Below are 72089 nucleotides of genomic sequence, written 5' to 3'. Positions count from 1 at the left end.
TCTCATTAATAGAAAATAGAAAAACAACGTGTCCTCACGATTACCTGTGACGCCATAATGATACCTATAAGTTATACCTAAGCCCATTTGCACGTGCAAATACCGGAAGCGCCACCTATTGGCGTATCTCATTCAAAAGAGAATAAATTACATCCTAATTCGTTCCGTCAACTGGTTGAAATTATATTTACACTTATTGCTCTGGATGGCATGAGACGGGCCTTTGGTATGATATTCAGGGAGTAGTCACCAAGTACTACAAGAAAAAAAAAGTGATGTTAATAAACTGAAAGGTTTGAAGGTTGGTCTTTTTTATTTTTTATTTTTTTTTAGAAACGATGATAATGTATTAACAAAACAATTTTCTTTTTAGCAATTGCTGAAAACACATCGGATTGCATTACTTTCTTTAAACTTGTTCTAGAACACTAATAGAATTAATAAAAATAAAGCGACAGAAATAATATTCTTCTTACGCAACAGATACTTGGTATTGAACTGAATATTAATTCAATTGTCGATCAAATCAATTTAAAAAAAGTGACGTTTGGAAGCGGTTTCTTCATTTTATGGAAAACGCCTTTGGTGCATGCTAATTGTTTTAAGTTGTTTTCTATAAATTTCAAAACCTGTTCGCTCAGGTTCCAAAAACGGTATTAAGAACATGAAACACACAAAATATGTCGAGGCTGTGTTGTTGTCATTACTGTAAATATACTACGTGATTTTAATTGCCACACGATTTAAACATATGATATTATCAGAGGATAACAAAATTCTAACATTCTTGTCAGATTTCTAAAACTTTCAAATTATGAGAAACCAAGTAAATGTTGCAAATCAACTGATACCTCATGGGTGAGTCATAGAGCTCCGGTGTTCTGGGAACAAACCCAGCAATATTACTGTCACAGGGTTATATTTTATGTAAAATCATGGTATGTTATATTTCATGGAGTGTGCATCTTTAATGTACTGTTGGTATTTGTTTGGTGTGAGAAACCTTAATAGGAATGAAAGGAATGTGAGTATGTATGACATGTGACCTGACATGGACAATTTCATTGGACAGTTTTTACCTGTATTGCATGTTTTTAATCCTCTTAGTATTTCAAATCACTTCTCTTCTGGCGCTCTAGCTTAAAACAATCTGTAGAAGTCAGAGCCTAAATTATATTGAAGATCTGGTGAGTTTTTACTTTCATTTGATACTATTTTGTAACTAAGTATATATTAATGTTGTATTATAAAACAACATATAATATTGTGTTTTAATAAGTATTTTGAAAAGATCTGTGTAGAAAGCATATCTGGTACTTTGTCAGAAGTTATGTGCTTCATGTATGTTTAATTGGAATTGATAGATATCATAATACAATATATTTTGTATATGACGTTTTTATTTGTATATATATTAGACCAGATTATTCATTGATTACAGCTGGTGATTACTTGTGAATCTGGTTGGTGGTAATGAATAATGTTCCGGAAACCTCCGCATGATATGTGGGGTGAGTTGTAGTTCTGGTTGTTTTAATTGTATAGTACATTATGTACATGGTGATTTTGTCTGTAGGAAAATTACCAATGTTTTATATATATTAATAGTAATGTAAGTGATAAAGGTAGGGATAATTTCCTAATTTGATATTTGTGTATCTATTGTGTCTAAATAGTGAATAACTAGTTTGATATATTCTAGTTATCGATATGTGTATTCTAAAAACATAAATGTATTAGTATTTGGTTCTGTTAACGTATTTATAACAGAAATTGTGCCATCTCTTTGTTATCGGTTCAAATATGTTACATGTAAGAGTTATGTCCCTTGATTGTCATGTCTGTAGTTTAGTATGTATGTGTGTATGATTAGTATTTCTTGTAATTGTAGGGTTTTATTAATGGATAATAAAACTACCATGAACAACAAAGTGGCATTGGATTATATATACCCACACCTGTAACAAATGGCGCCCAACGTGATTAATTGGATTTTGTGATCACCGGTAGATGACGGGAGGAATATTCAATTACAAGCCCCTGTGTTCAATTAGCGGAAGTGATTTCCGGTCCCGAGAAAGTTTTCCATGATGACGACATGTACAGCCGACAGCGGTAAGCTGATTTGGTGACATTTCCCGTGACAAGTTATTTATTTGAACTTGACATTTATATTTCTGTGTTCCTGATTCGATGTGTGTTTTGGTCGCGAATAGTCAACACCCATTTATCCTGTTTTGGTGAGGCACTTTATACATTTTATGTGATGGACACATGTGCCGACTGTTGCACTTGTGTGACAGTTCGTCATTGACCTTTCGCTATACCGGAAGTGTGCAGAGACTTTGTTACAAATTATTTCTGAGACCTGTGTTGCCAAGAAGATATGATCATTGAGTGACATTATCCGCGACATTTTGATTAAACTAATTTATTGGCAAGTCCAACAGTTAATATTTACCCTATAGACTTTGGTTGTTGTCAATTAATTATTTATTTGATTTTCCATTGCTTGTATATTTTTTTTCTGTGACTATACATGTAAATCAACAATTTTCAAGTTGCTATTACTTGCCTACTGTTTACAACTTGTGTTATTTTATATCCTTATAGCAATAATTTACTTTGTCAGTTAAATTATTATTTTTCAGTGGTTATCCTTTTATAGTGTTATTGACTAGGAAATATTAGAACTTTGTTTATTTTTCTGGTTAATTTTTTTTTCTCTCAGTTTATTATAATATTTTTGCTATATTATACTTGTGTTTTCCCATATGATGTAAAGTCACTTAGATATTCTATAAATAGTTTTTTTGGCATATTTATATTGTAACACCAGATCAGATTTTGTTTTTCTATCCACATTTTCTTTGATTTCTGCTATTCTATTTTTTTCTATTTATTTCTTCTATCTTTTTCAGTACTAATCCAAGATTTACTTGACTTATTTGACATTTTGCGACAATTTGTTTTGCGTGTCAGTGTGCGTATGTGTTGATTGATTTCTCCATATTACTTGCTATTTAAATTTATTTAGTTTTGTGTGTTGATAGTTCTTTACATACACTTTTCTTTCTTTGGTTGATACCAAGGGGAGATAATTTTGTTTAGTTTGCTAAAGGGAGGTAACTGTAAGTGTTAATTTTCTATTTCAGCTGTATTGTACTTGTTTTATTTCAGAAATTTTGAGTTTTTTTCCTGTTTATTTTCAGGGTTGATTTACTATAATTTTGTGTTGATTATTATTTACTTAAAACTACATGTGGTTGTTTGTTTAGTATATTTCATTCCAATTTTCATTTTTTCCTCTTTAATTTATTTCAGATTGGACTTTGTGTTTGTTTATTTATTTTTCAGTACATTTGGACTTTATATATTTCTTTATGGTAAGTATAGTGCTTGTTTGTATTATTTTAATCATGTCAGATGCAGAAAAGTTGCAAGGATTTTTCGATGCTATGGATGTGAAACCAAATTTGGAGTTGAAGGAAGCTTTCGACCAATGGTTATTGGATTATGCAAGGAAAGGTGCACTTCCGAAGACTGCTGCTGCTGGTGCTACTTCTAAGCAAGATGAACCTCAACGATTCATTACACATCAGCGTCCCAGAATATCTTTATTCAATGGAGCGTTGGACAAGAAAGACCAGGTGACATACGAGCAGTGGAAGTATGAGGTACAATGTCTTATGGACAACCAGGCTTATGCTGTGGAAGAGATTACTTTTGCTGTTCGGCAGTCTTTGAAGGGAGATGCAGCAGGGGTAGCTCGCCGACTTGGTCCTGATGCTGGTTTATTGAGTTTACTACACAAGTTAGACAGCGTATATGGTGTGGTGGAATCTAGTGAATCCTTGTTAGAGAAGTTTTATAGTGCAACCCAACAGGAGAATGAGGATGTTTCATCCTGGGGATGTAGACTGGAGGAGTTATTGGATAAGGCTAAACAGAAAGGGGAGATAACTTCTGGAGACTTCATGGAAATGCTTCGTTCCAAGTTCTGGAGTGGACTTAGGCAACCATTGAGGGATGTTTCTGGACACAAATTTGACTCCATCCATGACTTTGATGCACTTAGAGTTGCTTTGAGAAGAATTGAGCATGACCATCAGGATTCTAAATCAGGTAAGAAACCAGTTACTTCCAAGATGGCCACCACAACCTCTGATAAGAAAGAACCAGACCAGTTCCAGGAATTAAAGGCAATAGTTAACCAGCTGGCGTCAGATTTCAACAAGTTCAAGAGCAGTGGACAACAAAAGGATTCCAAGAAGTATTATAATAGGAATAACTCTGGAGGGAACCAATATGGATCTAGCCAAGATCATCACTCTGCTGATGTTGGACCTAGGCAACAGGATAGACAACATGATGCTAAGGACAATCAGCGTCAGCCTCCTGTCTGTTGGAGATGTGGCCAGACAGGGCATGTACGCATTGGATGTCGTGTTATCCTCGACCATTCACGCAAGTCTTTAAACGGGAAACAGTCTTCGGAGAAGGGTCACCCGTAGACTGCAGGAGAAGACAAGGCCCCAAGTGTAACTCCGCTCAATTAGTAGGTGAGTGTAACGAGGTGAAAGTTAATATAGCGGGAGTGGAAGCAGTTGCTTTGTTAGACACAGGATCCACAGTATCGACAGTTAGCGAGACCTTTTATTACTCATATTTGTCTCAACTGGAGTTATTACCACTTAAGGAGATATTGGACATTGAGTGTGCTGGTGGTACATCATTGCCATATCTAGGATGTATTGAAGCTGATTTGGAGGGACTCCCAGGGCTTAGTGGTAAACCTCATCGATGTATTTTCTTAGTTATACCAGACAGTAATTACAACAAAGCTGTACCTTTGCTGTTGGGGACTAACATTCTTATAGAGGCTTTGAACGGAAGTAGACGTACTCATGGTGGACGTTTCTTACAAGACATGAAGATGGAAGCACCTTGGTATCTGACATTTCGTTGTCTGATGTTAAGGTCTAAGGAGCTTCGACGCAGAGAATTTTGCCTTGGTAAGGTGAAGCTGGCAGAGAAAGGAAACATCACGATTGCTTCAAACTCAAAGGTGACTGTAACGGGGATGATTGACAAGCCAGTTAATTATATACCAACCTGTGCCCTTGTACAAGCTACCAAGTCAGATATTACTCAGGATTTGGACATTACACCTGGATTGCTGCACTACGACTACAGAGAACTCGACTACAGAGTACCTGTCACTATCTCGAACATCAGCGTCCGGAGTATTACCATACCATCCAAGTCTGTTATAGCAGAACTACATCCTGTTTCAGTAGAGGGATCATTAGAAGATTATCATACTCCTGAGAAGGAATCAGACTTCAGGAATCTTCTTAACTTGGACCTAACATCTCTAGATAGACATCAACAGATAAAGTTGGATAATCTTTTACAGGATTTTTCCGATGTTTTTTCGTCAGGGGATCTTGATCTGGGCCATTGTTCGGGTACTCAACATCATATCGAGTTAACAGATGATACCCCGTTCAGACAGAGATTCAGGAGGATACCCCCGGCCATGTTAGAAGAGGTTAGGGATCATCTCAGGCAGCTGTCAGCATGTGGAGTGATTCGTCGGTCTCACAGTCCATGGTCCTCATGCGTGGTATTAGCTAGGAAGAAGGATGGCACCCTGAGAATGTGTATTGACTATCGTCAACTCAACAACAGGACGATAAAAGATTCCTACGCTTTACCCAGGATAGAGGAGATCTTAGACTCGCTCCATGGCTCGAAGTATTTCACAGTTCTAGATATGAAGAGTGGATACCATCAGGTGGAAGTAACGGAGGAGCACAAACAGAGGACAGCATTTACTGTTGGACCTTTGGGACTATGGGAATATAACAGAATGCCATTTGGACTTGTGAACGCTCCGGCTACTTACCAGAGATTAATGGAAGACTGTTTAGGAGACTATATTGGATCTATATGTTTTATATATCTGGATGATTTGATTATCTTTTCAAAGGATGTTGACACACATATGGATCGCCTGGCACTGGTATTTCAGCGGCTGAGGGAGAGCGGGATAAAGCTATCGCCGAAGAAGTGTTCACTGTTCCAGTCAAGGGTGAAATATTTAGGTTTTATTGTCTCTGAAGATGGTGTGGAAGCTGACCCTGACAAGATATCAAAGATTGCGGAATGGAAACCACCGGAGAGTCCAGATGAACTTCGCAAATTCCTTGGCTTTGCAGGATACTATAGGAAATTTGTTAAGAATTTTTCTACCATCGCTAAGCCATTGAATGACCTGCTCCCACCTACAGTAAAGAAGAAGATGAAACCTAGCAAGAAATCAATTCCGATTGATTGGACATGGGGTAACGAACAGCAGGAAGCTTTTGACAGGCTCAAGGAAATACTTACTACACCTCCTGTACTGGGATATCCAGATCTGACTTTACCCTTTGAGCTGCATACCGATGCTAGTGGACGAGGACTCGGGGCAATACTATACCAGACTCAGGATGGAAAGAAGAAGGTTATCAGTTATGCAAGTAGAGGTTTAAACAAGGCAGAAAGAAGATACCCTGCTCATAAACTGGAATTTCTTGCGTTGAAGTGGGCTATAACTGACAAATTCTCTGATTACCTGTACGGAACAACGTTTTCTGTCTTAACAGATAGCAATCCCTTAACGTATGTCTTGACTACAGCTAAACTGGATGCCACAGGACACCGATGGTTAGCGGCTCTATCTAACTACAACTTCACGATTAGGTACACACCAGGTCGTACCAACACAGACGCTGATGCTTTGTCTCGTCTGCCTGAGGAGTTGGATACGGAGTCGGTCAAGGCCATATGTGGAAGTTTGCAGGGAGATGGACGAGCTGATATTCTGTCAACAGCTGATACATGGGATGATGATCTTTGTGACTTGGAGCAGATGTCCAATAGGGATTGGAGACGTGTACAGTCAAGGGATCCAGTACTACAGCCATTCATCCATGCTGTTAGAGAAGGGAAGAAACCCAGTAGACAGAATTTGAGTCCGAAGCAGCAAATGCTCCTGCGTAACTTCAGTCATCTCACTCTAGACAACAGTGTTTTGTACAGAGAGACACTTAAGCAGACTCAGAAGATTCGACAACTGGTTTTACCTACATCTATGATGAAGTGTACTCTGCAATACTTGCATGATGACGTAGGACATCCAGGGAGAGACCGTACCCTTTCATTGGTCCAGGAGCGATTCTATTGGCCTGGAATGACCAGGGATGTCGAGGACTGGGTTTCTAACTGTCAGCGTTGTACTTTGAGGAAAACTCCTACAACTCAGAGAGCACCTTTAGTCAACATCAGGACCTCTCAACCTCTTGAATTGGTTTGTGTTGATTTTCTGACACTAGAGATGTCCAAGGGTGGATTTCAACATTTACTGATACTTACGGATCATTTTACGCGGTACGCCCAGGCCTACCCTACCAGGAATATGACAGCCAGGACAACAGCGGAAGTGTTATACAACAACTTCTTCCTTCATTATGGTTTTCCTGTTAGGCTTCATTCAGACCAGGGACCAAACTTTGATGGAAAATTGATCCATGAGCTGTGCCATGTTGCAGGAATCAGGAAATCAAGGACTTCACCCTACCATCCGAGCTGCAATGGGATGTGTGAACGGTTCAATAGAACTGTACTGAACATGTTGGGAACATTGGATCCGGACCTGAAGGGTGATTGGAAGAAACATGTAGGACCCTTGGTACATGCTTACAACAGTACACGGCATGAACAGACTGGCTATAGTCCATTCTACCTTATGTTTGGGAGGAGGCCACGGTTACCAGTGGACTTAGCTTTTGGGATTGAGAGAAAGGAGAAGAGTTCAAGCCCGTGTAAGTATGTGGATGAGCTGCGAACCAGACTAAAGTCTGCTTATGATGTTGCCACAAGGAGTGCAGATAAAGCTCGGGGGAGACAAAAGGAAAACTATGACAGACGGATACGCGGTTCAAGCATATTGTGTGGTGATAGGGTGTTGGTTAAGAAGCTGGTACATGAAGGAAAGCATAAGCTTGACAACAAATGGGAAGATACAGTGTATGTAGTGGAAAAACAGGAGAACAACGAAATCCCGGTATTCACTGTCAGGCCGGAAACAGGAACAGGTCGTACCAGGAAGCTCCACAGGAACCTGCTACTACCAGTAGGGGAGTTATTCTCTCAGGAGAGCGGAGATGTGGACCCTGATCCTATAATTCCGAAGCCAAGACTCAGACGGAACAGATCTAGGGATACCGTGGAGAAGGTAGTCATCAATGGAGATGATCATGGTCCAGCAGCTGATCTAGTTAGCACTTCATCCAGTGCTGAGGGGGCTAGAGACGTTGGCATGGACACTGGAGTTTCTTCTGACGTGGATGACGACCCATTGCCAGATGAAACTGAGGGTGGCAGTGGTGCTGATGACGATCAGAACTCTACTGCAGAGGATCACCAGATGTCGCCCAGGAGGGTCCTCAACTCTTCGGAGGGGGAGGAAGTGGCACCTGTCAGTGCCAAGCACCGAGGACCTGATCATGAGAGACCAGTACCTGTTCCCAGGAAAACTATCAGAAGACATCAACCCCCGACTTGGCAAACCTCGGGTGAATTTGCTATGCGCCAGATCCCAGTGACACCAGATTGGATGTCAAGGGCAAGCTACCTGCAGGAATTGGCCAAGGAAGGGAATCTGGACAGAATGCCAGAGAGAATATTGGATTCTCTTTTGACCATTGTAAGTGGGTCAACATGATGTTTTATTTGTTATTTTAATAGTACATGTATGTTGTTTTTATCCATTTTCTTGTAGGTGTGTAACATTGATATCTCCGTCACAACAATGACACGGAGGTCATTCATCTGTGAGGGGGAGTGTGTCACAGGGTTATATTTTATGTAAAATCATGGTATGTTATATTTCATGGAGTGTGCATCTTTAATGTACTGTTGGTATTTGTTTGGTGTGAGAAACCTTAATAGGAATGAAAGGAATGTGAGTATGTATGACATGTGACCTGACATGGACAATTTCATTGGACAGTTTTTACCTGTATTGCATGTTTTTAATCCTCTTAGTATTTCAAATCACTTCTCTTCTGGCGCTCTAGCTTAAAACAATCTGTAGAAGTCAGAGCCTAAATTATATTGAAGATCTGGTGAGTTTTTACTTTCATTTGATACTATTTTGTAACTAAGTATATATTAATGTTGTATTATAAAACAACATATAATATTGTGTTTTAATAAGTATTTTGAAAAGATCTGTGTAGAAAGCATATCTGGTACTTTGTCAGAAGTTATGTGCTTCATGTATGTTTAATTGGAATTGATAGATATCATAATACAATATATTTTGTATATGACGTTTTTATTTGTATATATATTAGACCAGATTATTCATTGATTACAGCTGGTGATTACTTGTGAATCTGGTTGGTGGTAATGAATAATGTTCCGGAAACCTCCGCATGATATGTGGGGTGAGTTGTAGTTCTGGTTGTTTTAATTGTATAGTACATTATGTACATGGTGATTTTGTCTGTAGGAAAATTACCAATGTTTTATATATATTAATAGTAATGTAAGTGATAAAGGTAGGGATAATTTCCTAATTTGATATTTGTGTATCTATTGTGTCTAAATAGTGAATAACTAGTTTGATATATTCTAGTTATCGATATGTGTATTCTAAAAACATAAATGTATTAGTATTTGGTTCTGTTAACGTATTTATAACAGAAATTGTGCCATCTCTTTGTTATCGGTTCAAATATGTTACATGTAAGAGTTATGTCCCTTGATTGTCATGTCTGTAGTTTAGTATGTATGTGTGTATGATTAGTATTTCTTGTAATTGTAGGGTTTTATTAATGGATAATAAAACTACCATGAACAACAAAGTGGCATTGGATTATATATACCCACACCTGTAACATTACGGTCAATATTTTTTTCGGTGAAATGAAAGGTTTTGTTCCAGGACATAAGGTGAAATAAAAGTTTTATATCTTGTATATATCTTGAATATATATGTTTTCCCCCACGGATAAAACAAATCACGATTTTTACTTAAAGCTTAAGAATTAATAACGAATTAAAATTTCGCGATCTTGCTTTAAGAGGATATATTTTTTTTGTGAATATTGCTCCCAATATCGAAGTACCAACTGTTAACATGTTAATGTTGATATAATATATTACAACCGATAAGAAAAGTTTACAAACACCAATATGTTGCAACGAGGTTAAGTATGCTCATTAATGCAAGCAATCTGTATATACCAAATCATCTGTCATATGTAGCAAAATCTGTTTGAACAATTATAATTCTCAAAATAACTGGAGGTGAACTAGTCTACTAATGACGGTACAATATGAGGACGGTATTAATTACAGTTTATTTTGTGGGCAACATTTACCCGTGGCTTATTATTTAAAGGATCCTTTTTTGGCGGCCGATTTTTCTCAATTCTCATATGATAATACACGGTCAGGCTAAAATAAATATTTTGTGACTTTCACCTGATGTTTCTATTTTCAGAAACACAAAGTCAACATTGCGCTTTATGACGTCAGAATCATTTTGACGTCACAATGAATGCCCAAGTGAAAATTATCTGTTATGAAGATGAAAAATAATGCAATTCCAACCCTTTTCAAACAAGTGTCTCAAAAATAGAGACCTTTGATTTAGTCAACTGCTTCAGATACGCCAGTCTTTACAACATTAATCAATTTTAGATATAGAGATGAGTTAGATAAATAGACAGCTTGGTTACCGTGCTAGTATAAATCATAATTCGCTAAAAAGAAACATTTAAGCATAGCATGAGTGTTCTTCGGGCTATTTTCATGAATTTCCATAACACATATTCCGCCATAAAATAAAGTATGAAATTCTTAACTCAATATTGAGTTATTCCATATAATAAATACCTATACAGTGTCCCAACTGTTAATTTCACTAAATACGTGTATACTTGTTTAAACAGTTGGCCGGGTCGTACCACTGGTACAACCGTGTCGACACGGAGCAGAGTGCAATGTCCAGAGTAAAATTTCCAATAGCTATTGGACAAACAGGAACGACCGTTGATCCTTCAAATGAAATATAACTACTGGACAGCCAACCATCTATCATATTCAGCGATGACAGGTTTGGTCACTTCCTTTAACTAACAGGACATCGTCATAAGCTTCGCGTAGAGGCTTGAAGTTTTTCCCAATAAGTCAGGCAGAGTCCAAGGACAGACAGCTAGAACTCTGCATTATGTACATCGAGGGTCATGACATGCCTCTTCCTTCAAAGCTCTAACGATCAATGTATGTTCATTTACAAGCTACAACGAAATGGTATGTTGTATTCGACATATTCCTTACAAAAGCATATGTGTTTACTTCGTGTAATTTACGATTAATACCACTTTTTCATTAATTTAAAACTGGGTGTAGATTGTATAACAAACATAACTGCATGTTCCCTTTTCATATCCTTACATGAATATCTTATTACTCAAAGACATTATACGATTCTTCTGTAGGTCTCATTGAAAAATGGTAAAATCTCCGTCTTCCAATTACATATTTGATGAAGTTAATCCAAAAAAAAAATCAAACAAACAAAACAAACTAACAAATAAAATTAAAATAAAAAGATCCGCTGAAAATTATTTTCTTTTTGCAGCTTGTGAAACTATTCTTGAAAAAAAATCCTATTTCAGGAATAAAGTTATACATTTAAGAAGATCTTACTTCCAAATGGACATGCATTGTACAAGGAAAATTTGAACTACTTACAGGGAGAACATTCTTCAAATAATATACCTATATGAAATCTTAATCACAGCAAAGTAAAAGCAATAGGCATTATGTAATCCAAGATAGAGCAAAGAGATGAGTGAGTGTCCGAAGAGGTGTCAAGAAAAAAAACTATGTCAAGGGCACATCGGACAAAAAGTCAGGGCGTTAGGCGAAAGAGATCGGGCATGAGAGGAGAATGAAAGTGGAGTGTTAGGAGAATGTGCAAAATTGGGAGGTAATGCTTAAGTAGTTTGTTCAAGGACAGATGTAAAAAAAAAAAAATACTGGAAATAACACGTGGATGCAGAGAAAAAATAGTAAGAGTGTGCGGCGTATAAGGGAAAAACCCCACAAAACACACACAAAAAAAGAAAGAAAAAAAAAGAAAAAGGCGATATAGAAAGTTAACTCTGGTACATTCTCTTAGTTATTTTGTGAACATGTAGTTAAGACTGCTTACTGCTGTTTTATCTTAACTGTTATTCCATTATTTACGTAAGCGACAGAAAGTTTGGGAGGGCACATACTCTATGTTTGAGTATGACGTAATCACTTACCTCATAAATGTGTATGACCAACACTACTAATGATTATATCACAAAATGAAATGAATCACTTAAGAAGATCATGGTGACGATCTTAGCACGAGCCCATACTATTTACCAACCTATACCCAAAAAGTTCCAAAGTATAAAATTGTGACATCAAAATTAATTTCTCTTCCCCAAAACTATTATAGAATTCACGTATGAACTCAAAATAGGACTTTACATCGCGAGATATGTGGTGAGATTTTTTTTTACATTGATCGGACCGGATCAATTCGTAAAGTTTCAATTAGTCCCTTTGCTGCTTAGGTCAGAGGTTTACATCCAAGGAACAGTCATGGTCGTATGCATACGGTGTTGTCTGTCAATATGGACGTTCGGGAACGTTTTTACAGTGACGTCCCACTGAAATATCACGCAAGTACACTTTAGCACGGTTCCAAAATCAGTCACAACGTTGCCGTCAACTTACTTGAAACTGAACCACAAGAAGAGAGCACAGAACCAATTGTTAAGCATTCATAAAATAAATTTACATATTTTTTTATTTGCATTATACCGTTTAATCACTTCAGTTATTTTCCTGGTTTTTTTTTAATACACGCATATCTCACACATTTGCTACGAGTTGTATCCAGTAATCTTAACGGAGTAATGGTTCAACACTATTTCCTCAGTATATTGACTTAATTGACGATTAACTATCAATGTGTACCATTTAACCCTTACAGTTGGCGTATATCAGATCAATATAAGGAGTGGGTTAATTTAAGGTTTATCTTTATGTGTCTGATTTTAAAGATTTACATGTAACTGTTCTTCTGTATTCTCCAAAGTCCCATTGAATGCAAATTGAATTTATACTCTATCCAGTTTCCACTAGAAAGTAGATATTTAGTCTTAACGATAGGTTGACGTAAAGTGAAATCGTCTACATTCAACACTAATTTGAGCTGACAGTCCCCCTTTTGATGGCATATACAACCGGGCATTTGCCTTTTAAGATATATTTACTCTCTATCAGCATATGCCAACGGACGTGAATCACCTTACCAATTCAATTGCTGGATCCCAAACGTTTTAACCAGAATGACAATATGTACACAATCGAGAGTTGATTAGTTTACAGTAGTGTCATTATCACTATAGATGTCAATATTCGCTTGATGCCATGTCAGGGGTATAAGGGTATTGTACTAAGGAGCCTTAATTTCACACTTTCATCCTTCACATAACCTTCGAACATTCAAAACGATATGAAACACTCGCTAATAATGATACGATTCTGAAACGCGGATATTGCCACGGGAACCTCTAAGTGATCTATTCATCAAAACCGCCCACCTGCTCTTGTTTTTAGTTGTTAGATATATTTGCTTTTACTTATCTTCTTTGCTCATAAAATCCGTGTAATTGTAGAGAAAGTGTATGCTAACTGTTTTTCACAGCATTGTGTAAGACACCATTGATTTAAGACCATGTGTTGGATCGTGACGGTTTCTCTGATGCCTTTCGTACCCCACTGGAGTAAACAAGTAATCTTTTTCTTTTTCTCCCTTTTTTATGCGGTAGCAGAAGATGAAACCATAACCCTGCAGCATTACAATCTTTTTCCGTCTTCGGAACAGAAGACATGGCCATTTTTTTTCGATTTGCAAAACACTGGTTGCTCTCTTTTACTCTACTTTGTTTTCTTGTAACGGGTGCACCCTAAAATACGCCCACAAAAGACGTTGGTGGTAGCTGGAATGTTGACCCCGAGGCATACAAACTTGACCTTTACTGAGCAATGCCTTGCCAACACTTACAACAACTATTCAGCAGTACACGTTTTGAAAGCCTTATTAGTCTTTTGTTAATTTCAAAATTAGTCACTTCTCAGATTGCATTTTCCAGAGACTTGGACAAAGTCATGATAACCATATGATCTGTCTCTGGACGTCCGTCGTGTTTCATGTTGTTTTCAATCTTATCAAACATGGCGTCAACAATATTTATAATGCACTATCAATGTTATACTAATGCTTTCCTTGTCAGAAAACACTGCCATTGTTCTGCACTAAATATATACACGAAACCATATTTCAAATATATCTATCTCGGTAAATGCAAACGATCCTGTGATCTTTGTTGAAAAAAAAGTGCATCTACATGAACATATCTTCGAGTCACTGAATAAATACATTTATAATAAATATAAACAGTACATACAATGTGAAGATACTAATTGGTGGGAGACAATGAGGTTCCACGCATAGTTTTCGCATCAGATTCACATTACTGACGGGTCTCACATATCTACAATGTTTGGCCAATGGGGACTTTTGAGTAACGAACTACACGGTATTTTTTATTGATCAGCGACAAAATAAATTATTCATCCGCGTTAGTGATGTCGATGGACATATACGAGGCAATCCAGGACATGTGCTTCATTGTTTGCTATTGGCACAGACTGACCTAAATAAGCTGTAGGGTTGCATCGCTGTGTCCTTCATTTCGACCTACAGGAGAATTGTACCAGATTTCTCATATTGAGATTTCTTGTTTACTTTTCTAAAATTGGGGGTTCTTTTTTTTTTTTTTTTTTTTTGATTTTACTTATTTTTACACCTTGAAGTATACGTGAATTCCAGCTTTCCCTCTTATACTTTTCAGTCAAACTCTAGTGGGATAATGTAAGCAGTAGAACTGACAGAAACTTCCTGAATATCAGAAGCTTCCTGAATATAATATTTTAGAAAAAATGAAATCAGCATCAGGGTTTGCCATAACCATAATAAAATCTGTTTCATCAATTTAAATAGATAACGTAAACATTGGTTAATTAAGGTTAACGTTATATTCTACATGTTCCTCCTGGGTGTAAGAGTTCAGTGCTTAAACGTTAACATTTTACTGCAATAAAGTTTAAACCAGTTTGCAATTTAGTTTTTCACAATTTCTGTACTTATACTCTTTACTGTGTAACTACTTATCTGCATTGATCAATCAGTTACAAGTCGTAGACAATAGCATTACTTAATATATTGCCCATTATGAATCTAAATACTACGAAAGCCTATTCGGTTCTTTTTGAAAGGCAAATGTGTATCTCGTGAAAACGCGTTAGTTATCCCGTTAAAACGCGATAATTATCTCGTTAATACGCGATAATTATCTCGTTAAAACGCGATAGTTATCAAGACGAGATTAAATCATACTTTAATGATATAGTTATCGCGTTTTAACCGGAATATATTTTTTTAGTTTACATTTCAAAATGACCCTAATAGGTTTCCGTAAAATACCCTCCTAATTCTGAAAAGAAGGCCTCTATATAATTTTCTACATTGCGCCATATCTACATTACGCTAATGCTTGATAATGACTTCAGCAAAAAATGACAGGTTCTAGTGACTGTTCCCATGACATATGTCTACTGATGATAAAACTAAATACAGTATAGGGTTTTGGGAATCCGGATCGGTGAAGACTGTCGAGAGGTGTTACGGATATCATCAATATCCTATTTTCTAGATTTACATGGTGAGTGTTTCTTTGTCCATTTGTTACCATATTTGCTATTCATTATGTACCCTTAACTCACACAAAGGACATTGTATTTGTCGAAAGAGTCGTAAGGATCGTCCATAACATTAAACCACTCTTTGACTGAAGTGTATTAACGGCGAAAAGTCATCTTTCTTCTTCTTTGAACGAGTTTCTGTCAACAATTCATAATCAGAGTACAACTCAAAATATATCGTGAAACAACCTGCGCGCGCCGAGTGTTACATCCCTTGGTCATAGATAGAAAATAGAAAAAAATTGGGTTTGTTTATCGAATGTCACGAGGAATAACTACTAATGCATGGTGGCTCTTCAGGTTTAACCACATTTGATTTTTATCTAACAGACCCACATTGACTCGGTTAGTCACCGTAGATGATGTTGTGATTTTCTCAATCTTTTTCGTTGTCTTCGCGGCAGCAACAGAACGTCGGATCGACTTTAGGCCTCTGATGCCTACCTTTGATCACCAATCTGCCATTCTTCAAAACAAAGCAGAGTGAGCATGCATGTATGCCATACTTTTTGTAGCAAATTTACATATAAAAAGTGGAGCACCGCATTAGAGGTTCCCCGTAATCAGTCGGTTTTAATTGCAATTATGAAGAACTATTGGTTATATTTTCACATTACATCATCGGTAGGGTATATATATAATCATCTAACACAATCTTGTATTTTGCTGTCTAGCAAACAACCAACCTTACTTTCAGCACGTTACTGTCTCTCTGTTGAAGTGGTTTTGTATTCAATTACCTTTACATACATTGACTGCCATGCTTGATCTGTTATAAAACACGAGGTTTTTGCAATTCACTTCATTCCCTTCCAACGGTGGTTTCTATTTCTTAAATTTATTTATCTATTTATGTTTATGCTTTTATTTTTGGAGGGAGATGTCGACATTAATTTTACAGGTAAAAGAGACGCAGTTTGAAGCTCGAATTTGGTATTCATTACCATTGTGTCATTCAGACTAACATTTTCTGGCTCCTCCATAGGAAGATCAGCGTGTGTGATGCTCGTTTATATATTTGGTGGTTCCGGTTCACTTAACTCTGTTCTCATTTTGTGAAAACGATATGATCAACACGGAAGGAGACGTACGTTGATACTTCCAGAACACCCATCAAATCCCATTGACTCTCTACGGGTTTCCGTGCAAAGCTATCTTTCGCTTATAGTTCCACTGTATTCCAATATTTTTGTTCTTTAATCTTTAAACCAATACGATAGTTCAGAGAGTCCTGTGTATTCACAATTATTCGCACGCGACATCAATACTGCACAAGGCGATTAACAACAGGCCATTTCACATTTGCTGATATTAATTGGTATTACAAAGTCTCGTTTGCGTCCTATTGACTTCAAATGCTTGATTGACTTAGTAGGTATATCACCTGTTTCTTATCGATAGACACCGTAGGTAGCTTAATTCAAATACATTGAGGAACATAAGGTGGGCGGTGAGATAAGCTTTATCGGCATCAACATAATCCCGATAATGGGATTTGATTGCTTAGATGTCTAATATATCTTAATACAATTCACTACTAATGATGTAAAACAGATAACAAAACAAGAAATCCAATGCGTAGGTAAAGTTTATGGTAGATCAATAAATGCAATTAGTCCATTAAATGTAAAATCAATTTATCCAGCGCATAGAATATCCCATAGTCACGGGTATTACCTTAAGCGGGAATGATTTAAATTTAAGCATTGTTTTGTATTGTGTTTTAGTTAATAATTCGAATATATTTATTGACATAAATAAAACCAACTCATAATATTAAAAAAAAAAAAAAATAATAATAATATATATATATATATATATAAATACATGTAAACAAGTAAACAATAAATTAATAAACAAACAAATGAATAGCATCAACCATCAACACCAAGATAAAACGCGTCGACATGTTTTTCTCGTAGGTCTATATTTACCTGTAACAAGGAAGCTACAGTATCATATTTGGGAGATGTTTTCAAATGAGCTCATGATCTCGATCAAAAAACTGTTCCATTGCCTCCATTTACCTGTATCTCTAGAAACCCTGAGTTTTAAGCATTTTTCTTCGACAGTCAACATCTGTCATAGAAATCGAGATGTTGGGTAAAAGTGCTCGAATATCGCAACAACTACAGAAAACAAATATCCTAGATGGCACAAGCAGAGCTGATAATATAAATAATGGGAAATGTACATTGCGTAATTGATATCATTACGCTTACAACACACATCAATTAAACTCTCTTGGTCGCGATTTATGTTATTGGTTGCTTTCAAGATTTCAAGTTAGGGTCCTTGATTTAATTTTCTATGGAAATACTGTAAACTTCAGTTCCTTGTTTATAGAGACAATGCATCATTTGAAATGGAAATAAAAGTACTTTCTTCCTTAATTCCCGTGATAAGATATTCCATAAATACAGTCTCCGTGAAAATAATTAATGCAATGATGTTGCGCAGTACTCAAGTGTATTATAAATGTCCAAAGGAAATGGTATTCTATATAATCCATCTAGACCTTGTTTTATATAAAGCAACATGCTCTAGTATAACGCACGAACATTTATCTTGATTTCTTTGACAAGACTGAAAGAGTACGTTCAGTATAATAAAACATGAAACTATTGCAGTGAACCTAATGGGAAAGTTTATTAGTAAAGCGGACATTCAACAGCTCCACGGGGTTCTTAAACATCAATGCTTTTACTTTTGTATTAACCAATGTGAAAACACTAAAATGGAGCCGTCTCATTTATACCTAAATGGTTGTAAAGAGGTTAGAAAAAAAAGTTGACAACTCCCCAAACAGTAAATAACACGGCTACTCTAGAAACATTAGATATGTGTTCATTTTATAAATGAAAATTATACCACAACGCCGAGTGCTTTACCAGGCAATGTACGAAGGTACATTAAACCACAGCATTGCAGAAAGGAAACAATATATAATAACATAGATCCCTCACGGAAACCACAACGTCAAAATACACACAAAGACGAATTCAGCGTCAACACAGGCGAATAAATTCTACTACAGCGTCAACATACGAGACAAAATTCTAACACGCGAACAAAATCTACTACAACGTCTACATATGAAAGAAAGGTTTATCACTGCGTCAACACACTCGAACAAATTCTTCTACAGCATCAACAGACGCGAAACAATTCAATTACAGCATCGACATACGCGAACAATTTCTACCACTGCGTCAACATATGCGAGCGAGTTATATCACAGCGTCAACATATGCGAACAACAAAATTCTACCACAGCGTCAATTTACACAAAGAACAAATTATACCACAGCCTCAACATATACAAACAACAAATTTTATCACAGTGTCAACATACACAAACAACAAATTCTACCACAGCGTCAACATACACAAACAACAAATTCTACCACAGCGTCAACATACGCAAACAACAATATCTACCACAGCGTCAATTTACACAAACAACAAATTATACCACAGCGTCAACATATACAAACAACAAATTTTATCACAGTGTCAACATACACAAACAACAAATTCTACCACAGCGTCAACATACACAAACAACAAATTCTTCCACAGCGTCAACTTACGCAAACAACAATATCTACCACAGCGTCAACTTACGCCAACAACAAATTCTACCACAGCGTCAACATATACAAACAACAAATTCTACCACAGCGTCAACATACACAAACAACAAATTCTACCACAGCGTCAACTTACGCCAACAACAATATCTACCACAGCGTCAACATACGCCAACAAGAAATTCTACCACTAACACTAGCGTCAACTTACGCCAACAGCAAATTCTACCACAGCGTTAACATACACAAACATCAAATTCTACCACAGCGTCAACATACACAAACAACAAATTCTATCAAAGCGTCAACATACACAAACAACATCGCACAAAGATAAATCACATCGAAGCGTCTACATATACAGACAAAGTGTCCTAAACTTAATAAACTAGTAAATTCAATACATCTTGTTGACCCCCGGCAAATGAGTTACATTACATATGTAGTTTCGTAGACTTGGTGTCCATAAGAATTTAGAGATACTTAAAAGTCGCCATCAATATTCGAAAAGAAAAGAACAACATACATTTTATGATCGAAGCAGGTAAATCATTCCTGAACAGTCTTTCAAACTGATTGATATCACTCCTCCTCTTTGTATCGACTTTCAGTTAGAGTTACGATTTCGTTTACATTTTGGTACTCTCTGTTTCTTTTCATATGATGCAAAAGAATGGACAGTTTAATGTGTTATCTGGTACTTTATTGTAGTAAAGGGTATTTGCAAGTCAGTTTGAAACGAAATAATCATAAAAAAGAAAGAAAATTAATTGAATCATAGAATGATTCAACGATAAACACATTATCAGCATTAATGGGAGAGTGCACCAAACACAAATAATCCCTGCAATGGATAAATGGCACCAATCATTTATAGGGCGTTTTATCAAGGTTGGGAAGGAAGTATCATGGTTAGATATGATGTCATCTTGATGAAAGCATCAATAATTCATGGTTGATTTGGGCTAGGAAATCTTCTATTTAAAAACCCATACAAAAAGTTGGCTGATTATTGGTTAAAGGCATAGAATCTATCAGGAAAAATCGTCTGTTTTAATTGATATAACGTGTTATGAGAAAACATGTGGAACGTTGTTTTACCTTGAATATTACTCGAAAAATGCAATGTCTATATGAACAAGCAATAGGTTATTAGTTTCGGACTGATGTGATTGTGTTGGCAGAAAACAATAGTCAATATCTTTTCTATAATTACCAAACATTGAAAGGCATTTTTTTCATATTTTTGTTCACTTTTTTTTCCCATTTTGAAAGTCGTTTACCTTTAAACTGGATATATATGTTTTCTGTTGTTGAACATCGAAGATCCTTTTAAAGAATGAATCACTGAAGAGTTATGCAGTGTTCAATACTTCAAAATCATTGAGGACGGAGAGAGATAATGATTTGAACGCGATTTGATTTAATAATCAGGTTCTGAAGGCAATGAGAATCAAAAGAGATTTCCACTAATCAAATGATTAAGCTAATTCAACCAGGTCCCAATTGTTAAAAGGGTGATTAGGTTAATTACAGATTAACAACAATTTTCAATAACTGATAAAATTATTTCTAGTAAAACGAACTTGACGAATTGTATGAAACTATAGCACTTTTCACAAATTTCTTCCTACCTGCTTAATTTAAGGAATATATATACACATATTTTGAAAGAAATGATACTTTCAGTAATCAAATGATAAGGCTAATCGCCTGTTGGCAATTGGGCCCAGTGTGAACGGATCACCTCTGATATTGCCAACGTTACGCAAACGTATTTCTCTACAGCGCGCTTATCTTAATCACTTTATACTCTATATGAGTTCAGCATCCCATGTACGTTACTACAAATGTGTTGTTAATTGGACCAATTCCATATACATATTTACAAATCCCAAGACTGTGGTTTTAAGACCTTTGTTACCCTTGGGTAATTAATCCTAACTACTGGGGACTTCTACAATTAGGACATTTGGCATCGTAAGGTGATGGTTGCTTTCGTAAGCAAGTTATTCATTGATCGCTTATTATTGACAGGGATCAACAGTGTTGAGAAGCCGTCAAACAAGGCGTGGATTTCGTGCTAAGTAATGCATATGTCCTTATACAATGTTATTGACCTTTTATGTCGTAAACAACTTCTTCTTAAACCTAATCTGGCGTCATTACATACTACAGCAGTTACTTCCTGTTGTTAACATTACTGGCACTGACATAATCTTACACTTAGTGAAACAGACCATATTCTGGGGGGTTTTTCCACTCATATACTTATGTTCACTTCGTCATATTTCGTGGAATTCTGTCACATGGATATTTTTATCGTCGATATTCGGTATATGTAACTATAAAAATAATATTGAATGATGATATTTTCTTGTACATTATCGCATTGAACATACATGTATTTGCATTATGTATGACATGTTTACATTGTGGCCTATGTATGAATATCAATCAATGTAAGGACAAAGCGGTAAAGGGTTAGTTTGTGACGTTAGCCGAACATATGCCTTTTGACTTAACAGAGTGTTTTTTGTTTGTTTTTTGTTTGTTTTTATTTTAGTATTTTTTAAGAGTTTTTTTTTATCTTTGTCTTTACTTCTTCTCATATTTGACTTAGATTTGTGAGCTTTGTTTATAACCTAACCAAAACATAAATAATGCATCTGTAATATAGCAGCGACGCAAATGATGTCGGTCAATGTTGGTGGTCACAGCCGAAGCCCCTGGCGAGACAGGTGCTTGGCAGCTAATCCAAGGCCGTTCTGAGCATCGAAAAAAAGCTATCTCGATAAAAGACGATTAAACTATCTACTGACTGTGTCAACACTACAGTACACACAGTTTAACATAAATATAACTAATTTGGTGTTCATTTATTTCATTCACTATTAAAATCTTACAGTCTGTCATTAACTTAACCTTAGACGTGTTCGATACTTGTTTAAATGTCGGAGAACCTGTAATAGTTAGCTTGAGGTTTGAGGCTTCCTTTCCTTTCCATCTAAAAATAATTGCCTGAGTTTTATTTTACTAAACAACATGCCTGATGCAAAATTCACACTATAGGAAGTGTTTGAAGCGAGAAAACCAGTATGCTTTTTGTTTTGTTTTTGTCTGTGTTTTGCTTAAATGCCAATCCAAATGTGTAAACGTCATTCCATTTATATTTGTATACACAGACAACTGTTTGATTTCTTTTTTATTTCGAGTGTATGTTCTTGAAACGGTGATAGAATTATAGAAATTACTAGTTTTTGCGATTGTTCCATGTTTTTAGCCCCAAAACTGCAATTATATCTACTGCATATCAAATAAATGATTCTCCCATTTTCATAGTTGTTTCTCAAATGCATATTTTAGCCTCCACGTGCCTTTTTTAATGGACCGATCCTTCCATTCGTGTTTCGTTCCCTTTGTCTATCCCCTTCTCATAAACCTGATCATGAAAGCTCTTTCTGAACGCCTGATTTATTCTGCTACTTTTTCAAATTTGCACCTATCTGGGGTTCATATTTCTCCTTAATTGCAATGCTGTGAGTTCGATTTGCGACTGTTTTATCCTTCAGTAATGATTTCCCTCATAAACCCATGTAGTCATTGCTACTGTATCACAGGAAACTGTACTCGTGATGTTTAAACGAATGTCCTAAGAATAATTAAATAATACCAATTTCATACATAAAAGAGATCTGCTAAAAACAGGTTGATTTGTTTGCGCCTAAGGAATATGGACAGAACATTTGAAGAATCGTTAATTCTTAAAGGTAGTTATGCGCGCTACTTTGCCGTAACATTTTCTGCATGACTCCATAGAAATAAAAAGGTTACTGCTTTTAGTCAACTATAAACGGCTGCTGTGGAAGTTCTCACATCGTGTTCTGCCGCCAACGAGTACAATATCTCTCAGGGTGATAATCCTTAATCGTTGTTATCAAATCCCTTCAGCAATAACAACAAGGATATGGTTTTATTCAATAATTCATCCTGATATCAGAAAACTGTATTAATGTCGCTGTTTCCTAAAAACAATTTGGTATTTTAATTGAGATAAAATCATTTAGAATAAAATTACACGGACTCGTAAATATGTCATAAACTTTAATACTACATAACTGTCAAATAAATTGTCATTGTGAGTAACGATGAAATAGAGACATTTAAATTTGCTTTTGTAATATCTAATTGCAGGCTTCTTTAAATTCATGGCCGTGAATGAAAGAAGAGCACTGTTACAGATATTTTAATTTAGCTGAAACAACGTCAGAGAATGATAATTAAACTTTCATCAAATAAATGTAATTGTCTAATAGAAGAATTTTAAAAGGCGGAAGTTAAATTCAATTTACTAGCTTAAAACCGTATATTCAAATATAAAAGATGCGACAGGTAACATTAACTGATGTTTGTCCCCAATCTTTTTATTATTATTCTATTATTCCATGAAATAAACGTATCATATATGAAAAGCCTATTAACCTTTGACACGAAAGGTACTGACCAACAAAAACCATAATCACATGTTTCTACAGATAAATGCAAGTATGAAATATAAATTGTTCTCTTTTTTGTTTCAAAATGTAGCTTTTTGTGTTTTTTTGTTTGTTTTTGTTTTTTCGTTTTTTTTTCTTTTTAAATCTGGGAAGCAATTAAGCCGAACATGTCATAAAAAACGGACAATAAGCTGATAGCCACATTCCCCTTGATTATTTATAAATCTACTATAGTATGTCAGTAATGACATGCACAGAATAGACGGTACCATGTATCCCAGCCACTGTTCTTGCCAGGTAATAAATCAACCATATTGCCACTCAAATTCATTTGATTACAATCTATATATATATTTTAATTATCCCATTCAAATGTTGTCAAATACACATTCATGCCCTTTAAATACACTGTGTTGTATTTGATCGGGTGAGAACCGTAGTATTGAGAGTATGGGAACACATATGGCATGGACAACAATGAACAATGTAAAATGGTTGTTCTGGAGGCAATGATAAAAAAGGAATATGTTTCATTTCTATGAAATACAAGTTTGGTTGGAAGAGTACGCATTCAACGGCGATTGCCTATCAAAATGAGTACTCGCCGGAGTGATCGTCATTCATCCAACTAGCCAATCAATCTATAAAAGCGTCTAATGAAGATTGACATTTTTATTTGGGCCATACCATTCAAGGTCCGTAAAGTTGCTTAGCGTACCATTCTTCGGTAAAGAAACACTAACAGATTAGAGAAACAGAATTGGTCAAGGCTGTTTAATTGAAGCCAGGTCACAGCACCGAAATTTGTCTGAATGAGGTTAATCGTTCTTGGCTTAACCCAGTTGGGAAATCGATAGGTTGAAAGACCTATATAAAAACCTCAAATATATTGAACAGAACAGGAAATTGGCTCATCAGCTGGTTACACAATGATGTATCATACGACAATACCATCACAAAGAAGAAAGACATCGCTCCCTCGTGGCCAACAATCCCAGGGAAATCGTTAACGGCATGATTCTTTAGGAATCAAGATCCTGTGACAGCTATTTGCGCTTGCAAGTAATGACAATTTTGAGTGACGTTTATAGTGACGGTGATGGTGTTAAATTCCTATGTTTATGTATAGGTTTACAGTCAATTGTCACCACAAGTTGGTTTTCTGAAACACGTTCTTTTCCTTATCTGGCATTCGACAAGTCGGTCACCCGTCACAGAACAAGTACGACATCGCGTTAATTCAACTCAAAGATACTTCTATTTCACAGTCAGCAAGCATACAACTAGACATCGCCTAACCTCTCTGAATGTGTATATATATCAAAATTATCATTAGTACAAAATGATTAATGATGAGACTAATACGAAAAAGCATTATCGAAACATACGCTGTTTACATTTCTATCCAGAATTTAATTTCCTCGGCCTCCCCCAAGGTACCACTCGTTAGCACCTTGTCAGAATAAATTGACCGCATTATCTGTCTTAGAACGAAGATAATCCATCATTACCCACCTTGTAATTACAAAAGAACATCACAACGAGTCAAAATATAAGTGACTGCTCACAAATAGACACAATACTAAGTCGTCCTATTTCATTTCTAAACATGAACACGTTTTAGAGCACAAACTGGAATTCTCAGAATAGATCAACTGAAGTAAAGTTTTGTTATGTGGGTTTTCCCCACTGTTTCTTGGCTTCAGATTATTATTTCAATATATATATAATAAGCATATCATACCGCTTTCTTATTCATGTCCAAACCATGTCATGGCTTTTTATGTTGACATACATTGCAATCCGGGACGAATGTTGTGTCCATAATCATAATCATTGTGACGTCACAATACTCTTATGTAAATATCTTGTTATCAGGATAACTATAATGCGATTCCACATTTTTGCAAACAAGTTTCGTATTAAATATTCGTCATATCGTGATGTCAGCACGATGTTATTAACCTTTGATTCGGTTCACATGGTATCATTCGGACCTGTTGTAATTTGAAATATTGTCCTCGGTTATATATATTCATCTGATCCCAGTTTATTTTGGTTCCCAAATTTTTTAAATTGTACACAATTTACTACCTTTTTCCTCTATCCGCGTAACAACTGATCTGTATCCTGATTAGAGATCTGACAACTTTCGTTAGATGAAACTCGTCTCGGAAATTTAATTTGTTCCCGCTGAATTGTCCTACATGTACCTTATCTGTTCCGGTGACTTGTTGAGTCGCACGTTCACACTATATACGTTGTGCAAGCATTTCAGTATGGACCGATTTAAAACATATGCAACCTCTCTATTGCTATCATAATCTCTCTTGCGGAAACAACCTAACGTTAAGTTTTGCCTCATAATCATTTCAACCAACTCAACCAGCAAGGCCGTTTTTTTGTTGCCTATTTCTCGGAAATGACGATCCCATCGGAAGAATTCTACTTTCATTTTAAGTATCGAATGTAAAAGCAATCGGAGATTTCACTTATCGATTTCCGATTGGAAAATCCGAGACTAAAAGTAAGTATTCAACGGCCGAGGGCCATTCAACCAGAGAGCTCGAGGTGACTTTCCAATGTCGCATCAACTAGAGTGTATACGAGGTACCTCCCCGCGCACAAACAAGGAAGCAATCGTAATTGTACGATTTAATCTGTTTTTCTATAATTTATTTAACTGAAAAAATTCCCTCAAACATAAAAAAAAACATGAATCATATCACTTAATCACAAACAAATACTTTACGGAAGGACACAAGGTTGTCTAGTGTGTTATTAGCGGTTTTTTTAAAGGAATTATTGGAATTATTTCCGGTCCAATCCTAAATACATCGGGATTGATCATAGAATAAGCGATATTTTGATTCCCCCGAGAATTCCGAATGAATTTGTTCTAGCGTTTGGCGATGATCGCTTAAGGATGCTGTTTCACATCACTTAATTTTAAAAAAGTGTTTCCTTTTCTGTACGGAATTGTCATCTTGGTTGCCCTTGAGTACTATACCTTTGGGGAAAAGATGAAGCTATATTTTAGCATTTATCTCACTAATTCATTTTTATGACTCCTACGCAAGTGATGGTCATTTAAGATCGAGGCCAGGGGTGCTACAACATATTGATTTTTTTTTTTTTTTTTGTAAAATAGTTCATAGAATGCACTAGCTTATTACAAAAAAAAATAATAAAATGCGTGAAGACATTGATCTGACGGTCGATGCAAATATCTATGAGATAAGGATTTTATTGGCCTTTTAGTCAATCAATATAGCGTTATTCAAACATGAAAGTATCAAAACTATTGATATCGGTCTTTGCTGTTAGTTAATATTTGATTCTACTAGGTTTTGGTTTATTTACTGGGTGTTTCTTAAAATAAAAACACATCGGGTTAATATCTCAAATTTTAACCTTCCAAGTGACCAAGTTTGTGCCTATGAAAATTGGGAGAAATCGGACTAAATCTTGCATACATTTTTTAAAGCAAATGGTGCAAGTCATGCAGTGGAATGGTTTACATCTTTAAAACTAAGCAAGGCATTTAGCACAAAAATAGGGAACGGAAAAGATATTACAGCGACAAATGACATAAGATCCTCATATAATACAGGAAGGAAAGATAAGGATTAATGGATTAATGTAACAATATAAATATCGTTAAGGCGTGTCACGGCAAATACTAAATACCCGTAATCGAAAGTAAGACCGTAATGAAAATAACGTTAAAAGGAAAGAAAGGTTCCTTTGCGTTTGACCTATCCGTCCTATTCCACTTCAGTCTTGAACCGCAAGCTAATAACATATATCTTCTTATCCCCAGGTGGAAGGGTGTCAAATGTCAATTAGTAAAGTTTACACAATAAATCTTATTTGATTATACAAAAGGGAAAGATAATTTCACAGGGACGGAGATCGCCAAGTATCAATTGAGGTAGATGTTGCTACATTTAGCGCTAGGACGTAAAGGTATGGACCTTAATGCACTAGAAATACAATTATCAGTTCCTCCCTTTGAATTCACGTTGTATTTTAAGTAGTCTCCCGTTCTTGACTTTATGAAGTGTGTTCACATTTTCCCTGGAGTAGACCCCGCTCTTGACTGTATTAAGTGTTTTCACATTTTACCCGGAGTAGTCCCCCACTATTGACTTAAGTGTTTCACATTTTACCTTGAATAGTCCCCCGCTCTTGACTTAATTGTTTTCTAATTTTACCTAGATTAGTCCCCCACTCTTGACTTAATTGTCTTCACATTTTACCTAGTTTAGTCCCCCACTCTTGACTTAATTGTTTTCACATTTTACCTAGAGTAGCCCCCGGCTCAGGACTCTATTGTGTTTTCACATTATACCTTGAATAGTCCCCCACTTATGACTTTATTAAGTATTTTCACAATTTACCTAGAGTAGTCCCCCGCTCTTAACTTAATTAAGTATTTTCACATTTTACCTACAGTAGTCCCACGCTCCTGACTTTATTAGTTTTTTTCACATTTTACCTTGAGTAATACCCCGCTCTTTCTGCAAATCGTCCTTATTGAAAATTTTCATACAGTTTCTACGTTATGAAACATTACGTGGGTGGTCTGTAGTCATGAGTGACGAAACAGAAACAGAAATCATCATGGCATCGCGTTTAATCACTTTAATGGTGTCACTGGCATACAGATATGTCAAAACAAACACCATTTCGTATGGGGATTGCGTTGGAACGCCTATATATCGTGATGAATGATTAAATCATTATATCCATCTGTCAAGCTTTGCATATTTGTACACGCTTCACAAGTACTACCTCCTCCATTGGTTCACACATTCAACGTATACATTATTATGTTACAGCATTTAAAGTGTTATAAATTAAAATGATAAATGGTGTGGTATGTTATGAAATATTTATTTTTACACTTTTCGTTTTGATATACGCGATAAAAATCCAATATTTCAATATTTGGGAGGAGATATAGTTTGAAATATCCGTATAATAATTCTTTCATATCTATATCACCCATAGGGAAAAATGAACCTCACATCGTTGAATGAATATAATATCTTATCACACTAAGAGCGATAAGAGAACATAACATGCATATCTTGTTTTACATATCGTATCTCAGGTAGATAAATCGTTTCGCAGCAAATATCGAAGTTCAAACGAACAGTTGCAACATATAAAGATTTACTCGGCTCAAATTGATAGATATTAAACTTTTCCAAGTTAAACTTCATAATCCCCTATGGGTTTATCTATATCAAATTTCCGTCAAATCTGTTCAGTAACATCTACTGTTGTTATTCCTGCGGTAAGTAATCAATATTATTTGATCGAATGCAAATAATTTCCCCCCTGTGACCTTTAATAAAGAACATTTTAACAATCTTTTGATTAGCTCCATCAGACAACCGAACTTAATGATTCTAGGTATCTTAATTTTCGAGAAAATGTCGTTAAAAAGACAAAAAATTGACGTTTGACGGACAAAGAAAGCCACACTACGGTACAAACTATCAATTGGACCATTGGAAATTTCGACCTTGAATAAGTGTTACGGTAATTGGTTTTTTGCTAACTTTGTTTTTCTTTATCACAAGAATATGGCAGCCAAACGTCATGGTTCTAGAAATATCCGATTTTAGAAATCGTTGAAAATAACTAAAAACAAAAAAATGAAGCTTGGTGGACGACAGACGACATAAGCGCAATTGTCCATTGGCCTTTGTGACCTTGACCCATTGCGGCGAATCATGAGAGGTCATCAAGAGTGTTTTTTTAAAAAATCTTATCTTGACTATTTGTCTTGCGTCATACCAGCAATCAACCTGTCCAATGTGTGTCAACAAATTTGAGTCCTGTGGCCTTGAATAAGGATCAAAGTTATTTTCGTTGATTTGTTAGACTCCATTCTAGAATTATACTGGCGGAGAAAGTTGCGAAACATGTAACGGTTTGTCATGCTATATCACACTGATTATATTATCCTGAAAATAACACGTATTTTTATGCAGATTCATAACAGGCGAGCAAAAAATTTGAAAACCTGTAGTTTAATGAATACTTCATAGAATACAAAATTGTGTATTTGTATTCCAGTCAGGATCAACCTCCAATGCAATTATCACATGATCTAGATAAATGATATCCAATGAAGTGATATGTACAGCTATTTCAAAAGAAAATAAACAAGTTCTACATGTGAACAAATGAAACCACATAACATGTGATAATAATTACATCACTTTGGAGATTCACTTATACATATCCTGATAAATTGTAATTACAAGGTCTCTCCAATAAGTAGATTTTGTCAAGAGTTTTGATACATTTACATTCAACCATCGTGAGATTTGTAACAGTGTATAAATGCTACTGTACTTCTGACGTTAAAACATAATTATATGTATGTCACATCTTATTAGATAATGGAATGTACATTTAAACGTCATAACAACGAAACCAAAGCAGTTTCTTTAAACAGAACATACTACATAAAAAAATTACGAAAATATATCATGTCTATCGACGTTTGTAGACTTATTCCGAGGGGAATTTATTTCAGATATTTAACCTTTGTAAAATATCTATGAAACAAACAAGATTATACATTACATAACTTTTACACTCGCTAAAAACACAGGGATAGCCCATCCTCTGGTTTACTCGTTCACGACTCATATTCAACTTCCATTCATCTATGCAAGTTATAACGACGTTCCAGAAAATGAAGAAATAACCTCTTAAATTGTGTCCAAGCTTGACGAAAAAATCGTTAAAACTGTCTACATCACAATGATGCTGCGCGATGCATTTTTAAGGAAAAATCGCAGTATTTCTCTAAATGACTTACAAATGTATTTGTTTTGTTCAGTATTGGCCAATTACAAAAACATATTGAATACATTAATTTTCAAAATATTGCATTAACAGGAAGCCGACACACAGCATTCTTTAATCTTTTGATGTTTACATTTATACTTAAACATTGAATTATGTTAAGGTTAATTCGGTTGATGTGACAGTTTAAACCAGAGATGTCAGAAGACAAACATAGTCCGCCGAGTGGGTTTTAAATTACCTTTCAAAAAGGAAGAAAAAGGTCACTGTCAAGGTCAGAAGCTTGGCAAATGTAATACCAATGGAAAGCCAAGTGTTGCCACAAGGGACGAACACACATGGCAAATACCTAAGTGGTATCCTCATAGGTATTCACACAATACTGTTTTATAAAACAGTTGCTGGGGTATAGGAATAGCTCCCCTGGTCTGGATTTCGTCCCGGCGAGCTAAATAATCTTACTGATATAGCCGGTTTCAAACAAGTCGCTATTAGACTCCTTGTTATTTAATGCAATGACAATAATAACATAAATATTAGCTGATGCAAGCAGCTTATTGGAACATATAGCCATGTATGCGTTTCAATGAATTTGTTATTTGTAGAGGTCAGGTATGATTTTACTGTGCTATTGGGAAATCCACTCGAGAGGTTTTTGAGTATTTCATATATACACTAAAAATGAAACTCTGAGCTCAAACGTGTATTATTGCATACATCCAAATCGGCTGTTGATTGTATCAGTCTGTCTTCCTCACACAGCGACAGCACTGTGTGTGGGGTATAATAGTCCATTACTTTGAGAATAGGCTGAGCTGTATCAGAGGGATCACCTGCAGTGTCGTCAAATCAGCCAGCACTGCCTGTAAAATACAGGAAACAATCGTTAGTGTTTAACTTTAATACTACAGAAGGAAACGCTCAGCCTCATGATACTATATATTCAACATAAGTATAGATTTCCACTGTACAGAGAGGTATGTGAACGGCCTTGAGGACAGCATAAAAACTGCAAGAGAACATAACTCATGTCTATGTATTAATAAAAAAATAAAGGCAAGATAACTGACGTATAAAGATAATATAAATACCGTCATTATTCAATAATGTCACATTTGAAAGTCATATACACAGCGTCAGCTCTTATGCTAATGCACGGTAATGCCTTATGGAGATTTTGGAATCAATTAAAGATGAAGGTATCGCAAAAGCAGTGTAACAGTGATAATGGAAAATCAAATATAAACATAAGATCAACGTCAACTCGTCATTACAGTATGGATTGATGAGACACTGGAGGGAAACCGAGATACAATCAAGCACAGATGAGAAAGGGAAAGAAATTGAAAACAAAAGACAAAACAACGCGCACCAGAAAGACAGCAAGATAAAAGAGCGAACGACAACAAGTATCATGAAAACGACGAGATAAAGGAACGAAAGATAACGGGTATCAGGAAAACGACGAGATAAAGGAACGAAAGACAACAACGGGCGTCAGTAAATCAATGACATAAAGGAATGAAATTCAACAACGGGTATCTGGAAAACGACGAGATAAAGGAACGAAAGACAACGGGCATCAAGAAAACAGTGAGTTAAAGGGACGAAAGACAACGAGCATCAGGAAAACAGTGAGATAAAGGGACGACAGACAACGGGCGTCAGGAAATCAATGAGATAAAGGGACGAAAGTCAACAACGGGCATCAGGAAAACAGTGAGTTAAAGGGACGAAAGACAACGAGCCTCAGGAAAACAGTGAGATAAAGGGACGAAAGACAACCAGCCTCAGGAAAACAGTGAGATAAAGGGACGAAAGACAACCAGCATCAGGAAAACAGTGAGATAAAGGGACAAAAGTCAACAACGGGCATCAGGAAATCAATGAGATAAAGGGACGAAAGTCAACAACGGGCATCTGGAAAACAGTGATATAAAGGGACGAAAGTCAACAACGGGCATCAGGAAATCAATGAGATAAAGGGACGAAAGACAACAACGGGCATCATGAAATCAATGAGATAAAGGAATGAAAGACAACGGGTATCTGGAAAACGACGAGATAAAAGGACGAAAGACAACGAGCATCAGGAAAACAGTGAGATAAAGGGACGAAAGACAACAACGGGCATCAGGAAATCAATGAGATAAAGGGACGAAAGACAGCGAGCATCAGGAAAACAGTGAGATAAGGGGACAAAAGTCAACAACGGGTATCAGGAAATCAATGAGATAAAGGAACGAAAGTCAACAACGGGCATCATGAAAACGACGAAATAAAGTACCAAAAAATCAACACGGGTATCCGGGGAAAAACGAGATAAAGTAACAAAAGACAACAACAGGTAAAGGGAAAACGATCAGATAAAGGGTCGAATTATAACAACGGGCACAAGAAAGACACAGACATAAGGGAAAAAAGACACACACAAAATGAACCAGAAAGACAACGGTCCCAAGGAGGACACCGAGATTACGGGACCAAGAAGACAAAATTGGCGGTGAGGAAACAAGAGGAAGAAAGATAATAACAAGCACCAACTAGAACTGTCGCCAGGATGGCTGACTAATACCCCCGCAATATGCAGAGTCAATGGTGAGATAAAGGGACGAAAGACAACCAGCCTCAGGAAAACAGTGAGATAAAGGGACGAAAGACAACCAGCATCAGGAAAACAGTGAGATAAAGGGACAAAAGTCAACAACGGGCATCAGGAAATCAATGAGATAAAGGGACGAAAGTCAACAACGGGCATCTGGAAAACAGTGATATAAAGGGACGAAAGTCAACAACGGGCATCAGGAAATCAATGAGATAAAGGGACGAAAGACAACAACGGGCATCATGAAATCAATGAGATAAAGGAATGAAAGACAACGGGCATCTGGAAAACGACGAGATAAAAGGACGAAAGACAACGAGCATCAGGAAAACAGTGAGATAAAGGGACGAAAGACAACAACGGGCATCAGGAAATCAATGAGATAAAGGGACGAAAGACAACGAGCATCAGGAAAACAGTGAGATAAGGGGACAAAAGTCAACAACGGGCATCAGGAAATCAATGAGATAAAGGAACGAAAGTCAACAACGGGCATCATGAAAACGACGAAATAAAGTACCAAAAAATCAACACGGGTATCCGGGGAAAAACGAGATAAAGTAACAAAGACAACAACAGGCAAAGGGAAAACGATCAGATAAAGGGTCGAATTATAACAACGGGCACAAGAAAGACACAGACATAAGGGAAAAAAGACACACACAAAATGAACCAGAAAGACAACGGTCCCAAGGAGGACACCGAGATTACGGGACCAAGAAGACAAAATTGGCGGTGAGGAAACAAGAGGAAGAAAGATAATAACAAGCACCAACTAGAACTGTCGCCAGGATGGCTGACTAATACCCCCGCAATATGCAGAGTCAATGGTGAGATAAAGGGACGAAAGACAACCAGCCTCAGGAAAACAGTGAGATAAAGGGACGAAAGACAACCAGCATCAGGAAAACAGTGAGATAAAGGGACAAAAGTCAACAACGGGCATCAGGAAATCAATGAGATAAAGGGACGAAAGTCAACAACGGGCATCTGGAAAACAGTGAGATAAAGGGACGAAAGTCAACAACGGGCATCAGGAAATCAATGAGATAAAGGGACGAAAGACAACAACGGGCATCATGAAATCAATGAGATAAAGGAATGAAAGACAACGGGCATCTGGAAAACGACGAGATAAAAGGACGAAAGACAACGAGCATCAGGAAAACAGTGAGATAAAGGGACGAAAGACAACAACGGGCATCAGGAAATCAATGAGATAAAGGGACGAAAGACAACGAGCATCAGGAAAACAGTGAGATAAGGGGACAAAAGTCAACAACGGGCATCAGGAAATCAATGAGATAAAGGAACGAAAGTCAACAACGGGCATCATGAAAACGACGAAATAAAGTACCAAAAAATCAACACGGGTATCCGGGGAAAAACGAGATAAAGTAACAAAAGACAACAACAGGCAAAGGGAAAACGATCAGATAAAGGGTCGAATTATAACAACGGGCACAAGAAAGACACAGACATAAGGGAAAAAAGACACACACAAAATGAACCAGAAAGACAACGGTCCCAAGGAGGACACCGAGATTACGGGACCAAGAAGACAAAATTGGCGGTGAGGAAACAAGAGGAAGAAAGATAATAACAAGCACCAACTAGAACTGTCGCCAGGATGGCTGACTAATACCCCCGCAATATGCAGAGTCAATGGTGAATTGGGACTGATAATTAGAGGCCAACTAAGATAACCCAGTAATATAGTGACCAGTTGCCAAAGCAACCATAATTTTGAAAAAAATAAAGTGGAATGCACATCTACACATGGTCCTCTATATTTGTGTGAAGTTTCATTGAAATCGGCCCTTCGGTTTTGGAGGAGTTGTCCGGACAAACTTAAAGTTATGGTTCTTATCAGGAAACCTGTTTATAGTGACCAGTTGCCATATCAACCATAATTTTGAGAAGAAAGTGGCATGCACATCTACACATGATCATTAATATGTGTGTGAAGTTTCATTAGAATCGGCCAAGCGGTTTAGAAGGAGTTGTCCGGACAAAATGCGTCTACAGACGGACGGACGGACGGACGGACAGCCTGATTCCAGTATACCCCCCTAACTTCGTTGCGGGGGTATAATGAGACAACGGGATAAAAGACAAATCTAGCAAGGCGGAGACAGCGAGACAGAAAAAAAAACAATCGGTACCGAGAAGACAATGAAACTCAAGGGAGTAATGAGAAAATATTAAAAAATGGTAAGCACCGAGAAGACAACGGGATAAAAAAAGAAAAAACAACCACGATCACCCATGAGACTGATACAAACGCGGGTAATAAGGAGACATGTCAACAAAACCGGACAGTGAGGAGTCGGCGAGACAAAAGGAAGAAAGATAAAAGGCACCGCAGAAACAACAGGAAAAAGGAAATAATTACACTTGTTGTGAAATCACGCGATCTTCTCTATCTAATTACAGCTAATGCATCATATGACGTTTCGCGATTTCTTTCCTTTATTTTACCAAGCTGTCTTTAAAAGTATCACGAAATATTACACACATAAAAAATATTTAATAGGCTTTTAATAATATCCTTGTGTAATTTCTTTAATTCCTAATGCAGAAATTGGCATGTCGTTTAATCTGAAATAAAATAAATCGAAGTCAGCACTGCTAATAAGCATTGAAATGTGGATAATTTCATGTTTCTGAAAGGAGAAATCCTAAAATATGGAAATTAAATGCAGATGCAAAATTTCAAACAACTAGCTAAACACAAATATAGTCATATTAAGAGTTACTAATTGTAATATCTATAAAAAGACAAAATAGAACATAAAATTTGTTCACGTTTGGAAAAGACAACTGAAAGGTATATTGTAATGGATTTATTAAAGCGCAACAACAGAAATTCTATAGTTTGTTTGTGTTGTTGTACTTCTCTTTTTCATAATCATGAATACGAGACAAAACACAGAAATTACATATTAGCACGTGTCTTAGACCTAAAACAAAAGAAGCATACTTGCTTTTATCAAATGCATGTCTCCTACTAGTAACTAAAATAAAACAAGCATACTTGATTTTAGCAAATGCATGTCTCCTGCTAGTATTAGTTATCTTGACATTGACAAAAAAATCCCTGAAACTCAAAGCTGACCGAGATATTATGTTCCTTTATCATTGAATGACGTTTGGTCAAAATCCCTTAATGAACGAAGCCGCTAGAGCGCTGATCAACTTTGGCGTTACGTACTTACTTACATACAAGTCGAACGGAGAGGAAAACTATAACCAAACCCACTATGTTAACCGGCAGGGGACTAATAACGACCTTCTCTCGCTATGTCACAGTAAAAGATAAACATTACTGGACTATACATCTGAGGTTGACCTTTCCAAACCCTATCATAATACATTCTTTGTTTGATTGGGGTTCTAGGTCCCCGTGTCGATTTATGATGGAAGCGACAGTGCCGTTTCACTTTACTATAAGGTCATCCCAGCCGAACATATACAGAAAACAGCAATAAACACACTACATGATACCGACAGATCAGCTGCACGTACATGGTGAATTATAATCTACTTTGCAGACACAAAAAATAGTGCTATCCAATGCAATGTGACATAGGTTATTCGTTCAAGGTTTCGTATTTGCTCGATACTGGCAATACTTCCTTCAAGCATAGTACATCCATAATGCCCGGGGACCCTAGTCATTGGGAAGTCGTTTCAAAGATGCATTCGTCATTGGACTGGGTTAATGTCATTCACTTAACTACCCGTACTAAACGTTTACCTCTGATATTGTGTTTTGAACATTTTAGTTTGAAGATGTCGCTTGATAGATGACAATGTTCTGATGTGATAATGAAGGTAGGTGATGGTAAGTTTATTAGAAATAGAAATATCAACATGACAGGCATTAGTAATGACAATAAAGTCAGTCAAACATCATGATTGGAAACACTAATGGCAACATACATTGTACTTTTTTTTTTATTTAATATTTATCATTTTCTATTTTCGAATAGGTATATCTACCTGTACGTCTCCTATCACAGTGCAAGGAAATATTTCAAACTTCAGCTTTCTGAACAACCTTCTAAATATGATTGATTACCAAAAACAAATTGGCTGAAAAAATCATATGATAATAGTAGGCGGACAGTATACTCAATCTAATATACAGCTATTAAAGCGCAGTCACTAGATTGATTTGAACTTCATTGTGTAATTAAGTGATAGTGTCAAAATGAACATCGACCATACTACGAAAGTCGGGATTTTCAATGCACAAAAGCATCATTCAACACCTCAAGTGAAACAAAAGTGTTGATTTAATTAAAGATTGAAGACGAAGACAATTCGCACGCCTTTTTAAATTAAACCGTTTCTGTGATGTATTTCACAACACGCCGTGTTTGTGTGACCTAAAACCCTGTCAATGCTCGGATTCAAGACTGCATTTAATCTATCTTAGCCTACAAACCGATAACAGACCGCACAGAACTATTTCTTTACACATCAACAGTTTGAAAACAGACAGCGGTATCAACATGAATCACTTGCACTTCTTAGTGGACGAATTTATATTTCGAATTCCAATGTCGGGCAAGAAAATAGATTAAGGAAGAAAATTAAGTAATTTTCGAAACGAAATCACTGCAAGCAAATGAACGTCACATGTAAGTTAATTCAAGTTGAGTTTTAATTTACACGACTAACAAGACTGAAGGCAAACAGGAACTACAAAGAATGTTTTCAGCTACTACTAGCGAAATTAGGACAGGCAAGCTTGATGCATAACTATTAAAGGGAAGACATAACGCCACAACGACAAATGAAATAATGTACATTTTCCTTAAATTACACGTGATGATATTACACGTTATTCACAAGAACATTTAAGTGTTTCGTCTCTTTTCAGTTGCTGTCGATTCGTTGGAAGATTTGAAAAACATTCATTTATATTGATTGGTCGTATTGTTAATGTAGGGTAATTTAGTAAAACTCGTCAAAGGATCCCACTTCTGCCGTAAATGTACCGATAGCACAATGACTAACTAAGTGGTTTTCTTTCGCATAATTCTTCATTGTAATTTTATAGTAACTGCTTTCCGTGATGTTTGCGGGAACTGAAGCCAGAAACATCACGTGCTTTACATTTGCTCACTTTTTTCATGTGTTTGTAGTAAAACTGATGTTGTAATATACCTCAGTGTTTAATAAAGGAACATTCATGTTCTTTTAAAAGACGCTTCGGTACCATTGTTTGCAGAACCGAAGTACATCTATTGCATTCTAATTGTTACAGACTTAACCTTTTCGAGAAAGTGCGAATCTTCATTGAGTGCAATTTCGACACACCCAAAGTAAAACTCTGCATTCAGTAAAAGACATGCAATCATTTGTTTTTCCATTTGCAGACGCAGTGAATGCACGTCAAATGAGAAATGATATCGAAATCAGAGTAAAAATATCAATTCTTCTTTTTTGGTTTTTATTACAACAGGATGTGGAAACCGGGATTCCATTTAACTGGAAGGCGAGCAAGTTACAGTACATGTCAATCATTTCCAGTAATCAATACCAAATGGAGTGCACAATATACCTAATTTCCGGCGTAAAAACGAAACCAAAATATCAATATAGAAAAAAAAACTTCAAAGAATATGGAGATCGGCATGACTCACGGAGGTAATTCATGGTCTGTCAAACAAAGTTTGCATATCATTGTGTTCAAGTTTTTGGACGCAAATTACATAATAGCAGTCAATTATCACTGCCTTAGACGTTTGCAGCAATTCAATAGTACTACTATAATTGATGCAGACGATGGAAAGACCGAGATTAGAAATCCAAAAGTTAAGATAAAATATCACGGACTAGGTAAATCGACAATGATTAGTGAACTAAATAATAGTAGTTAAATGGTGTAAGCATCAATGTTATGGCCTTGAATTTACTGAAAAGTAATAACTAAAGAGGTTATTCCTTGTATAAATTAAATATGGATTCATCTCTTTCTATACGTAGAAAATGCATTTTTCTAATATTTCTAATACTCACCTCGGCAGCATTGTAGGACTGAACCTTCATCAGATTTGTTTTTCGGAACGAAAATATCGCCACAGCAAGTACTGAAAATGAACAAATTATACACGATGATAATTCTAAAGAAAGTACTAAGCAATTGATGGAAGCAATCATGAAACAGCTAATCTGAAGTGCATGTTTACTTATTTACGTTAGCTCCGAGAACAACACCAGTGTGCACGTGTTTTTACTATTCAAATCACTATTATTTCAGCTTTTATTAACATACACAGGTCGGTATAACTTCGGCTGTATGTTGAAGTTGCTGTGATTTCATGTTTTATATGTAGAGTCCGCCGTTGATATAGCTTTCTGACACAGGTAATTATCAGTTCATTTTCATTTCAAGAACAATATCATATCTGTTTCATTCGCCTTAAACTTGCACAATGATACCAACCTGCTAATATTTCCAACGAGGAGTGTGCCAATATGCGATCCCACAATAATAGCACTTGATCGCTAGAGAGATAGCCAGAAAAAGCTCGCACAAGCCACTTAAAAGAAATCTTCAATCTGCAATTAAGATAAACCAATGACCAGTATAACATTAATCCAAGAAACCTCTTTTAGAAACGTGACTTATTTGGATATGCATAATTTCAATCAATAATGAATATCCTCAAAAGTGTGTTTTTATTGCAGTAAAAATTGCTCGGCTATCTTAGTATTAGTTTCAGTAAGGGATGTTGATATCGGGTCTAGAACACATTAGGGAAGACTTGAACCATACACTCACTCATTCGAAGTGAAATCGTATGAACGTATCCTGCACACGAAAATACCAGTCATGGCTGTGATGAAGATATCTTCTTGCGATTTTCTTTCTACAATATTCTCTCCCGAACCAAATTTTATTTTTGTTTAATAAGTAAATTAAGTTATATTACCTTGTATAGAAAATAATTTACCACATACTGACTAGTTTCAATCGAATTGAATTGCGGAAGAATGTCGGTTAAAAGTTTCATTGTAAAGTTTTACTTTTATGGCGAATAGGCAGCAGAGCCACTTCTATTGCTGGTGGAATTACCTTTAACCTTTGATTCGTAACATAAGAGCATTCCCAGGCAGACGATTTGGATATAAACGGCCTAATAAAGTTATGTTTAACCTATTCAAGACCACTTACATTGTAACTGATCTCAGGTTATCCAGCTGCGAAATATTGTAAAAGATTTGAATTTCGACGGGTTTTGCCTTTGAAGCAAACAGGATGTGTCTTTTATGGAAAGTAGAGAACATATCATAACTTGCTCTTATTTATTTGCATGTTTCTTTTTTCAGACTTGTATTCCATTATCGAAATAGGGAAAAAACAAATGAAAATAACATACATTGTACACTAAATCATAGTTCACAATATATTTCTATTTGCTTTTTTACAAGGAAAATAAATGTGTTACATACGTATCTTTTACTTCATACGTACGGATGACATCCAACTGTTTTCAGGTGAAAATATAGTTCAGGCTCGTGGATCTGGAGAAGAGTCTCAAACAACAAACTGATGGCTAAGATCCCCTGATTAAATAAAAAAAAAGGCATGAGAAAAACAAATGAAAACGAAGATTTAGTTTTGTGTTAGTAAATAACTCTTTAGTAAATCATACTATGAAGATTAAATAGCTGCACTATGTAGTTGATCTTAATATGCAATATGTACTTACTTTATAAAAAAGCTATAATATTGATTGTTATACTATCCAACCAAAACGTTATTAAGACCAGAATATTAATGAGGTTATACCTGAGGATGTGATGAAATACTATGAAGACGAAAGAAGTATCTGCAGTACATCTCCCTGAAGACGTAGTAGAGGCATATTGGCTCGTTGAAAACGTAGCAGAGAGGTGCAACTGTAACAAAACCATATTAATAAATTACATATAAAACGACCAAAAGGATGTCGCAGATAATATACTTTTATTAAATCGTACATCGGGCATTTTTTCGTCAAGGGCAATGGAGATATGACCTGTTAAACGCCATCGAACTATAAGAGAACAACAATTTCATCACATCCATGGTAAAACAATACCATGAAACAATTCGCATCCCTTTCCTTTCAATAAATTGTATAATGTATAAAGGCAGAAATAATGACGCTGTGATGGGGGGAGGGGGGCAGTTGAATATCAATAAACCTAAGCTGAAGCTAATACATTTTGCCATAAGAATTAAAGAATTTAAGGTAGGTTTATAACTTTGACTTTCCCTTTTATCGTGTAATTTCTTCGAACAATTCCAAGTTAAAATCTTCCCTCAATGTAAGGAATATTGATGAAACCCATGCGTGGTGAAGACTCTAAAAGTGATGACGTGATGTTTGTCTGTGTGTCGTGACGTTTTCAGAATAAATTCCAGCATGATAATGCTTTTCTATGCATATGGAAACAGGAATTACCATGGCAACAATAGGAAGGTACATTTTAAGAATTTCAGAAATGATTCAAGTAATAGTCCAAGTCTCTTTTTTTTTGTTCCATATGTTATGGATTAAACGAAGCAAATGATGCCAACTACAAAGCTGCTTCAACAACACATCATGTATGGTGATGTGCGGATGTGACTTATTTCTGTATATATTTGTAATTTGTTCTGACAGTCTATGACGTATACGTGTCAATTAGGGAGTCCTAATAACTGTAATGAACGCTCGATATCCTCTTGTCTCACACTTGACCTGTTTTGTTGCCATGGTAATTTGATTAGATACAATGTCCCGAGATGATCAATCAATTTCAGTGCTATATTGACATTCTGATATGCTTTCCTGTAAGTGAAATTGCTATTCGTGATATCTATTGACTGATAATGATTCCATGTTTGAGCTGAAAACATATCAAAAATAATCGGCCGTTTTTATCTTTGAATTTGATTTAAATCAAACGCACATTAATTAAGCCGGGTAAAACATATCCAGAGAGAGAATACAATTTGTATGTTAATTCGATGAGTTTTAGCCATGTATAAGGATTTCTATACAAAACATCAAAGCAAGAACTTTTTGAGAAATGCATAGCTCGTCTAATAGTAAGACAGCAAAACGTACATGAAGTTTGATCAACTCTACATTTTATTGAGTAGGCTGAAAAGCCTTCGAAACTTGTATCTAAATACCGATCAGCACAGATTGATATGATCCATATCCATGCTCCAACTTTATGATTAGTCAAACGTATCTCAAATGAGCAGGTGATCGGATAGCATTGGTGGCAAAGATTGACAGAATGTGCCTTAACTATCACAAAGTATGGATACACTACAATATGTATCCACTGTAGAAGTGAGAAAGTGTAACAGTAATACACTGTAGTGCTGTAAAGGTATTACACTGTAGTGTTGTAACAGTAACAAACTGTAGTATTGTAACAGTTATACACTGTAGTGCTGTAACAGTAATACACTAGTGCTGTAACAGTAATACACTGTAGTGTTGAAACAGTAACACACAGTAGTGGTGTAATAGTAATACACTGTAGTGTTGTAACAGTAATACACTGTAGTGCTTGAACAGTGAGAATGTAAAACTTAACCCCTTTGAAGTAATTTACTAGTACCATATATAAATGGTGTGTACATTGTAGATAAGCTGAAACCATATATCTGTCAACGATCACTCTGACATGACTGTAATGACCAATTGTTGGTGTAAAAAGCTAAAAACTTTTACGAAAAGCTCAGTTTTTTTCAATTTGGGTCCTTTAGTTATGAAATGTGTGGTTTCCTTTATCAATAACACTATCGCTGTATTGACCTTTCGGTGAATGCCAATCATCATGAAAAGATAGTTACGATGTATACTTCGTTGACCATAGTAAGATTTCCAACCATGTTGATGAAAATTCAGAACATTCGTTTGTTTGTGTACTATCAATTTACATAGAGTGTAAATAGTTTGCTTCCTAAAACGATCACTCATTAGAATATATATGCAGAGTGATGGAAATATATCCACGACGAATTCGACATTCCGGACATGTTAGGCGACGCACAATCACATGAATCTATGTCACTCTCACGGATGCAGTGTCGCTATCAATCATCCATATTCATGACATCGTTTGGAAAACTTGTCCAATTAAGTACTTAACAACTGTCACAAAGGCAAGATACATTGTTTCTTTAGACGCCATTCAAAAATAGATACCAAAAATGATCAATACAAACTCTATAGGTATCCACACTGTTTGATAACACTTTATCCCATTATCTGGCCACGATCAGACGGACAGGAAGTACACAATGACCATTAGAGGATAACAGGCCACTTCCGTGCCTTTTATCCGTCGACGAACTATGACATTACATAATGAAATGATTCTTTCTGATCCCTGGAGTGTTCGCACTGAAAGACACAAAACGTTAATAGTGCTAATAGGTAACATTCATCTAGACCTTCTTTCACGGCAAAGGCTATACCAGAGGAAATGAAAACCATTGGCGCCACGTACACTGTCATATATGCATGACTTTGCAAGAATTTTCCGTGACGATACCAATGTACCTTGATGTCAGTTTATTCACTAATGCAACATCGATAAATCTCATGTGACAGACTGTCAATAATACACTGAAAGATGCATGATTTGACTCTGGAAAAAAAAAGTCCATGATTTTTTTAATTTTTTTTTTTATTTCAGCTGAAAGTTAGTCAAGCATGCTTCCTTTAATGTTTTTAAAATATGCTTGAAATATAAGGGTATGGTACATATATGTTATTATTATACCTCATGTTTATAACAGTGCCTGTGATTAGCCGAAACGCATCACGTGGAAGGAGTGACAAAACGAGGCGCGTAAGCCAGGGAGACAAATATCATATCTCCTTGGACCGCGTGCCCCCATGGCGACCCCCACATTCTGTTGCGAGGAGTTGTCTCCCTTCCAGTTATTTACAAATGGCAGACGAACAGAAACGCAAACGTTTCCGTGCAGTCAAATAAGCAGAAATAGATAAAATTCTGCAAAACAAGATTGCTCAGAACACGAAAATATCAACAAATGTACACGCCAACTGTTCCCAAGAGTTTCTAAAAGAAAAGATGTCGTAGGGACTGACGCCGGGGAACGCCGGGGAGCGCCAGGGAACGCCGGGCTAACAGTCGGACATTCTCACGCCACCGAGTGTGCCAACTTTCATATATCAACTTCATGTTACGCCGGCGCGGAATATGTATCACCGGGTGCCCACATAATGCTCGCATTTCTCCCTGTTAATGTCTCATGTAACCAATGTCCGAGAATAAATGTCATCAAATCGCAGTAGTTGTTTGGTTGTTTTATACACTAGCAGCAAAGTAGTACCAACGACGACCTTACGCAGGAACCCTGGAGAGTAGGACAGCGGTGAACTACGCAGGAGGTTAAACCGTTACAACACCTTCACTTGGAATCGTATTAATTGAGCGACCGGGACTCAGGGGTTTGTGATAAAAATTATATTTCATATCTTCAGTTTATTTTTGAGTATCATTATTACTGATTCTTTTTCGGTATAATAAACAATTTATGGCACTGGATACAGGGTACAAGCCCGAGGGAAATATGAGAGTTGAGGGTAAACAAACCTTCATATTACCCTGTATCCAGGGCCATAAATGCATAATGTCGTCTGTGTTCTTGCAATATAAATATATGATATCAAAATCAGAGACTTGTGGTTATCCATTTTTGATGGAACATAACCAATCCCATGCCAAATTAATGTATATTTTTCAAAAGTAGAGATCGGATAATAATTGCCTGCTTTAAAAGCAATTAGTCCCTAGTGATATTTGAAGTGATCAATATGCACTGATTACATTGCGCGGACACTAGGCTCTTTTCCAGTCGCTCGGCCGCATTCGAACATTGGTGTAACAATAGTGTAAATGTCTCTTGAGGATCGCAAATATTTATTCACAAATACTTCCATTTCTAGTGCGTGTTCGTTTTATAACCTTCCTAACGAAAACATTGTTTACAAGTGTGAAAGCAACAAATTTGACGCGTAGGAATACAAGGCGAACCTGTGCATACATGCGCAATTAGTGTGAATGCACAGTGACTATTTTGTTCCTACTTTGACTTTTTTCCGATAAAATGCGAAGGGAATATGGTAGAATTAACTGAAATATAGCGATGAAAAAACTGAATGTTTAAGATATCTTACAGGAATCGGAACAAAAAACCCGATGTCACTGTGGAACTATTTTGTTTATTCCTGTAGTGGACAACCTTTCTGTCAAAATTGGAATAAGATGTTTAGCCGATTCCATTAATTGTCGGGCCTGTTACGTCTATTCGTATAACGCCGAAAACAGAATTGAGAGTTTTATGAATTTTAAACAAGAGGCCCATGGGCCTCCTCGGTACCGGAGTTTTGAAGTATTTCAGTTAATTAGACTCTTTTTGACCCCGCCAGGGGGTCAGTCAAGGCCAACATGTGCATACCATTAAGCTGTCATCCCATGCTGATAATGTTAACCAGGTTAGAAAAAATGCCAATTGGTGTCAAACAAATAATCGTCAAAAATGTGATTTCCCAATATATATACTGTAGTTAAGTTTAAACCTTCATCAGAGGCAAATGTAAGACCCCAGGGTCATGAAATTTACAATTTTGGTAAAGCACCTTAAGACCCTCCCATCTATGAAGGGTAATTTTGATATTATTTCCAATGGCAATTAGAACAAATACTTGTCAAAAATGTGTTTTCCCAATGTAAACTATAGTAAACTTTAACCCCTCTCCAAGGCGAAACGTGAGAACCCAGGGTCATGAATTCACAATGTAAGAGAAGCTCCTTATGACCGTTCTATTTATGAAGAGTATTTGATTCCATCATATCTGGGAGTTGAGAAGATTTTAGAAATTTTAGTCAATTTGACCACTCTTTTCCTCGCCCCTCAGGCCCGTGGGGGCCGGACCATATAATTCACAATTTTGGTTGACCTTTGGTCATTGAGGCTTCCTGCCAAACTCCATTGAATTTTGCTCAGCGGTTTTGGAGGAGTGTGTTGTGTCGACTTATTTCGGATATAAAGTGTATGTAAACCCATGATCTTAACAATATATCTATTGTAGTCCCTGTATACAAGATTAAATTTAAAAAAAAAGGTTCACTTGTTGCGCGGAGTCGAAAAAATTGGAAATATAACCGTATCTTAACAATAATATTAAAACAACATTGACTTTTTCAAAGTTGAATGTGTAAAAGTTTTGACCCTTTCCGATGATTTGTAACATTCTAGGTTGGAATTGTTTCATTTTCATTCGAAGTTATTTAAGATATTCAATTTAATTTTCCTTTATTTAGGCGTTGCTAGGTTAAAAAAAGTATTCATATTGCGGGTACGGGTGTATAAGTATAAGAAACATACATAGACTTTTAGACGAAATAGCCTTCCTGTTTCTTATAGAAGGGAGAGAACTCCTACACTTTCTGTGTACACGTCAAAATCACTATATGTTCATAATGACGGATACTTTACGTTAAGATGGTTAATAAAGTAAACCTATATTATACACTTCCTATCTGTCATCCCACATGATTGAAATGATGAATATTCATCATAAAAGACGTTACAATATCCGTTTAAGTTATGTTAGGTACAAAATATACATTTGCATATTTCTACTATATTCATGAAAAAACTATAAGGTAAAGTTTCGCTAACAGTCAAACTTAACCTAATGATTTTTAAGCTAATTCTGAAAACTGGCACGAATTATATAACTTCTTTCCTTGGCCGTTTACTGACAATAGCCAGCTTTTATCTAAAGTATCTTTGTTGTTATGGCTTTTTTTAAACAAAAAGAAAAAGAAAAAAAGAAAAAAAGATAGCATACTACGTATTTATTTGAAGTCGTATCCTTTGATATTACGCTTGAAATCTGAACAGCGCTATTTTGAATGGAATGCTAACGCAATGTCAGCATTTCCTGTTGTTACTTGGTAAGTTGCGTCTGACACAAAATTAGTGAAATAAGCATTTCATTAAAAACTAAAATTTATACTGAAAAGGTTTTCCAAAATAATCACTAATCATACATCAACTTCATTTTGATCTGAATAGAAAATCAGCAGATTGCAATCCAATAAATAGAAGAAAATAAGCTCTCTAGTTGTTAAAAACCAAAAATTATATATTCATATTGGTATTTAACTGGTAAAAACTAACCAGCCATGGGAGAAGATACTAATCCCTTCGCAACAAGAACTATTCAGAAATGTAAATAGTTATAGTTACACTGACTCGAAGTTTGAGTCCAGGCTGTTAAAACACAAACTTATACAGGAGATGTAGGTTGTGAGTAAACGTATAAAGTTCCATACCTGAATTATTATCTCTAACGACGCCGGTAGAACTAGGATCAATGTATAGTACACGAGGAAGTTAAAATTCAAACTCATAAACGAGATGATGGGTGTGAGTGAGTGCTGGAATTTCAGGAAAAGCGAGTACGTTGAGAATCCACTGATAGTGACAGCGACTTCAGTTTTGACTCCAGGACCAAATAGTTACGTGAAAAGCTTAATCAATTTATATGTGGGAAAACGCATTTTTTGAAACCTGAGTGTGTGTATTCCTTAAAATTGTCAGTAAGGGAAAGACTGGCGACTGCTATAGTTTCATAAAATCTTATCGGGTTACGTTATCCAAAATATGATTTTATGAGGATTTTAAAATGGTCGTTAACTGTGATTAGCATAATCATCCTTTAAATAACTGGGCCCAGGTGGTTGAAACGCGAATACATACACGATATGGTGGTTGTGAGTGTATACAGATTCAGGATAATTTTATACTTAATGCTGTTAGTAGAACGAGGCCATTGTTTGGTTATGTACATACGAGCCTGTCCTTTTATCCCCTTGCCGACTCGTCGCGAAGTTAGCTTTATATTCCTGCAGAGCCAGCAACGGACTTATAGATATCATATTTATTTTTAAATATGTAAATACATGTTTTGATGAAGACGTAAAGTATGAGGAGTACTTTTGTTTTATTCAGATTCGTTTAACAAATAATAATATCTTTTAATATTACACTTATAATTCCGTAAGCGGACAGACTGCTGCATTAACGAGTATTGATTGCCTCCCTTTGAACACACTTACCAAGTATGATTCAGCGGTATGCATGCAGCAGAACATCGCGGAAAACAGAATAATGGCCGTCCTTTGGAATCTTTTACGGTAATGTGTCGTGTTTTATCGCAAGATGAATTAAATTAGTCGGATAACAGACTATACACATCGTTTAGCGAAACAAACAAATCATTTACCACTTAACTGCACATTTCCTCATTCAATGAACAGAAAAGTCGAATCAATCTCATAGTCGAGATGTCGCCCTCCCCAACACATGTTATATACTAATCCCATTTTACGTTTTCAGTGATCCCCATCACCGAGACTACAGCCTTTCATTGTTTTATGGTCCTACAGGATTTTTTCGACATCCTCTGATCTGATCATGGCATCTTTCTAATCCTCCTTCCGGAGTTCAATTATCATCATAACAATATCCGATGGGTAAGGCTGAGTGCCTTCCATATGCAGCTTTAATAATGTCACAAGGGGTCCATTATGATGGGTCTATAAATATCCACAGGCCATTAAAGGCTTGATACATAGAACAGGAAATCTTTGTGACAGACTGCAAAAAAACACGATGAATTCAATAATCAGGCTGCATCAATGACGCATATATTACATGAACCTGGATTTAGCTTTTAAAATGAATTTGCTCTTCAGTGTAAAATTCAATTGAGTCCTTCCTTTACGTACAGATGTACTTCACATGATGTCTGACAAGATGTTTTCATTGAATTCTTTGTTGACCAAAATCTGGACAAATCATTTTTATACAAATTGTGAATTTCCATTATCACATCAGTGGAACGGCTAGACCGTTCCATGCACTAAGCTTATCAGTATATCAACGGCCCGATCCTCTGATAGAGTCAATTGCACTAGAAACAAGCGGTATTTACGTAACAGCCATACTTACATCGCGTTTCCCTTGGGATCTATTGCATTATATTATGGTAGACAATTCAACGAAGGCATTTATATCTATATGATTAGTGGTAATGTAGAAATAGAATCAAACAGCTTCGATATGTACTTGAAACAAATTTACTATGACAGAACACTTGTACCTATCTGTAGACCAGTAGCTAAGCAACGTACCTCTCTGGTAGCAAGACTCTGAGCTGCTGCAGAGAGCAGTCCTTTTAATATAAGTGGCCCCAAAGGTATCAAACAATACAAGCCTCTATTTGTCCACTCGTTTTGGGATCTATTGTTAACACTACACCAATTTTCCTTAACTCCTATATGTTCCTTGGGAAACGGACCTGGATACATCTACATGTATATTGCAATGTACCCTATCCGCTCGTTAGTAATGAATATGTTTGTCCATTTAATTTAGACAAGAGACATTGCACTGGTAGAACTTCGGACATAGAATCGCATCTATTTCTTATCATCGAGATCCAGTCTCTTCTTTACTCATACCGATACGATATATAAATATGTACTGTAGAGATACAAAAATGTAGTTCGTAAAAAAACCCTTTTGAATGGAATTTGAAATATATATACGAGTCTAAAATGATCTTACGATGTCATACGTTTAACTTGTGGATTCAATAGCATATACATGTACAAACAGTAGTCTCCAGATTTTAGGCTAGTAATGAAGTTAAAATTCAAGCTAAAAAAATATGGAAATATGCATTAATCAGAATGCACCCTTTATTAATATACCCATTACAAGGGTTCATAAATATTTCGTTTCAAGTCCATGTGTTTCCCATGTGTATAAATATGTATCCTTAAATAAAATTAGAATGTCAATTGCTTTCATTTATGTACTACAATTACATTTCTTCCTCACGTTTAATATTCATCTTAACTTGACTTTAAGCTACGTACTCATCAAAATATCAGAGTAGATGAAATATTTGAATGCTATATTCGTGAAAAACATCTACCTCGCTCATAAAATGAAATGAAAATGATACTGTGGAAGATTTCAAAATCTCACAATTACTTTTAAAATATTACGCTCATCCCACTCATAAATTAAATAATTATGTCCAGAGGTTCATAAGATATATTTACACAACCGTTTTTATTCTAAAAAGTGTTAAATTGGTACCCTTCGCCATTAACTTATAGTTTATCCAATAACTGTCAAAATATTATCAAGTTTAGAACTTGATTTGATATTTCGTTGTAAATAAGTTCATTAGATAGTGTGTTGGACAAGGTAACAAATGCAATACCTCATCCTCCATTGAAATAATCTGGTGGTATATTGAAAATCAGAGCCTATGTTTCTTTTAATCAACGAGTCAGTTATAGATAGGCAGTTAATCAATAATGTGACGAGTTTTTGGTCAGTGACATGTAAATGATTGATACTAACCATACATGGCAAATCCATGAAAAGGAATTACTCCATTTGGAGGGTAAACGACTGCATATTCCTCTTGTCCCATTTTCCCGCGAATATACGATTTAGGTGGCGTGGCGCTGTTCTGGGCAAAATGTTTCAGAACACAGGTATCTCTTGAAAATGGCAGTAGAACCTGGACCAAACAAAAAAAGTATTTACATTAGAATATTTTAGCACGATTATGATTATTTTTGATTTCGATTTTGGTAGAAAAATTATCTCTTTGCTCACCTGGTATAGGAAATCTTCAAAAACAAAGTATTGGTCGTCATTTGTAGCAGTCAGTTTCACATCCTGAGGAAGACAAAGTATAGTGTAAGCAGGATTGGTTTGGTTTGGTTTATTTTGTTTAACGTCCTATTAACAGCTAAGGTCATTTAAGGACGGCCTCCCGTGCGTGCGATATGCATGCGTGTGGTGAGTGCGTATGTGTGTTTTGGGAGGCTGCGGTATGTTCGTGTTAAGTCTCCTTGTGATAGGCCGGAACTTTTGCCGATTTATAGTGCTACCTCACTGAAGCATACTGCCGAAGACACCCAGCAGCACACCCGACCCGGTCACATTATACTGACAACGGGCCAACCAGTCGTCCCACTCCCAATATGCTGAGCGCTAAGCAGGAGTAGCAACTACCATTTTTAAAGACTCTGGTATGTCTCGGCAAGGGGACAGAACCCAAAGCCTTCCTCACAGGGGCGAACGCTCAACTAAAGGCCAAAAGTGAGGCATTGTCAAGGGAGACATTAGGAAGAAGAAAGTTGTTCAGAAAGAATAGAAAAGATAAGATCCCAAATTTAGTCGCCTCTTACGATCATGCAATGGGGGCAGCAGGTACAATTCTTACGCCCTACCTGCAGGGCAGGTGTAAGCACGAATGGGTATTTCCAAAATAATATATTATAAAATGTGCACTGCATGTTATCGGGATCTTCTTCAAATCTTTTCACACTCTTTTGGCGTGGATGAAATCGAACGAGTGGCAATACTGTGGAAGAGACCCCAACTTGTCGGACAGGTGACCATATATTTTTTAGGTCTGATAAGGGAAAGCATCCCTGGTCACCTATGCGACTGTTTTACCAATGCGCTTCCCGAGATCTTATGATGAGACAGACAAATCATGATTTAAAGGAAGTTGCTAATATTGCATAATTGCAACTACAGTGTACTTTGTATCGATGATTTACTTTGATTGTTAACAAGTAATATCATGTTAGAAGCAACATGATTTTTAAATCAGTAAATAAATCAAAATGTCACCCTTTATTCACATTTTTGTTGTTATTCTTGTAATATGTTGAGAAGTATAACAACGTAATATCAACATTCTATATTATATATGGCAAGCTATAGTCATATAACACTACGTATCAGGTATTATCATTGAAATTTTACGAGGTTTGTAAGATTTTATATCTATTGATATCAGCCAATGAATCGCGACAAAGGATTGTACAAAAGACACACAAGTGAGTGGCACATTTACATATGAGTTTAGTAACCTATACAATATAAACAGAATAATGAACATAAATCTGTATCATACTCCTGTTTCGTACTTCTAGGACTCGTCAGTAATACCAGGGACATCATGCAATTGCTTTGTCTTACTAGGACTCGTCAGTGATACTAGGACATCATGCCCCCTTTTCGTCCTTCTAGGACTCGTCAAGAATACTAGGGGCATTATACCCCTAGGTGTTTCAACCTTCTAGAACTCGCCAGTAATACTAGGGGCAGATACTAGAACTCGCCAGTAATACTAGGGGCAGATACCCCTAGGTGTTTCGACCTTTTAGGACTCGTCAGTAATTCCAGTGACATCATACAGTTGATTCGTCCTTCTAGAATACAGCTGGTTCGTACTTCTAGGACTCGTCAGTGATACTAGGGACATCATATCCCTTTTTCGTCCTTCTAGGACTCGTCAGGAATACTAGGGATATCATACCCCTTTATCGTCCTTCTAGGACTCGTAAGGAATACTAGGGACATCATACCCCTTTTTCGTCCTTCTAGGAGTCGTCAGGAATACTAGGGACATCATACCCCTTTTTCGTCCTTCTAGGACTCGTCAGGGATACTAGGGGCATTATACCCCTAAGTGTTTCAACCTTCTAGGACTCGTCAGGAATACCAGGGACATCATACACTTTTTTCGTCCTACTAGGACTCGTCAGTAATATTATGGACATCATACACCTTTTTCGGCCTTCTAGGACTCGCCGGTAATACTAGGGACATTATACCCCTAGGTGTTTCGTCATTCTAGGACTCGTCAGTAATACTACCAGGGACATCATACACTTGTTTCGTCCTACTAGGACTCGTCAGTAATATTAGGGACATCATACAGCTGATTCGTCCTTCTAGGATACAGCTGGTTCGTACTTCTAGGACTCCTCAGTAATACTACGGACATCATACAGCTAGTTCGTCCTTCTAGAACTCGTTCATGATGGTAAGGATCAAAATGAGGAAACGCAGAAGAGGGGTTAGAGGAAAACGATTATTTTATGGACAGATACCGGTTTGCAATTGATACTGCAGAGTGATTTAGAAATATTGATTTCTTTACATTGTCTTTAAGACAGGAAAGAACGATAAACCTGAAGTTTGATAGCTAGCTGTGAAAAGACACGTTCTTTCAGAAACTAGAATTCATTACAACCAATAAAACGCATAATAGCCATGAACCCCCTGAGAGCGTTATATCTTTTACTGTCACAGGACTTATACAAGAAAATGCCATTCCTCCAGCCTAGCCGAGTACCATCCGACAATTATCTCCCACACTTGGCCCTCATAGCATCGATGTTATCACCGGTCTAACATGGAAATTGTATAATCTGACACAAATTAGAACAATTAGGGCATTAGTTACAAAGATAAACAAGCAAACTGGTGCTTTCGTCTGGTCACGTGGTACACTTCGTTAACGTCCTTGTCCATGGGGGAAATTTAATTGTCTAAATGCTAATACAATCATTAAAAAAGAGTCTAGGTTTGCCTGAGAAAGGTTGACTCGGTAGGCGGAATGCGCGAACTCACATGATGCAAACTAGCATTAGGGTCCAACTAAGGAAAGTGATAAAGGCCATCATCATATTCTTTTTTTTTTCTTTTTCTGAATTCAAGCTTTATCGTTCGTGCATGCCAAACAAAGACCTCGGGGTCAGCATTACTGCAATAATTGCGTGTGTTCCGAACCATATCAGGGAGAAAATAGCTATTACATTGATTTGATTTCAATGTTAATCACCAACATTAAAACAATTTTCTGATTCCCTCTCAGAATAAATAAAATGAAGAGCAATGTATGAATAAAATGAGGTGTTCCGAAAGAGTAAACATCGGTTTCTTCGATGACACCAACTGAAGTTATGTCATTTGCTGTAAAGGTACCAATGCCTAATACGGCGAAGGGATTAATACCTTTTTGAAGATATTTGCTTCAATAGGCTAAATAAGTATTTCTATCAGTTGCCAGATTGGGACTTTTGCATTTTTAGATGTAAAAGTATCTCGTATCAAAGTCGAGAGAGGTACAGACACTAAACACGGACCTTATCGGAATGATATTTAAAAAATACACAGCCTACATTTTCTCTATATCTGGCTAATCATTTCTCTCTAAGGAAAGAACGCTCTTAATGTATGCAACAATGAAGCCCGCTAGTTCATATTAAACCTCTAATCGTTTCTAGATTGAAGTTATTATATACAGTATTTACAATATAAAGGAAAACAATGTTATAACTAGCCGAGTAGCCTAAATGTTTATTCCAAATAAAGTAATTATGATTTAAACATACCACTTTTTTATCATTAAAAAAGGTCTTGTACGACAATATATTATGGAAGTATTGTATATCACAGCAATAAAAACAAGATAATTCAGCAAATTATAGTCCCCCACCGAATGTGAAATTATTTGCCTAGAAAGCAGATGATCAATTCATAACAAGTATTAAGTTCTAGTGCTTTATAGTGTAGGAGATAGAGCCCGGACAAGCTTTTTCTTTAATGTAGGTCAGAGGTCAAAATATAGGTCACAGTGACCCGGTTTTTGTACGCGACACACCGCCTTCCCACAAGGAACCATACTACCAAGTATTAAGTTCTAGTCCTTTATAGTGTAGGAGATAGAGCCCGGAGAAACTTTTACTTTAATGTAGGTCAGAGGTCAAAATATAGCAAAATAAAGGTCACAGTGACCCGGTTTTGGTACGCGACACACCGCCTTCCCACAAGGAACCATACTACCAAGTATTAAGTTCTAGTCCTTTATAGTGTAGGAGATAGAGCCCGGACAAACTTTTACTTTAATGTAGGTCAGAGGTCAAAAAATAGCAAAATATAGGTCACATTGACCCGGTTTTTGTACGCGACACACTGCCTTCCCACAGAGAACAATACTACTAAGTATTAAGTTCTAGTGCTTTATAGTGTAGGAGATAGAGGCCGGACAAGCTTTTTCTTTAATGTAGGTCAGAGGTCAAAATATAGGTCACAGTGATCCGGTTTTTGTATGCGACATACCGCCTTCCCACAGGGAACCCACACACTAAGTATGAAGTTCCAGTGTCTTATAGTATGGGAGATAGAGCCCGGACAAATAGTGTGCGGAAGGACGGACGGACAGACGGACGGACGGACAGACGGACGGACACAACGCAAACCTATAGTCCCCCCCGGATTCCGGTGGGGGACTAATAAATATCATGTATTACAGAAGTACACTAATTTAGGGAAAGTAATGTTAACATCACCCATATCCTCATAAACGAAATACATAAGCCTTGCTTCTTTTGTAACAAAATCGACATCAACCATTTCAACATTGGAGGATATTGTTGAAAAAAAAACATAGCCATCATTAGTATGTAAATAAACATATGTATTTCTGCCTATCCTGAACTTTTAAAAAGGTTTTATTATATATATTTTCAAACAATACAAACAACATTATAACAGTGTATCTTACCTTATACAGCAGACTGTCAACCAGAAGATCGTGTTGCTGAACATTGATTTTCAATTGCTCGTAATACAAAATGTCCTGAAAATATACATGTATACATTAAACAGGTATCCTCGTTTTCAAAATGAAGTAGAGCTAAGTATAAATGTTTTACTTATTCTTAATTTTAATGTGTTTGTAATTAAAGGATAAAAATCGCTTCATAAGCAATAAATAAATATCGCCGCTATATATTTTTTTTAAATCAATTGAAACTGTAATGTAAACAAATTACTAGTACCAATAGATAAGTGTATTGATGTACACATACTTCTTCGTCTATCTCCACGCCTAACATCTGACACCATAAGCTGGCCCGTAGACTCGTAGGACAACCTTTCTTGGAGAATTCCTGAGCCAGGGGACTGTGACATGCGTTTATCACTAAATGAAAAAAAAATGTTATCATTTTCTCCTGGATAATATAAAGATACCGATAACCAAAAAGCTACGACAACGACAGAGAACGAGGAAGTAGTATTGGAAACATCCGTATTCAGATTTTCAGACTACTCATATGCAGTTTAAGAATTTCGTTTGGAGAAAATACCTTGAAAAGTATACTACATATATACAAACTGATATATAAATACAGTAGATATAATACGCATAGACATTCGACACGAGGGAAATATGATTTTACAAGGTGACATGACATTGAGGTGTTATAAGAATATTGAGTGGCTGCTGTTTGTAAACGCCTTCGTAAAAGCTAAGACTAAGATCATCGGTTTATATGGTCAACAGAAGACGGAACTATTCAAGGGATGCTTTACATACCATCATAATGCATATCATAACCTGGAGCATAAATCAAGATGTTTAAAAAAGATTTGAACAGATAACCAGTTCAATAAAATCGACTACTGTTAATGTATATATTTATTAGCTTTCCGCGTTGAAAGCTTTCTGAAAACCATGGCTGCGGTTATTGACGTTATGTATATTGTTTTCTTCTTTATGTTCTGTGGGTTCGCCAATTCAGCATTTGGAAAATTTAAGTTTGCCAAAAGAGATAGATTAACAGTACAAGAAAAAGGGGTGATTGAAAACATTTTGAAAATATTAAAAGTTTCATGAGTAGCTTCGGACAGTTAATATATTTTTGAATATCTACTTCTGGGCTTGGTGGCATACATTGTAGCTCTTAAGGAATGAAAAGAAAACATGTTTTCTGGATGACTAAATTATCAATGATATCACTTTCTACATTGATCAGATATTGTATGAACGGAAGATTAGTGCTTGCAGGACCGTTGACAGCCAGGGTACGTTTTAGCCAGGCTAGAAGTAATTATCTTGCAAGTAAGGTGTAGGGATGTATGTTGACAATGTTTATTTGAAGACAAATATAACATCCCAATCGTGTTGTCTCGTTAATTTGAACCAACACAATTAAATCAGCAACTCACTCAGATAACTAACAGAGCAGACATTGGGTGTGGCACTAATTACCAATCAAGCCAGTCAGTATAGGAGACCATTATGCATGATTAGAACAAGCGTTTTATTAGCGAGGTTAAGAGTGTATAGTGTTTTGTGTGAGTGAACAATTGTAGATTAAGACCTTCAATACTGCTTTGTCCTATAAGCAAATGATGTCTTAATTACACAAGATATACTATCGATTGTCAAGGAAATGGATAACAGATATAAAAGGGCATTTTCTGTCCAATTAATCTCTCCACTCAGCTGGTTTATTTTGCAATGAATTGGAAATTCGATTTCATGGAAATAAGAATGCTTTATTAATATAGACTATTTACCCTGCAGGTAGCTGTAATCGATGCGATAGATAAGGTTAGGAGGAGGGTAAAATAGGTCAAACATATAGCAAAATTTACAACAGGTACTCTTACGACATCCCTGAACGTCGGTCATTATGAATAAAATATTTCATCTTTTACCAACTCCATTTTCAAGATGTTTTTTTGTGAAAATTGACGAAATTATGCTGTATCAATGCTTGAACACTCACGCACAAAACAATATCACCATTATCTGTTTCTCAATGCAAAAATAAGGGTTCCTTTCTCTTCACAATCTCAATACTTAATCCCTTACTTACTGAAACGCCATTACTTAATTCGAAATGTTGTCCTCTGACCGAATCGTATTATTCGTATTTTTCGCTTGACACGTTCTTGTTTCAACAGATGGCGGTAAAACGTGGTTTACCGGACAGGGCGTCATATTGCCGTGTCTCGTTTCGTAAACTACACTTTGCTACGTCATTTTAAATTCTGATAATGCGTTGCCGATTAGCTAGAGTGATAAGATGCAAGAGTGTGATTCCCTATGAGATGTTGTCAGAACCTCATGCAACAAAATATACTATTTCAGTTCGATTGAATCTGTTCCTTAGTTGTCTTGAACGTTACAGAAAGTTAATCATAGAGGACACCCCGGTAATAAAATATCACATTCACATATACTTATATAGTATCAAATATATATACCCATTCACTTTCACTTGCTTACTGATCAATCGTACGCAATTTTCATTATCGTATAAAACTGATAATTATATACCCTAAGTATATAATTTTCCAAAGACTACTTGCACATATCATTTTCTATTTAAAAAGCGGTGAGATTCTTTTAAGTACGCATATTCCATACTCTTACCTTTCTTTCCAATTTTCATTTTGTCAGACTCGAACAACTCTGGAGGGATATCACCAAAGTCGTCTATCCCAGACTGACCTTGGTTGATCGCCATATCACTGTACTGTAACCGCTGGCAACACAAAGGAATAATAGTATAAGCCATTAAGGACAAGAAAAGCAATTCTAGTTCGTATAGAATCAACTGACCATCGACTAATATACCTGTATCTCAAAATAATATATGATGACTACAGATATGAATTTGGGTCGTGCTTTCAAGGAATCCATGATGATGTTATAAAGTGATTACAGCAGGACTCAATTTCAAGAAGACAATGCAGCAGAGTGTAACATCATCTTAGTTACGAGAACATTAATACTAAGATATAAAGCAACATCCCAGAGATAAGATTTGAAATATAGAGAAAAATAGATATATCCGGAAGATGAACGTAAACATTTTCTCTTTAATAGTATCATCGATCTAGTCTGATGGGAACGAAATACCACGATGTAAGGCCCGAGCAAGAGAAATAGGGACGTTTGGCAATTTCCTAAAATGAATGTTATAACAGCATCTACCTTTGTCAAACAATTGACAAAACTATAGATGAGTATCACAAAAGAAGACAGTGAGTGGAACAGCGTGGTCAGTCCGGTGTCTTATCTTCAAGCCCCTTCAACGAACATTGATCCAAGACAAAGGACTCAAAAGGGTGGTATTGAAATAATCAATGACTCTTAGCTATATTGCATAATTGAATTATCAGCTAGTATTTCTACCACAATACGTAGGTGTTATTCAACTCCTAAAGACATGTTTTAATCATTATCATTGTTGTATAAATATACAGTTTGTACCACACGTGAAGGCCGCTCAATGCCATCGCGGAATAGTTCATACTTGTTTTTTATGATAATCATTCTTTTGTATAAATTTCTATAAATTTAATGCTTTAAAGATGACAGTCTTGTTTAATCATTATGATTTGTAATATATCATAATATTTCCATAGATTTCTGAAATTGTCAGTTTTGCATATGAATTAGTGGCATTTCACAACAGGTCGTATCCTTTCAGCTTAAAACGATATATACAAAACACACCAGGGTCAATTAATACTCGTAATAAATTTCTGATTTTTAAATTGTGGTAGGTCACACAAACTCCTGGTTGTTGTATATGGTGTTTCTTTCACTCTCGCTGTTGTTTTCCCAAAGTTAAAAAAAATACTTGTATTTTTTTTTTTTCTAAATAGCTATCGAGAGCGAAGTAAATACCATAAAGCTTCTGCTTTTTATAACTTTTGAAAAATAAGTAAATCGAGTGAAGGAAATATCATATACAACAACTCGGTGTGTAATCTCTATATATATCATACGCAAAATAATTATCTTGATAATTTCTGTTTTTTTTTTTTTTATTTGTTCTTTTTTTAAATTTGGATATATGTATTCTTTCCTGAATGCTGGAAAGAGGTCTCTTGTAATGTACGAAAGGCAAGTAAATATCACTGCTAGATAGCAATCTAGTACTATAAAATTAGCGTACGCTGAAAAAGAATATATAAAAGAAAACTTTATCATATAGATAATTCGTCCTTCTAGTAATCATCAGAAATGTTTTGTACACAGCGAGACTAAACAAATGTACTCACAGGTCAATCAATATATTAAATAGTAATATACACAATTACATAATATTGTTATTTCATTACCTCGACGGATTTGAAAATCAAACGAAGCTTACACATCCATCAAATAACCTACATGTTACAATTTAATTGTTATCCGTCGTGCTTTCGGATAAACAGCCAATATACAACGCAGTTTAAAATAGGCACTTTCAAGTTTTTGAACAATATTTTGCTTTTAAATGGCAAGTGTTATATGCCGACGAACGAATTTTGAAGTTCTGAGGTAAAGTGGCATTGACATTTGTAGCTTTAACCTTGTATGGGTTATGGGTCTGGTAAGCTTTAAAAGTGAACAGTTTTAAGATGCTATTTACAGCGACCTTGTATCCTCTACCTGCTGTTAAAAAGCCCATGAGAAAATTTGTCTGCATGGTAAGTTTTCACATAGGTTGTATAAGTGTGTTCGGAAATCTAACCAGGTTGCAGCTTACAACATACCAAGTGCCCAAGACCGTTGATTGCAGTAAACGTTCTTTGCATGATAATAAAAAATTCTTACCGGCTGTTCAACAAATGCAACTAAATCATGATTGGCAGGCAAAGGCATAATTACTTAATAATTACATAACTAGGGGAGATTTGACTTGAATTATTGTAATATCTTACTACCCATTGAGGGTTAGAGTCATCCAGCGCCAAATACCAAGAAAATCGTAAAGGGATACTTACTAAATATTCCATGATATTTCATAAAGAGGGAAGATTTACTTACCAGTTTGTTGATGCTTTTGACTTTGAGGGGAACTTGAACTATTCCCCACAGGTGATGAAACCTGCCATTATAACAAAATACATCAATTGGTGAATAATTGTTTTTGTATTGTTATAAGGCCTATCAACAATGCAAACAATAATAGAGAAATATTCTCATTCCCTAACATTGATTTGGAGGAAAGTGATTCATACTTATATATTTTTTTTTCTTGCCAATCAAATTAAATTATCGTAAGGTGTATAGCAAGACGAACAATAATAATAAAATAGTCGTAAATCATTGTAATATGAACTTCGATAAACAATACCATACTGGCAATGGTAAAAGGTAACACAGGAAACAATTCAAACAACCCGAAATAGTTTAAAATACGATAGAATAGAAACTTTTTTTTTTTTTTTATATTTCATTTAACTTCATTTGGTTTATATTCAATGAAGTTGATACTTTATCTGTCAAAATTAGATAACTAGGAGATGTGAGTGATCATTTATTAAATGCTGGTTATTTGAACACTGAAGTTGCCTCCTAAAATAGATACCATGGCGTATATATACAGTTATTTCCTTTCACGAAGTCATTTAACACTCAAATAAACACGGGATAATTGTTTTTCAATGACCATGTAATAATCTTGTTTTGTAACAAATTTGAAGAATCGAGCTATTATTCGACGAAATTAAAGATACGGATATTCTTATGGAAACAGCTTCTGGTTTCCTTAACTATAAAATGGAAAAGCTCAAAGCACAATTTAGAGTAATCGCAGCTATAAGTATATCTCCCTGGGGGTAAACTATCATGTTATCGAAACTAAAACAACTACTACAAGTCATATCAATGACCAGACAGATCGTCTGTATATTACCTACCCAGGGGCGTCGCCATTGTGATAGTTTGGATTTGACAATCCGATGATGACCTCAAGAAAATCTTTTGGAGCATAAACAGGACGAATTTGGGTTAAATCTGTAAAAATAAATAATACATGCAGTTTGTATGAGGTTAGTACTAATTAAACGTAACAAGCCTTCCCTATTAACACTGGTACACGAAAGTCTTCATTATTATAAAATTAATAATATTTTTGTTCTTTAAATGTAAACTGTGCTATTACAGTAATGTCCAAGCAAAATAAACGTTGTATAATATATACGATGCTTCACCAAATACAAGTTTTATTGACAAATATTCAACAAATCAAAACTGCATCCAGAGACACACTTTATGATGCATGAAAGAGTCTTCTTGGGTCTATGTGGAGAACGCTGGTGGATATAACGTGCAAGTCGTTCATCTTTTAGTTTGGGTTTGATGAAGAACTCACAACGGAAATAGGAAATAAAAACAAACAAATGATTTAGAATTAATCAGCCATAAGTTCGAACATCAACATCTTGCTCTGATGATGATTTAAAAAATATTTTGTAATCCCCTTTTCTACGAGAATTGTATACAAGGGTATATTCGTTTTTTTCCAATTCCTGAATTGCTAGGAACATTTTTTTTCATGGCAATCCTTTTTCGACTAAGTTCCTGATTAGTAGAATGACAGTAGCATAGAAATACATAGCAGCACCCGTGAAGATGAACTAATTCATTGACTTGGTTGTCATTCGTCCGTAATCCGTACATTTCCTCACTTTAAAAGGTATACGCTTTATTGACAAATGTGACATAAGAACACAATATACTAGACACTCCAACGTCAAATCCAGCCTCCCAGCTATAGTTGTACATTTTGTATTGCAAAAGACCATCCTCATGTTCGTGTGCAATTCTACTTGTATGGACCCTAGGAGACTAATTAACATTCATCTTATGACGCATACGAATACGTTACTTTAAAAGATGTTTTGTAGTAAATACTCCAAAGCAACATATACTATGTTAATTAAAAGTACAATCATCTTAACTTTTACCTATATCTAAAAAAAATTACACAAGAACTCATTAATGTTTGAAATAGCTCTGAAGTACGTTTGAAAGGTCTGATGCCATGAATAACTATACAACGATAAGTACATATCTTCAATATCATTCCAAAAAATCATAGTACATGTACATACTCCATCCTAAGTAAAAAGAAAAACGGGCATATTAGCAACAGGATTTATAAATTCTGATTTGTCTGAAGATTGTGCAAAGTTTACAGCATCTTCATCCTTATAAATACAAACTTAAACGATTTTTATGCTTCAAAATACTTTCGTAAGGTGTCCTTTATTTACTAGAATTGATGCACTTGGCTTGATATATACAGATTATCCTCGCATTCGCTGCTGCATTCGCTTCTGCTAAGTGCAACTATAAACATATAGAAGTCGTAATTTCCCTAGTATTAGGTTTAATCTCCTTTCATGGTTCTGGTGTGCAATTAATGTTCTTGATGCAGTGCAAAACTTAAAACAAAATGTTAATCATGCTTAAGTCCTTTGTTTTCACGAACATGTGTTTTTCATGAATATACTTACGACTTAATTGTTTATTCTGCTAAAAACAGTTTTGCACTGGTGAATATCCATACTAGAATCTCTTTCAGAAATCAAAGATATCAAATCATAAGCCCAAGTTTTAAGACAGAACATCATTCTTCCTCAACATTTAACAACCAATTACCACTGATGAAAACAAATAGTTTCATATCACTTTTTGCCTTCGGGATAAGTCTTAAATTTCCATTTGTGCTATATTCAACCATTGAACATGCTTGAATTGACACCATGAAACAAAAGTTCTGTCACAACTGACAGCTACAAAAATTGCCTAAAAGATTAGTTTCCAATTTTCTACAGATTTTTTTTTTCTAATTGCTCCTTTTCGTAGTCACAATTCATAGGATGTGTCATTTCCCAGAAAACGCTTTATCCGACGCCCTTAAGCAATCTGTTTTTAAAGTTGACAATTTCTAAACCAAATTAGGTAACAAATGGTAAATTTAGTGAATTTACATGTACCTAAACTTTATTGCTAATATTTTTAGTTGTTATTATTGTGAATTGAATTTACGATCTGCAATTACTTTTCATCGACCCATAATTGAAGCAACAATTATACAACTGCATAGGGCAGATTATACAACAATATGTGGAAGTTTACAGTGCAATAGACTGGACAAAGCCTAAAGTAAGCATAGAAATCAAGGACAATTAATGTCATTTAACATTAAATGGGCATTCCTTCGTTCGGACATCAGAAACATGCACAATTTCTATTGATGAAATCTATGTATGAACGATGATTACATGAGTGTTTGTGCCTACAAATAGACCTAATGAAATTAACGCCGAAATGTAAAGGGAAAAGGTGTATTGTATACAAATACCTTATGTCTTTGCGGTAATTAGTGATACTTCGGGTCGAATTAAGAATTTTCAGGACTTAATACTTGAAGAACTATAGTTTATCTTGAGAATAAAACTGCCTTATTAATGTAATGATTATAACTTATTTAAATACATATTTTCCAGTAAGTTTAATTTTGACGACCTAAAATTCATTCAAACAAAGGAATTGGAGGAACTTAATGAAATCATGTGATTAAAAAGGAATAAAACCATATTTGAGAATATCTTAAAGGTGCTGTGTGTAGAGTATAGTTTAAACAAGCATACTGGGTATTACTGAAGCAAAACATGACCTCTATCAGCCCCAGCCATTTAAAAACAATAAACAATGACCTTGACCCAAAAACTAATTTCAAAATTCAAACTTGTCCAAGATGTTATGGTCTTTTGTCATTGCGTGAAGTTAAATCAAACTGACTTCCAAGGAATGAAGTCACTGGAGCAGTGACAAACTTAGGTGTAACACCCCTATGTATGTACAAGACGGACGGAGCGGAAACCCACAGGACTAATAATTACAAGACATTTTTTCCTTGTGAATTGATCTTTTTTTTTTTTTAAAGTTGCACCTTTCAAAATTAACTTAATTTCACAGAACTTTTCCTAACATGTGTATAATGTTTTTGTTGATTTGTATAGTGACACAGTTCAGAATATACACATGAATATGATGTTCTCTTGAACTTCAATCCAACAAATGTGAAATTTACTGATTCATAGTGATTTAGCACTTCCCAGTGAAGATATTTTAATTTCTTTTGACAGTCGTCTTCTAGGTATCAATGCTTTATTCTCCTAGCATCTCTGAAAAAAAGTCATAGAGGAGTCCAAACAGCTTCATGATGCATCTAAATCAAATTTTGGCTGTACATCAGAATGAAAGTCAAAAATATTTTGATCTCGATGGTGAATGGTATTGATCGGTAACCTCATGGCAAACCTGCTGCCATGGCTGACAAATACTTTTGACATACTGACCTGAACAGACGATTGTTCTGCACATGTTTGGTTAATTTTGCTTAATGTCCTATTAACAGCCAGGGTCATTTAAGGACGTGCCAAGTTTTGGAGGTGGACAAAAGCCGGCGGACCCAAAGAAAAACCACCGGTCTACGGTCAGTACCAGGCAACAGCCCTATGTGTGTTTCAACCTCGCAACCCCCCGACCCTATTATTTACCTGGGCCATCTGTCCCTAGTTCTGTCCACCTGTGGATAATGTCCCTCTGATCTTTTTCTGGTCTCTGTATTAAAATACACAACAGAAATGTCATTTAATCATTAATTGTTTCAAAATATAAATTATATTCTTATATAATTTATTACTTTTATTAGTATTTTGCATATTTATGTTGCAAAGATTAATCAACTGAAAAACAAATCATTTTGATTATTGAGTTTTTTACGCTTCAAAGAATATCTAAAACTAAGAATAGATAAATTATACTAAAGAAATATAGTACAAGTTTGTGCATTTAAGACTCTTTATATCCTAAAAAAAATCTTATGCAATTATACTTACTGTGAAATAGGCCCGTACCAGTACTAGGACTTATGGGAATGGGATTTAAATCCTAAATCCTAATATTGAAGACATATCAAAATAAATATTGATAACTAAATAATTCTTTAAATCAAAAAGATATAATCTTATCTTCCTGGGAAAAACTGTTTGGTTTGTAGACAGTATTGCAGCTGACTCTTTTTTTCAGACAGTCAACAAATTGAAAACAAATAATGAAAATTGGTGCCAAAGCTTATAGGGAAAAGTAAATAAGGCTGTTTGTATAGACAATAGTGATATAGAAATAATTGGTATAAGACCGTGGCATTGAAGCCTTTATCTAAGTCAGAGTGACAGAACAGCTTTCTTGGGTAATGTTGTTGTCTGATCAATTGACCTCTGAAAATATATCCCTAGCTTTGCTTGTTATATGTAAAATGGTTTGAAATTTCACATTAAAAGATCTATACATTCATGTGTACATGTACAATATATGTTACAAATGATCTAAATTTAAAAGAAATATCAGCTTAATAAGCAATAAATACAAAAAATTGTAAATATTTAATAGTTTTTCAATATAAAAATGATAAAACCAGATAGCAATGATTTGAGCTTAAGCTGTGTAAAGTGGATTGAAAAAAATTAAATACAATATTATATATCTCATTCACAAAATATTTATTAAAAATTGAGTGGTCTTAGCAGTAAGTTTAAAATATTAAGCTAAAAATGGTTCACAATTAAGTTCAATACTAAACTTTTATCCTAAGGGAGGAGGCTTATTTGTGGATAAATACGGTACTAAATGTTTACACTAAGGGACGAGGTTTATTTGTGGATAAATATGGTAGTGAATGTTTACACTGAGGTAAGGGGCTTATTTGTGGATAAATAAGGTACTAAATTTTTACACTAAGGTAGGGGGCTTATTTGTGGATAAATAAGGTACTAATTTTTTACACTAAGGGAGGGGGCTTATTTGTGGATAAATATGGTACTAAACTTTTACACTGAGGTAAGGGGCTTATTTGTGGATAAATATGGTACTAAACTTTTACACTAAGGTAGAGGTCTTATTTGTGGATAAATATGGTACTAAACTTTTACACTAAGGTAGGGGGCTTATTTGTGGATAAATATGGTATATCACATACACAAGAATAACAGTAGATGAATACATTTTTACCAGTCTGTTAGTTTAACCTAATCCTAATGGGCCATTTAGTTTGTTTCCAATGACTAGGTTGTATCCTGGGACTAACATAGGATTTAATACTACCCATTATGATAAAAGAATTTGGAAATGGGTCGGCTTGGTGAAAAGGCCACAGGGTTCTGAAAGAGTCTTGCAGGCAGGAGCCAAAATAAAGGAAAGCGCATTAAAGAAGTTGAAAATGAAACAAAAAATCTATTTTATATAACATCACTGATATTTTGTTTCTTTCATACAATCCATTGAGAGTACAGGTGGTAGATACACTGTTGGTGGATTTTTTGGTCCCTGAGGTTGATCTTAACCAGCTTGTCACATTTTAATTTTATATTTTACAGTTCAGAAAATACACATGCATGTGCTTTATGTTCTTTTGAAATGGAAAATTGAAAATAAAAAAAATCCAGTAAAAACATATACAGTCAATGCATTATTGATTTTTTGCTCCTCCCCACCAGATTTTGGCATCTCTTTTGATCCATTTTGAGTTTTTGGTTGCCTCTTATCAACTTTAAGCTCTCAGCAGAGTCCTAGAAAGTCATAAAAGCTGTATGGTATGTTAGGATTTATTTTTGCTCTACTATATCTAACTTCCTACTCTTATGTGTTAATTTATTGAGTGTCTTCACCAGTAGAATCCTTTCAAATTACTGTTATGACAGTGACAGTATTTATCCTCAAATAAGCCCCCTTCCTAAAGTTGAAAAGTTTAGCATTGAAATCTAAGTTTCATGGGGGGCTATAAATACAGTATAATCTTAAAAGCAAGTTACAACAGTATATTTTGTCTATTTGTTTAATATACGGAACTTATTTATAACATAGCGATAACATATCTATTTTTGTACATTGGGGAAGTTTTCTCCAAGATTTTCGGTCTAACGCAATGGAATTTTCTATAGACCAGGATTTTTTTCATAGATACCTGCCATCGGTCTTGTATGACGTTTGAATACTGATATATATATCCTACATCACAGGAACCATATACAGGTGTTGCCCTGTTCCTATAGATACATATATGTGAGAGTGTATAGGCCCACTCATCATGATTCAGAACTAGCCTGCTATGGCACAACCAAGTGGCTTCTTTTAATATGTTACTGTAATAGTCTCATCATCAACTATGTTGGAGTAACCCTGTTCAGTAATATGATTTTTGTAAACTGTGATTGCCAAATTATTGATCTAGAAAATTACTTCCTCTCTTCTCTAGTAAATTTCCTATGGTACAGAACTATTTCATTTGTGATTTACATCTAACTGTGAAAAAAAAATTAAAGTGTAGCCAGAAACCTGTCAATTTTCTGGTCATCTTGTAAACCTCACAGTTCAGTATACATACAATTTCCTCATCATTTATTTGTTTAAGTGTGAAAAAAATATCGCACATAAAGCTGTCATCTGACATATTATCCCCTCAGTGAATAGAATAACTTGTTTTGATGAAGCTTAAGGTGGCATAGAGGTAATGTAGTAAAAGAAAAAGAAAATAAACACTTCTAACTCGTTGAGCTATTGGAATAACTATTCACATATTCAATTACGGATGCATGTTTGAAGTGCAACAAAACATTGATATGATATCTTTCTGACTTTCATGAAAATTTTTTTTAAGTTATAAAATCTGTTAACAACAACGGCAATGTGATGGAGTTTAAAAAATACAGGAAATCAGCTGTCATGCCTAGGAGATACTGTGTATGTATCACTTAATGTAAATGTATTGTAGCATATAAGAGCAAAGAAGTTATTGAGAAATTAACTGACTGGCAAACATTGCAACTTGATGCTTAATTATTGCAATTGTTCATTTCATCACAAAAAAGTATCTTATCACAAATCTTTAGACATCATTTAGACTAACATGCAAGAACATTGAATATAGATTTTACTTACCTTCCTGGCTAGAGGCATGTTCAGTTCTGTACACATACTGTTTAGACTTTTCAATATTCTTTTTTCCCAGTTTTGCTACAAAAACAAACAATGTATAAATTAATTTCTTGGCATTTAATTTACTTTTAAAGACAAAATAGTTATATACAATATATATATATTGTATCTGACAATTAAGAATCTTCTAGATTTGCTAATCAATTTGAAAAAAAAAAGATAAAATTTTAGAGGAGGTATCTGAAAGACAATTAAGTCAAGTTCATATTTATGAAAAAAATATCTTTAATCTGAGGAATAACTGTCTTTGCAGCATTTTAGACATGAAACTTGCAGTTTATGCTAAATTGTAGTAAGATCTTATTTAAGCGAAAAAATAGAGGATGAAAGCAAATCACTTGATTTTCAAGAAAAGAACTGGGGGGGGGTTACTTTTATGGAAAAGATATTTTCAGGTTTAGAAGACACTTTTTGAAGTATAGCAGTAAAATGCAGTCCAGTTTTGGAAGTGGAAACCAATTAAGATAAAAGTGTCATGCTTACCTGTGCCTTTCTGAGGTACAGCAGTGGTTCTTTCATATGATCTACAGGAGGTAGTGGATAAGGTATCTTTGGATGGCATTGCAGATATTTGAAAATAGCATTTCTCAGTTTCCTGTCCCATCCTACAAAAAAATATATATTATATTATTTACATGTTCAAATTGAAAGATAAAATTCTAAAATATGAAGAAACATTTTCATGAACATTTTCCCAACAAATATGTTCATTTTTTTTTTAAACTTCTTTATTCACAAAGAGACCTAATGAAATTTATATATGAAAATATATTTTTTAATAAATGAATATTAAATTTAGTGTCCTTACCTGAGTTAACGAGACCTGTTTGAACACCTTTCCTGACATCTGATAACCTCAGTTGTGTTTTTGTTACTTCTACCTGTAATAATGAATAAAAATGAAGTATAATTTATGTTTAAAAATGAAGCATTTATTTATACTTCATTATATTTAAAAATGAAGTATTTATTTATGTTTAAACACTTTGCAAAATGCAAACTTTGCCCCTTCTTGGTGTTGTTGATCCAAAGGTAAAGATTTGAATACCATATCCATTCCTAGTTGTACTGTGTTGAATATATGTTATTTGTGTACAATTCGTATCCATGTACGTATATATACACTGCGATCCAGGTATTCATTTTATCTAATAGACAATTTGTCACTACAATGTATATGACATGAGGGTATCAGGTCGACCATCACGGTGCCATTGAAACATTCTTTTTAAGAATGTGTTTGTGGCTCTGTTGTACAAGCTGTGGATATTTCTGGTTAGGCGCTTAGGTGACATAGATCATCAAGTTTGAGGCCAGTCAGGGCAAGAATTATAAAATTGTCATCCTTCATTATTTATGTTAATATGTTAAATAAGTTTTGCAGGGTTTGCATTGAAGCCATCCCAATTATCCTTTTGAAGCATAGAAAATTAAAAGGACCCCATTTTTTCTGGAAGCTCCATTCAAATTATTCACAGGGACCTCATTTTATCTGAAAAGGACCCCATTTATGAAATGCCAGTGCAAACTTGTTTTGTATGTAGTGGTTTATTCATATCGTGAATTGGGTGCTTCAGTATATATATATATATATATATAATTTACAGACTCACATACAAGTACAAAACTGAAAAAAAAATCTATTAGCTGCAGATTATGATTATTGAATGATGGAAATTTTCTTTTAGCTTATTAGTAGGATGTCTGCTTCGAGACGGAAATAGAAATACATAGTATTGTATTAGTAGGGTGTCTGCTTTGAGATGAAAATAGGATTGGATTCAATGGATCGAGCACCAGTGTGGGTAGGAAATATTTAATTACTACTACTTCCAGTGTTGATATATTTGGTTCCAATGGACACTCCTAGAGTAAGCTATTCGAGATTGAGGGGCTTCATTAGAGATAAAGATGTGGATTTCTCTGATGAGGATTCAAATATGAAGACTTTGAAAAGGAGTAGGAATCATAAACCTAGTAGCTTAGGCTAGTGGATATTTTCTTCTGGGCTGTTAGTTATGTACATGCATGTAGGATATTAACTTAAAGGTTGTTAGTTGTAGTAGTTCGAGTCCCTGTGTGGACTGGGCAGTCTTATTATTTGACACAATTGCAATGTAACAGGAGAGGAGAAAGTGTAGAGGCCAGACCGGGGTTCGAAACCCCGGACCTCTCGAACACTAGCCGGATGCTCTACCAATTGAGCTACGTGGTCACTGATGATCGACCCAGTCCAGTCCCGCTACACATAATATACATTTGTAACTCACCTTATGTGATTGAATGATTCTGATTAACACATACATCGATAAACCAAATTTTTATAAAGTTTCAGGATGTATACAAATTTTGAATTTATTGTGTTGTGGCTAAGCCCCTGAGAGTAAATGTGTGTTGTACAAGTAGTGATATATACATGTAAAAGACGCATGTAACGTTACGTACTCTTGTTGAAAATGAAAGTAAGAAAATCCCATGACGCTTACCTGTGCTGCATTCTGTAAATCAGTGTATAATTTAGATGATTTCAATTCATGTATAAGGTCTTTCATATAAGACTGTGCTACAGGTGGTTCTCCCATCGCGAGAGAATGGAATCAGGCTGCAAGTGCCGTGAGCTCCAGTCGTGTCGAGATATTACGAGTCCTTAGCAACAGGAGGGAACATTCGTGGTTATCCAAAGTCACACGGGTTTTGCAAGAACTATTTATAAATAAACATTCTTTATATAATCCATAAGTACTGTTTATCCATCTATAAACGGCATGGTGCCCGAATACAAGTTGTTTATAACTTGTTATATGTTGAAACACATCCAGATTTTCAATTTGATAAAATTTCTTTCCAACACAGGAGAGTTATTAAACAGGGGAGATAACCAATTTGGTTAAGGTCTCACACACCTAATTATTTCACTATACGTTATAACCAATGACTTCATCTCCTCGATCGCTCATTTGAAGTTAAAATATTGTAAAATTGATATCAAATTAAAGATTGAAGATTTCCCTACCAGAAAAATGATGTTATTGAT

The 72089-nt window shown here is 35.6% G+C and overlaps 1 protein-coding gene across 1 annotated transcript; it reads right to left on the bottom strand.

Moving 5' to 3' along the window:
* Positions 1–28646: 28646 nt before the first annotated feature.
* Positions 28647–71887, bottom strand: LOC117329587 (TBC1 domain family member 19-like). The gene is made up of 17 exons (XM_033887598.1): positions 71542–71887; positions 69864–69936; positions 69539–69660; positions 68999–69073; positions 65560–65623; positions 61906–62002; positions 61031–61091; positions 58640–58751; positions 56283–56395; positions 55976–56050; positions 51220–51282; positions 50959–51121; positions 41275–41384; positions 40957–41048; positions 39925–40040; positions 39498–39568; positions 28647–31722 (listed from the first exon to the last, which is right to left on the bottom strand). The coding sequence occupies exons 1-17, from the start codon at positions 71635–71637 to the stop codon at positions 31654–31656; spliced, it is 1572 nt and encodes a 523-aa protein (XP_033743489.1). The 5' UTR covers positions 71638–71887; the 3' UTR covers positions 28647–31653.
* Between the last annotated feature and the right edge of the window lie 202 nt (positions 71888–72089).

The sequence above is a fragment of the Pecten maximus genome, chromosome 6 (assembly GCF_902652985.1).
Source record: "Pecten maximus chromosome 6, xPecMax1.1, whole genome shotgun sequence".
Taxonomy (NCBI): Eukaryota; Metazoa; Mollusca; class Bivalvia; order Pectinida; family Pectinidae; genus Pecten; species Pecten maximus.
Note: the sequence above shows the minus strand (reverse complement) of the source record. Positions and strands in the feature narration are given on the sequence as shown.

Coding starts and splice junctions, on each gene's coding strand:
- LOC117329587 (XM_033887598.1), bottom strand. CDS start 71,637: ATGGGAGAACCACCTGTAGCACAGTCTTATATGAAAGACCTTATACAT. Junction 56,396..58,639: donor AATGAAAATTGGAAAGAAAG/GTAAGAGTATGG, acceptor TTTTTCATTTAG/TGATAAACGCATGTCACAGT. Junction 56,051..56,282: donor GCGTGGAGATAGACGAAGAA/GTATGTGTACAT, acceptor GTATATTTTCAG/GACATTTTGTATTACGAGCA.